Source organism: Rhea americana, unplaced genomic scaffold (genome assembly GCF_003343005.1).
Source record: "Rhea americana isolate MKP2758 unplaced genomic scaffold, rheAme1 scaffold_7, whole genome shotgun sequence".
In the NCBI taxonomy this organism is placed as follows: domain Eukaryota; kingdom Metazoa; phylum Chordata; class Aves; order Rheiformes; family Rheidae; genus Rhea; species Rhea americana.
In genome coordinates this window covers 8067285-8137139 of record NW_028186867.1, presented here as the reverse complement: position 1 = coordinate 8137139, position 69855 = coordinate 8067285, and the positions used below count along the sequence as shown (strand labels likewise).

General features: G+C 40.7%; 3 protein-coding genes across 6 annotated transcripts in view; 2 read left to right on the top strand and 1 right to left on the bottom strand.

Moving 5' to 3' along the window:
• Positions 1-18938: 18938 nt before the first annotated feature.
• Positions 18939-34127, top strand: NIPA1 (NIPA magnesium transporter 1). Its single transcript, XM_085321480.1, has 5 exons — positions 18939-19154; positions 22341-22388; positions 26207-26297; positions 27448-27608; positions 28985-34127. The coding sequence occupies exons 1-5, from the start codon at positions 18995-18997 to the stop codon at positions 29494-29496; spliced, it is 972 nt and encodes a 323-aa protein (XP_085177606.1). The 5' UTR covers positions 18939-18994; the 3' UTR covers positions 29497-34127.
• A 3818-nt stretch (positions 34128-37945) lies between these two features.
• NIPA2 (NIPA magnesium transporter 2) lies at positions 37946-50914 on the top strand. Of its 4 annotated transcripts, none has more exons than XM_085321531.1 (8): positions 37946-38219; positions 40681-40737; positions 45145-45200; positions 45718-45941; positions 47381-47437; positions 48193-48283; positions 48854-49014; positions 49936-50914. In XM_085321531.1, the coding sequence occupies exons 4-8, from the start codon at positions 45803-45805 to the stop codon at positions 50571-50573; spliced, it is 1086 nt and encodes a 361-aa protein (XP_085177657.1). In that variant the 5' UTR covers positions 37946-38219; positions 40681-40737; positions 45145-45200; positions 45718-45802; the 3' UTR covers positions 50574-50914. The 4 variants fall into 4 exon arrangements, with proteins under 4 accessions (XP_085177657.1, XP_085177658.1, XP_085177660.1 ...); XM_085321532.1 differs by having other exon boundaries at positions 45142-45200; XM_085321534.1 differs by lacking the exon at positions 40681-40737.
• A 3066-nt stretch (positions 50915-53980) lies between these two features.
• CYFIP1 (cytoplasmic FMR1 interacting protein 1) overlaps positions 53981-69855 on the bottom strand; it is a 77222-nt gene continuing 61347 nt past the window's right edge. The window contains exons 26-31 of the mRNA XM_085321525.1: positions 61613-61743; positions 58429-58501; positions 57375-57469; positions 55724-55962; positions 54684-54831; positions 53981-54214 (exon numbers count right to left, since the gene is read on the bottom strand). Coding sequence (XP_085177651.1) covers positions 54050-54214; positions 54684-54831; positions 55724-55962; positions 57375-57469; positions 58429-58501; positions 61613-61743 — 851 coding nt within the window. The 3' untranslated portion in view covers positions 53981-54049. The remainder of the gene's footprint in view (positions 54215-54683; positions 54832-55723; positions 55963-57374; positions 57470-58428; positions 58502-61612; positions 61744-69855) is intronic.

Below are 69855 nucleotides of genomic sequence, written 5' to 3'. Positions count from 1 at the left end.
CACTGACATTCTGGGCCTCGCTCCAGTATTGGACGACCTTCATTTAAAAAATAAAAAAACTAAAAAGAAAAGAAAAAAAAAAAAAAAAAAAAAAAAAAAGAAATACATGTATTTTCCATCTGTATATTCCATCTGTATATTCCATCTGTATAACTGGAATTTCCCTATGTTTTAATTTGTGCCTGTTGTCTGTCTTTGTACCACAGCACACCTCCAAGAAGAGTCTGACTCTATCTTCTCTGTGTCATCCAGTCAGGTATAGACATAATGTCTTCCCTTAGCCAGTGAATTCTCTTCTTAAGGCTGAACAGACCCAGTTCTCTCAGCCTTTCTGCATATGTCATATGCTCCAGCCTCAGCAGTCTTGGGGATGTACCACCTCTTACAACTGGAAACCCAGCAATCCAGCCAGTTTTGTAGCCATCTTAGAATCCACTTACACAGCCTGTATCTCACCAACTTAGTGGTACGGAAACTACAGGAGACTGAATCAAAGGCCTTACTGAAGTCAAGAAATACAACACCTGCTGCACTGCTCTTGTCCACAGCACCAGTCACCTCATCATAGAAAGCAATCACATTGGTCAGGTGTGATTCGCCCTTGCTAAATCCATACTGGCTGCTCCCAATCAYCATCCTCTTTCAGAATGTGTTTAGAAAAGGCTTCTAAGAAGACTTACTCCATAACCTTCCCAGAGGCTGAGGTAAGGCAGACCAGCCTGTAATTCCCTGGAACTGCATGCCTTTTTTTCCAGCCATCAGGAACCACCTCCGATTGTCATGACTTGTCTAATATGAGAGCAGCCTCACAGTGATATCTGCCAGTTCCTTCAGCACTCTCAACTGCATCACATCTCATCCCATGGGTTTAGGTATGTCCAAGAGGATTAAGCAATCTCTAACTCTGTCTTCTTCTCCCACAGTTTCTGCTGGGAGGCTCAGGGACTGGGAGGCCTTACTAGCGAAAACTTAGTAGTGAAAACTGAGATTAAAAAAGCATCAAATACCTCAGTCTATTCCATATCCCTTTTCACTAGGTTCTCCAACTGCACAGAGCAATGGACCTGCACTCCCCTTCGCCTCCTTTTAGTTGCCAATATATTTAAAAGAAACCTTTCTTGTTATATTCACTTCCCTTGCTTACTTCAACTCCAGCTGAGCTTTGGCTTTACTAGTTCATTCATACATGTGTGGGCAATGTCTCTCTATTCTTCCCAAATCCCTGCTTCCTCTTTCTGTATCTGAGAATTCCTCTTTCTGTATCTGAGAATATCCCTTACTTCCTTTTTGTATCTGAGCTCAGTCAGGAGCTTCCTGTCTACCCATGCTGGCCTTTTGCCACACTTGCTCATTTTTCTACATACTGGAACAAACCATTCTTGTGCCCTGAGTAGGCTGCCCTTAAAGATCAAACAGCTGTCCTAGGATCCTTTGCACTCCAGGGCAGTTTCCCTTGGCATCCTGCCAAACAGGTCCTTGAGCAGGCCCAAATCTACTTTTCTGAAGTCCAGGGTTGCAATTGTGCTGTATGTCTTGCTCACTCCTGTCAGGGTCTTAAATTGCCCAGTCTCATGATCACTACAGCTAAGGCTGCCCTCGACCCTCACAACTTCAACAAGTCTTTCCCTGCTTGTGGGTATCAGGTCCAACAAAGTATCTGCAGATTCACCTGCATTAAGAAATTGCCTTTATTACTTTCCAGTAATCTCCTTAGTTGCTTGTGCCCAGCTATACTGCCCTTTCAGCAGATACTGGATGGTCAGTCACTCATGAATACCAGTGCCTGTGACTGTTAGGCTCTTTCCGTCTGCCTAACAAAGACTTCATCTACCTCCTCTTTCTATAAGGTCATCAGCAGCAGACTACTGCAACATCAACTACRCTTGTCTGTCCCCTGATCCTTACTCATAAACTCTAGTATTGGTTTGTCATTTGCCCCTAGACAAGCCCGTTMAAGCCACTCCTTTACACAGAGTGCAAGGCTTCTCCTCACCTTCCCACTGTGCCTTTCCTGAAGAGCCTGTATCCATCCATTGCAGCACTCCAGTCATGAGAGCTATCCCACCATGCCACAGTGGCATCTCARCCTTGCCTTGACCAAGAGTTAAGCAATCGAGTACCATGAGCTATGGTTGATAAGATGATGCAAACAAACCATGTATGATAAGCCCTGGTGCAAGCTATGGATCAACAAGGGGCAGGAGAGCAATACGAGAAATTGCTGGAAAGGTTTACTTCTTGGGTCATCATGAACTAATTTCATTGGAAGAGTGTGCCAACATCTGACTATGAAGACCTTCCACTAATAGGAACTGGAGGAAACATTGTTATACAGGCATCTCACATGGCATACAAGCAAAAGTACCAAGGTGAAAACATTTCTCATTGTTACCAAGCCACCCAGAGCCTAACACTGGGAACAGTTGTAGTGAGTGTCACCTCTCCCCTTGGTTGAGTTGTGCTGACTCACTGGAGTGGTAATTTGTTTGGGTTTCACTTAATTGTAACTGTGTGTTTAGGGGAGTGTGTACGAGTGCAAAGTCTTTCCTGGCACAGCCTTGGTCCACTTAATAAATTGAGCATAGCTATGACACATTGCCTGATGGTCCTTTCCCTCTCTCCCCTRGTAACACTCCTGTAATCACAGTGAAGTCATGGCTCTGCGGCTGTGCAAGGACTTGTAACTTCTCCTTTTTGTCCCCCATGTGATGCAGATTTCAGTACAAGCATTCAAGACAGGCCCCAAGTTGTGCAGCTTTTACACAGGAGATGTGAGAGCCCCCCATCATGCTGTCCTCTAGACCTATCTGTTTTTCCCTCTATACTCTTCTGGGAACTGTAACTGTTACAGCATACCTATTATAAAGTTCTCCTTGCTGGGTTAGCAAGCCTGTTTGTCAGGACATTCTTGCCCAGCTTGGCAAGATATGTCCTGGGCAAGATAGCCCATCCCCATTCAGGAGCCCTCATTGCACCYTCAGTGGGTATGCTAAGGCCATACAGGTCAAAGCTGTGCCCATGACACCAGCCACACAGCCAGGCGTTGACCTGTTGGTCAAGTTCGTGTCTGCTTGAGTCTTTCTCTCCCACCAGTAAGATTGAGGAGCACTGCCTAGGCCCCCCCTGCTCTTCGCCCTGATCCCCAGAGCACTGCCATCGTTCTTGAAACCATCTGTGTTACCCTGGCAATATCACCAGTGCTTAGGCAGAAAGGCAGTGCAAGGGCCAGAAAAGCTTTGGCAGCCCCTCTGCAACATCCTAGATCCTGGCACCTGGCAAGCAACAAACCTCCTTCAGGTAGCGTCAGTAGATAGGTGCTTTTTATCCCTTGCCTTTTCCCCTTTGTGTAGACATCAGATTCAGGCTCAGCTGGCTCTGATGAATCYCCAGGGCTCCTAACACAGGGCTTATCCCTCCCTAACCAGGAGTCAGCCTGTTCCAGAGGTGACCAGGATCTGAAGATGCCAGAAGCAGTTCCCAGCAGAAACCTGAAGCAGCGTCCAGAAGACGCTGCATGCAGGTGCCTGACATACATGGCAAGGCTTCCCCCCCCCCCGCACCCTCCTACCTCAGGGAAAACCCCTGGAGCCACCTGCCAGCTGGCTGCACTAAGGCCTTCCTGCTGCCACCCTAATGGCAAGCGCAAGCCGCAACCGCACCTCAGCCGCCCCCCATCCATCCCTGGCCTGGCTCTTCTTACTAAGCTATGAGAGCCAGAGAGCCGGGTTCATGAATGCCACCATCGTCACCACCACCATCGCAACAAATAGAGGCTGCTCTGCGGTGCCCAGTGCGGCAGGGTGCCTTAAGTGTGGTCCCATCTTGCCCAACCAGGAGGCCACCAAAGCTGTGAGGGAAGGCAGGCAGTTATACTGCTGACCTATCCTAAGTTGCTGCATTAATATGAAATATTTGCTTCTTTTATGTTAGGGATAACAACACAGGGAAAGRAATAAGGTGTACATGTCTTCTGAATCTATCAAAGAAGGCTAGCAGGWGCTTAGCCTGCAAAGTTACATAAAGATAGAACTAGAACCTGAATCAGCTTTTCCCTGAAGAGACCAAGACAATGTCTTGCAAGTAAGTACTGCTTTCAATGAGTTATAAAGATACATTTGAACCACTCATTTTGTATTATAGCAAGTCAATATGGAAATGTCCATCTACCAGGAATTAAGAAGAAAAACCCTAGCCCTGGTCAACCCTCCCTCCTCTAAGATCACATTCCAAGGGGCAAGCAGCATGGGACTAGAGAGATCCCAGGGATAATTCATCCCTTGCTCAAAGTCTGCACCTCAGTAAGGATGGTTGTACTGAGCCCAGAGGTCTCCCATGTACAGCAGTGTACTACTTAAATTCAAGGTGTGCTTATTCCTGTCATTCCCCAAATCAACTGCCTAATCTTGGGTGAGAAAGGTAGGACTGCAGTGAAGCACTTCCTGTATAGAAGAAAAAAAAAAGTGAAGAAAATTAGAAGCACAGAAACTAGTTGCTCATGGAAATAAACTTTCTAAATTAAAAATTCAGACACAGGGAAATCTTAGTAGCTTATAGCATGAAGTAAAGTGCCTTCATCTGCTGCAAGAGTCTCARGTGAAGTCTATGGTCTTGTTAACTACATTAGAAAACTATTAAAGAGCAGAATCAGACTCTTGTAAAGAAAAGATCAATATTAATGAAGTTCTTTACAATTACCTGTTCATTAAGATGTCATTATTATTCCCATTTCACAGACAGAAGTATGAATAAGGTCAGGGTTGTTAAGTATCCACAGAGGCTGGAAGCTCAACCAGGCTTTGACAAGTATGGCTTGATTCAGAAAAGGCTTAGCTTTTCAAAGCAAAGAATAGCACACTACCTTCATTTGTCATCGGGRGTATTCTGCATATTAGAAGCTTGACCCCACGTATCTCATAAATGGAGATAAAACAATTGAATGGAAGCCCTCAGAACTGTATAACCACGTTAGGGAGCAGCCAGAGCAGGGCTGTTCCACAAGAAAAGGCAAGCCAGAAGCCAAGGGTGACACAAAATGCACTGACCTTACACATCAGGTAGGGCACAATCCCACAGCGCTAGAGCTGGGCAAGTAGAGAGGGTAGTGACAGTAACAGGTTCCACCAGGTCCAGCAATCATCAGGCAAAGGCAGGGTGACAAGTCATGTCTGAGGTCAATCCTGGAAATCTGAACAATAGTTCAGGGCCTGGCCTGGAAACATATACCCTTATGACATAGCTGAGGCCTGGGCCAGAGCTTAAATGGAGCTCCTGGATCAGTGAGCAGAGGGAGAGTGGCTGGAGGTCCCAGATGAGGCTGGTCAGCCCAAATAAGGCCTATTGGTGTCTTCACAGCCCTGACAGCAACACAATCCAACTCTCCAATATGACATTCAGTTTTTTTAAGAACACAACAGTCTCCTCTGCATCATCTGACAGCTTTCAGCTGCTCCAAGAAGTTTAGGGCTTCTGCCTCACAGTAGCCTCCTTCCCAAAGTAAGTCCACATATTCTTTGACTTCTACGTACGTTGTACATCTACTGTGATTCTCAGCTTTATAATCCAGTGTTGTACTATCAACATACACTTTCACAAGAGGGTCGTATTAAATTGAAGAGGTGAATTTTGAATATTTTTAACTTGTTCACGCTGAAGCAATAATTTAAAATATACTTTATTTTTAACCCAGACAGGCCATCTAAACTGGTCAGACTCTCAAACTAGCCAACTATAAAAATACACGCACTTGAGTTGCTGATTTTGTTTACAAGTATTTGTTGTACTGCAAAAATACAATATTGTTTCACAGCAAGGATATTGTTCATTTAAGTCCACCATATAGGTAGGGGGTCAAAGTTAATGATTACTGTTGCATAAAAGTTCAATAAACTATCTTAATTTTCCATTAAAATTGTGCAAGCAGAGATTGGAGCGTAGGAGGCTTATTGCAGCAATATTTAAATATCTGACTAACAAGGAGGTAGCAAGCACAAAGTTATAAGCCTTCAAAAACATGAGCCATTAGAACATAGATAAGCAACCAGAAAACACTTTTAGCAGAGTAGAATAGGAAGACTATAAAGTTAAAAAAAAATCCAAGAACAAAAAGGTCCTTACCAAAAACAGCAGGGAGGGAAACAGAAAGGAGAGGGATTTAACCATCACACAAGTAGAAAGTGAAAATCAGCAGCAAAAAGGACAGTTTTGGCAACACTTAGTTTTTGTGTGAATGATTCAGCTTGCAGTTCCTATCATAGACAGTTATGTGATGGCAGGAGATAAATCTAAGGTTCCCTCTGATGGAGAGAGAACTTCTAAGCGCCATCCCAAAGGAAGGTGAAGCTTGCTAAAAGTGATGCACTGAAATATTTACACCTAAGTCATCGCTGGGGACAGACTGGACAACTGCCCAAAAGGACCAGAAAAGATGGATGGATGCTACCTGCAAATTCTTCAGGGTGAACGTCTGGCTGTTCCCTAGCTGTTCTGCTGGCAGCCATCCAAGAACTTGCCAGGTACTGGCATGACTCTGCCCCTATGAAGATATTTCATGTGACAAAGGAGAAACCCGAACTGTTTAAGCGCAGAGTGCATTTAGGCATTCTGTTGTTGTCATGCTATCTAGGATGCAAAGAAGTGTAATTTCCTCCTCAGCAGTGTGGGAGAAGATGAACTGAACCATCAGTTCTCAGATTCTTTTTTTACATCTCCCTCACCAGCAGTACATTCTGGATTTTGGATCCTCCTCCCACGTAAGAATTGCTCTTGCTTTGAATGTATGCAGGGGGGGTACTGATTGGAGAGCAGCAGAGGACATGGCAAGGAGAATGGAAGCAAGAGAAGTCTATGACCACTGTGAGACACCAAAAAAAAAAAAAAAAAAAAAAAAAAAAAAAAAAAAAAAAAAAAAAAAAGAAAAAAAAAAAAAAGAAAAGAAGGCTTCTTTCAACAACTCTCAAAATCCACAGACTGCCTCAACCACTCTTCTTGGTGCTGCTGGTCTCCTCACCCAGAGGGAACCTTTTACACACTACTTCATCTCCTAGCTCCATTCCTAGGCCATCTTCTTCTCTCTCCTATTCATCTTTCATCAGCTCCCCAGGGATGGGCCACCTTCTCTCATTACCCTCACTATGAGATGTATTCCCCAGGTCCCCAGGTTCCTCTAGGAACTATTATCAATTTGAGAACTGTAATAAAATGCCTTTTGTCCTCTCCAAACACCATAAACTGTAGCCCACAGCCCAGGACCCAGTTCAGAGAAGCATAGATTTGTGGCTTTACTGAAGAAATTTGTTGGGCAATAAGACAGATAAGAGAAGAGAAGCAAAAACAAGTAAGTGAAATTGTTGACTGATATTAGTTATTAATTCAAGGGCTCAAGAGAAAATCACTAATGTGAAAACTATAAAACTGAGAAAAAAAAGGCAGGCTGTTGGAAGACAGCCACTCAGCAAGATGGACGATTAACGAGCGTGTTCCAAGGGGCAACTGAGACTGACATTTTCCCATGTGACTGACAACTGCCTGGGCAACAGGCACTTGTCCTGCACTACAGTACTCAGTTTAGTAGTGCTTACATGCCAAGCATATTAGCCTTACCTACCAGCTGCATGTTTTCACCAGTAAATAATTGCCATATACTCAAAAAACTGTATATAATCCTATCTGCAGTACTCTGTGCATTGAAAAATACGCCCAAGCATTAGTGAACCAGTGGAAAAGAAGGATTACAGMGCACTTAAGTAGCATCTAGGTGTTCCACTTCCTGCTTGACACGCGTGCTAGTTCCATGTACTTTATCTCAAATACTAAAAAGAACTCATTACTGAAATCTTGGAGGCTAATATAATACATTAATTTCACAATTCAGATGAGCAAGTGCTTGCATGTGTTTGCTTTAGGCACTACTGCAAATAGCAGACTGTTTTCTTACTTGACAGAAAAAAAATCCATCCACTGTTGCAGAATCTTTCACAAGGAGCTCAGTAAGAGCTCCTTGCCGAGCTCATGCAAGCATGAACATGTAGTTACTGTATGGCTGTAGGCTACCATCTAGCAGCAAGACAAGCCATGGTTTGATTCTCCTACTACTGTTTTTATCATTATTTAGGTCATTTGGTAAGAGTTTGTGTTTTTACAATACAAGTGCCCAGGCTCCACAGAAAAGAGCATTTTTACATCTCACTGTATTGTTAGCAACTGCTCAGCTTGGTTGTCACCAAGCCCCATCACTCATTAAGGATGATAGTAGTAGGATTGCATATACAGTGCTCCCCAGCTACATCTGCAGCAAAAAGACTTGACATGAGTGTTGGAACCTGCAGAGGGAACAGCCGTGCTGGCACAGCCTCTACCCAAAATTTTGTGCTCCTCCTAAACCAAGCAGTAGTCCTGGGGGAAATGCAGTATTAGTGGAGTATACTTTTGGTTCATGAGCTAAGAATTCTGTTTTCCTACATGATACTGCACATGGCATATTTCTTTTTAGCTATCCATTTGAGTAATGCTCATCTCAAAAGGGATCTCTATTGGCTTTTTTCTTTTTTGAGGAGGGGAGACTTTGACAACAGTGCCTAAAAGCCTTCCATCTCTAAGTCTGGAAGGTGTTGGCACACTTATCATTGTCTGTGAGTTCAGAGCAGGCAGAATAAGTCAAAAGGAAAGAAAAGCAGACACAATAATTATTTATTTAAAGACCAAAATAGAGAAGTCTCCCAAATACTAATTTTAGGGGTTGGCAAAACTAAAGTCTGGCACAAAAGAGTCCAAAAGAAACATTAAGATAGAGAATTAATCTCTACTTCAGCTACTTGCTAAGTCATGGAGAGGAAGAAGCCTCAAGCATTCTTGGTTCTCTTACTAGACATGCTGAAGCAGCAATTATAATATCTGCCTTTCACAGTGCTATTAGGCGGTCAGCCTCATTTGAAGGAAAAATGTCCTGAGACAAAATATTTTAAAATACTCTTTTGTTCAGAGGTTCCTTTTTAAAGGTGTTGTTTGTTCTTTTTTTATTTTTTTTTTGTCACATTTATTTGACAAAAGAACCTCATCATTTCACTGAGTTTAAGACTAGTTCATTGGACTATGACATTTATTTGTTACAGTCATCCTTAACTTTGCATCACAAGATCTCACTCACCTCAGCAGCAGTTAAAGTCTTTATCATTAAAAATAGAGACAATATGATGTATGTTAAAGGCTAATTTATCTGTCCACAGTCTGTGCACAGGAAGGCTTGCCCTGAAGGCTGAAACTACCTACAGTATTTCCCRGACACCTCATATAGCTGGTAAAAGTTTTTAGGTACTCTAAAGTTAGTRAGAGTTCAACACAGGGATTTCTGTTCTCAGATCTCATTCTAAGAGTTAAGCAAATCTAATACTGCTTGTGTGCAAGTCATTTGTCATCTGAGTGCCAGTCATTATGACTCTCATATATCTACTATAAACATAACACTGCACAAACCAGTTGTAGAATTTTAAAAGGGCTAACTCCTTTTGAGCAAATATTTTACAAACAAACAATATGAAAAAAGTCTTTATGACAGATATATATCAAAGAGACCCCAAATGAAGAAGTAGAATAGCAGAAATAGGGAGAAATTCAGTTCAGTCGGTCCAAAAACTGTCCCACATTAATGATACCCCATGTGCTAAGAACTAGAAACAACAGACTTCCAATTTTAGCCTAAATCAGTTAGCATTCTTACCTGCTGCTTTGCRTGAACTCAGACCAATTTAATCCAAGCATTTCAGTCATTATTAAACCCTGTTTTCTGTTAGGATTTATGACACACAACAGGGTATTAAGACTGACCTATCATATAATAAGCACCATGACTGCTAAGAAAAATACTACTTTGTGTAGACCTTGCCAGACTTGACRGAAGATGAATTAATTTCCCTAGAAGGTGAAATTCTGTCATTGCCAAAGTTCTGAAAGTTATGCTTAATACAAATATAACCTTGGTTTATTAAAAGGTGTAGATCAGCACAAGCAATGATTGTGTGATAACACTGAATGTCTGATGAACACAGTGAGAATAACCTCATGTCAACTGTTTTCCTTACAGCCCAGATGAGTAACTACCATAGCTAACTTTCATTACAACTCTCAGATCAGCTTTATTCCAAATATTAAAAAGAAAAAAGAGAAGTAAAGAATCCAAATTGCAGACATTACTGTCCGCTCTTGGCGGCTTTGCAGCTACTCCAGTCTGAAACAGAGGAACTTCATGGAAAGTCTTCTTGTACAATGCATTTTCTGGTAGACTCTCTCCAGAAACATCTTGCCTCAGCCCATCACCCTTTCTGCTGCTAGGTCCTTGTTTAAACCCTTTGGCTGGGAACCCCAGCTTCTGGGTACTGTTCTCTCAGAGCAGAATGCTCTGAACAGGTTGCTTCTTTGTGCCATCAAGGGAGTCTGTCTGACCTTCTGTGGAAACAATGGCGAGTGCAGTCAGAGAGTTTTYTGCCGAGAAGACACATTTAGTAGATAAAACATATTATTAAACTGGTGGCATACTGTAGAATTGAATATCTGGGTCCAAGATAGGAACCAGGAGCTCAGTGTCCTACAGGGTTTGCAAAGGCATGATCAGTTGACAGTGAAGCTCCAAAAGAGCCATAAGATATGGACCACTGTCTTGATAAAATGGATACTCTATTCTTCAGTTTGATGACAAGAAATCACAATTCAGATACATGATCATGCATTTGCAGTCTTGAAATAACATTGCCTTAAACCCCTTTCAGAAACATTCATATAAAAATAGACTTCACAGTGAAACTCAGGCTTTGGAGTACAGGGTTATAACAAAGGATGCACTCTATCTTACAAAGATTGATCAAAGATGATTACAAAAGCAAGCAGCTTACTACTGCTTCCTCTGAGATAYTGGCCAGAAAATATGATTTTCTGAAGAACAACGTAGTAAAAAGCCCAGATGCTCACTGTTAGAACTAGCCGGCTAATCTTACTTAGTTTACTTGATTACTGATGGGAGTGACACTAAAGCTCTCAACTTCTGAGCATTTTAACTGTTGAATTCTCCAAGGTGTACCCTTAAACTTACTCTTCATTCACTCAGTTCAGCAGATGGCCAGCTTAACATGAAGAAACTGCTGTGATAGGGGATTCAAGGATAACTTCACACTAGCTTGATATGCAGCTCAGGAAGTGGCATASATCACCATATCAAAGTTTATAATAAGATACCTACAACAACAGGTGTAAGTCAGAAACATAGCCCAGAATTCCCTTTAACCAAAGCAGAACATTTATGTAACTAATTAACAGCCAAGATATAGGAAAGACAGGCAAATTCCTTGAACCCAAGATTGTGATAGAGCCCATCTTTTTTATGATTGTGATTATCATACCTTTATAACAAGACTTATCATGAAGGCTCATGCTAAAATACTAATACGCACTAGGTTTTCACCAGCCTTCTAGTATATGAAGACAAAGAGATGCATATGAATATACTATATACATTGCATTAAGATGCTAGATTCAGCTTCTGAAAGTCAGCACAGAAGGCTATGCCCTAGTCAGACTTTGCAACTGACGTAGTTCAACTATACCACCTGCTACAAGATTAACTGGAAAATCTGTGCTTTTTTTCCTGTGTCCCCTAATCACTAGGGATCTAGAAATGATTTCTGCACAGCACATCTGAGTAGACATGATGCTAATTTAAATGGATTCACTCCAGTGTGATCATGAACACATCAAAACTAGCTGTCGAGTCTAGCTTCTGCCTGTGGCACAAAGGACAGATTCTCTCTGCAAAGAGAGAATCTTCTCTGCAGAAGAGATGTAATGGTATGATCTATTTGCAATACATCTGCCTTGCTTTCTATGTCAGTAACATCAGCCTTGCACCATCTCTCCCAGAAAAAAGCTRAAGTTCTCCAAAACTCTCGAGAATTATCTTTTGATAATTGTCCACTGTCATTCAGCTGATAATTTGTTTTCTATTAAATCATAGAATCATAGAATCAATAAGCTTAGAAGGGACCTCTGGAGATCATCTAGTCCAACCTCCCTGCTCAAGCAGGGTCACMTAGAGCATGGTAGACAGGGTTGCATCCAGGCTGGCCTTGAAGATCTCCAGAGAAGGAGACTCCACAACCTCTCTGGGCAACCTGGTYCAGTGCTCCGTCACTCTCACAGGGAAGAAATTCCCCCTCACGGTCAGGCGGAACTTCCTGTGCTTCAGTTTCTGCCCACTGCCTCTTGTCCTGTCACCTGGGACAACTGAAAAGAGTTTGTCCCCGTCCCCTTGACACCCTCCCTTCAGGTACTTGTACACATTRRTAAGATCCCCCCTCAGTCTTCTCTTCCCCAGGCTAAACAGGCCCAGCTCTTGCAGCTGTTCCTCATAGGGCAGATGCTCCAGCCCTCTGATCATCTTCGTAGCCCTATGCTGGACTCTCTCCAGTAGCTCCATGTCTCTTTTGTCCTGGGGAGCCCAGAACTGGACACAGTACTCGAGATGAGGCCTCCCCAGGGCTGAGGAGAGGGGCAGGATCACCTCCCTCCACCTGCTGGCARCACTCTTCCTAATGCACCCCAGGAGACCATTGGCCTTCTTGGCCACAAGGGCACATTRCTGGCTCATGGTCAACCTGTCATCYACCAGCACTCCCAGGTCCTTCTCTGCAGAGCTGCTCTCCAGAAGGTCAGCCTCCACCTTGTACTAGTGCCTGGGGTTATTCCTCCCCAGGTGCAGGACTCTGCACTTGCCCTTGCTAAACCTCATGAGGTTCCTGTCTGCCCAGCTTTCCAGCCTGTCCAGGCCTCTCTGAATGACAGCACGGCCCTCAGGTGTGTCAGCCACTCCTCCCAGCTTGGTAGCATCAGCAAACCTGCTGAGGACGCACTCTGTCCCCTCATCCAGGTCACTGATGAAGAGGTTGAACAGGACGGGACACAGTACTGAGCCCTGGGGGAYGCCACTAGCCACAGGCCTCCAACTAGACTCCACACCACTGATGACACCCCTCTGAGCTCTGCCTTTCAGCCAGTTCTCAATCCACCTCACTGTCTACTCATCTAGCCCCCACTTCCAGAGCTTTTCTAGGAGGATGTTCTGGGAGACAGTGTCAAAAGCCTTACTGAAGTCAAGGTAGACAACGTCCACTGCTCTGCCCTCATCTGCCCCAGCCAGTCATTCCATCATAGAAGGCTATCAGATTGGTTAAGCAGGATTTCCTCTTGGTGATCACCTTGCTTTCCTCCATATGCTTGGAGATGACATGCAGAATGGGCTGTTCCATCACCTTTCCAGGGATGGAGGTGAGGCTGACTGRCCTATAATTGCCTGGGTCCTCCTTCTTGCCCTTTTTGAAGACTGGAGTGACACTGGCTTTCTTCCAGTCCTCAGGCACCTCTCCAGTTCTCCATGACTTTTCAAAGATGATGGAGAGTGGCCTGGCAACAACATCCGCCAGCTCCCTCAGTACCCGTGGGTGCATCCCATCTGGGCCCATGGATTTGTGGATGTCTAGCTGCCCAGAAGGTCTCTAATCCTGTCCTCCTCAACCAAAGGAAAGTCTTCCCTTCTCCAGACTTTCTCCCTCACATCCAGACGACGGGATTCCTGGGGTCTGCCCTTGCAGTGAAGACTGCAGCAAAGAAGGCGTTCAGTAATTCTGCCTTCTCTGTATCCCTCGTCACCAGGGCCCTTGCCCCATTCAGTAGGGGGCCCACATTTTCCCTAGTCCTCCTCTTGCTGCTGATGTATCTGAAGAAGCCCTTCCTGTTGTCCTTAACATCCCTTGCCAGACTCAATTCCAGCTGGGCCTTAGCCTTCCTCGACACATCTCTACATAMTCTGACTGCATTCCTGTAATTCTCCCAAGTAGCCTGTCCCCTCTTCCACATTCTGTGTATTTTCTTCTTCTGTCTGAATTTGGCCAAGAGCTCCTTGCTCACCTGTGCAGGTCTCCTGCCCCCTTTGCTGCACTTCTTACTCATAGGGATGCACTGCTCTTGAGCTTGGAGGAAGTGGTTTGAATACTAGCCAGCTCTCCTGGACCGCCCTTGTCCAGGTGGTCTTCTAGGGCCTTAACCCATGAGACTCCACCAGTTAGGTCTCTGAAGAGCCTGAAGTCCGCTCTCCTGAAGTCCAGGGTTGCAGTCCTGCTTGTTGCCTTACTTCTTTCCTGCAGGATCCTGAACTCCACCATCTCGTGGTCACTGCAGCCAAGGCTGCCCCCAACCTTCACATCTCTAACTAGTCCCTCTCTGTTGGTAAGGACAAGATCCAGCAGGACACCCTTCCTCATAGGCTCTGCCACCATCTGTGACAAGAAGTTATCATCAATGCATTGCAGGAGCCTCCTGGACTGTTTGTGCCTTGCTGTGTAGTCCCTCCAGCAGATGTCAGGGTGGTTGAAGTCCCCCATGAGAACCAGGGCCTGTGATCGTGAGGCTACCTCTAGCTGTCTATAGAAGGCCTCATCAACTTTCTCTTCCTGGTCAGGTGGCCTGTAGTAGACACCCCCAACAGTGTCCCCCCATGTTGGCCTGCCCTTTGATCTTTACCCAWAAGCTCTCGACTGCCTCCTCCTCCTCCTCCTCCCYGCCTAGGCGGAGCTCGATGCATTCCAGCTACTCTCTCACATAAAGAGCAGCTCCACCACCTCTCCTTCCTGGCCTGTCTCTCCTAAAAAGCACATATCCATCCATGGCAGCATTCYAGTCATGWSAGCTATCCCACCATGTCTCYGYGACTGCARTGAGATCATGGCCCTGCGACCGTSCACAGATCTCCAGCTCCTCTCGTTTGTTCCCCATGCTGCATGCATTGGCGTACATGCATTTCAAAGTAGTAGTCATGCCTGCAGGTTTCCCAGGAAGGGTGTAGGGGGTGTCCYCCATTGCCATCCCCAACTGCATGCACCCGTTGGAGGCCCCCCAACCCAACTTGTGTTTTGTTGTCTACCCTGTCTGTATGACACCCCCTCTCCCCCTTCCCAACTGGTTTAAAGCCCTCATTACCAGGCTGAGGTCAGGCTGGCTGACCTGTTGGCAAAGGCAAATGTGCCCCGCTTGGTGAGGTGAATCCCATCTCTCCCCACCAGTTGCTGATCTTCAAACCATGTGCCATGGTCATAGATAGGCAGAAGTGACAGCAAAACTCTGCTACTAATTCAGTCTAGACTTCAAGAACTGCATATTGGTAACAGCTCCACTGCATGAACCTTGGACCCTTTAACAAAGGAAACGTAGCCTGGTCTCACTTTTCCACTCAATTTCAGACTGTGCTGGATTGTGCTGATTTGCAGCCTCCTCTGTCCTGGAAAAGAGCCAGTATATCCAAGGGCTACCTTTCTTGTTGTAATGCATAGGACAGAGAGATCATAGACGCATGTGTGAGGTCCCATAATGCAGACAGGACATAGGGCAGCATTTTGGTGCAGCTCTACATATGCATTTTCGGATATGAATGCTAAGCTCGATTTTCTTCTGTCCCTGTTCCAGAAAATGTTCTCAGGAGTCTTGTGGCCACTGCTTACATTGTAGGTGAACTCAGGGCTAAGACTACACTTCACACAGACCACTAGAAACTTAAAAAGCCCACACCTGGGCACCTGGACAAAGACTGTATACTGTCTTCTCTAATCCAGTTTTAAAAAGTTCTCATTAATGGAGCGGAGAGGAGAACAAAAAGGTTAACAGTAGCCATTAGTGCAATAGTGTGACATTTCAGTAGGTTTCCATGCATTCTCCCATTCATAGATATAAATACTCACAGCAAGACAAGAGCTGGATGAGAACCAAGATTCAAGTCATTTTCTCTGCAAAGCAGGACCCAGTCATAGCAGTGATGGCCCACTTACATCACAGCCAGTTTTACACTCCAGGTTAAGTGTTTGAGACTCCTCAGAAAGGATATTTAGGTTATCTTTAGGCCCAGGTTCAGTGGACCATTACACAGTACTCTTTGTACCACTGCATTTAACTGCAGTCTTTGGTTCTCAGAAACAGAGACAGAAAACACAAAGATTGCCACTGTTTTCTTGCCATTTTCTCTGCACTCACAGTTCCTACTGAATTCTTATTGGTTCAACTGCTGGCAAGGCTGATCTACCTAGTGCTTCTGCCAAGCAGGATTACTACTATCGCCTCAGAGTCTGTTACAGCTGTTGGTAGACTTCCACCACTGCTCTCTCAGCTACTTGATCAGGAATTTCAGATCACCATCTGCACACAGCTTCTGTATTTTCCATCTGTGTCACATACACAATGATCTTGCTTTCTTCTAGTCTAGATAAAAGACTGCAACAACTACTTCAATTAAAAAGACAATTTTTATTTTAAATACAGAAAACARACACAACAGAGGAATCCAAGCCATTATAGAAAAAGCAATATGCTCCTTCAGATCATGCACAAGCATTTTTCTACTCCTTCAGATCAGGGAAAAATCTATTCTTACCTGCAGAAGGTCCATCATTCCCTCCACTCCCTCAACTCCAAAATCTCAAATCTCTACCAACTTTGCTTGCTCACTTCCAAGAGAGCTACCTCAATCACTCATCCTTTCCCCTCTCATCCTTTCTCTATCTATTAAAACAACTCATACCTCTTGACTGATTCTGAACACCTGTATTGCTATTGAGTTGCAGAGTAGAGTTAGTGACTTCTGGAAAGCAGCCTGTGCACTTTTTACACTAATTCTCACATGTTGCATAATTTAAGCACTCAGTGGCCAACAAGTTGGGAACCACATCTGAGCTGACTTTGATGGTTAGAGAAGCATGACGAATACCGTATTATTGCTCCAAAAGAACTCTAGGAAAAAGATCATTTGATTAAAAAAAATAGTATTTTACTGATTACTTTAGATTGGCATTAGATAAGAGCGATGGAGAGRAAGAGAGTCTGGTGGAGGAAAAGCCATGTTCCTACTATGCCTTTTGGGCGTTCATGAGACATCAGACCATTGCAACATCGTAATATTGCAATAGGGCAATGTAGGAGTCAAACTAACCCAAACACATTGTTTTGCAATACTACAAACACGTTAACCTGACTTTGGCAGGAGGAATAACTCTGTCACCACAAAAAAAGTCTCAGAAAACTAGATGGACATCACAAGTGAGTAGTTAATACACAAATGTATGTAATGCTTTAAGGAAGGTCAACTGTTAGGTTTAAGGTAACAAACATTTGGTTCAAAATGTCTAGATATCACAGATTTTTTATGAATTAAGTGATCTGATAAGACATTAGTCAAATCAGCCTCTGTTTTTTCAAGATATTTGCTAAGTCTAATATTAATAAGCACTATGCTTATTATTTTAGTCTATCACTAATCCTTAACAACAATATGAATAATTTTTAGACTGTAGGTGTAATGTCAATTGACTACAGCATATTTAGAATTACCTATCCAAATCAGTACTTTAAAAAGGCACATGTAAGTTTTAAAATTTGGAGATAAAATAGCATAGTTGGAGAGAAAATAAATTGTTYTCTTGAGATCCCTAATATCTGTTTTTGTCTTGTTTCTATCAAGTCAGAGACAGATTTTAAGAATTGCTAGGTCTGAGTTTTATTCAAAATCTCGATAATTTGTTGCAAATCATTCTCCAACCATGCAAGCATAATTTATTTCTTATAATAATTTTTATTGTATACATTAGTAGACTGTATATAAGCCAGAAACTGATATTTATAACTAGCCTGTATTTATCTTCACCTCTGTCTTTGTATAGTGTTTTGCAAAATTTAAAGGGCTAACTGTTCTTCCACCTCATGCGTTCTCATTTTGCAGATCTTGCAAATTTCACAAGGATGAATCCACTCTTCCATTGTATTAAATATTTATGCGAAGACCAGAGAGAACTGATGTTGCAACCTAGGTGAAATTATGAGCAATACTGCAATTAGTGTTACATCTTTTTGCTGTTAAACCTAAACCAAAAACATACTCCAGCTTTCCTGTGAATTCCTAAGACAGCTGCCTCAAGCAGAGTCCAAGAAAACTGAGAAATATGCTGACAAGAGAAGCATTTTCAAGAATTTACCTGTTCTCTAAATTCATATCTCCTGGGAATGCTAAAATTTATGCTGTAAAGCTGGTCAGTATGCCCAATAGTTAAGAATAACAAAAAAAAMCCCACTTTTATTTATAGCAAGCCAGCATACCCTATCCAATTTCCTTGGGCAGACATTGCCACAGTAATCCATTTACAGATTGATATTTTTTAAAAAAAAAATCTAGGAATGGTAAGAACTGCAGTGAAATACGTGCTACCAAGTATTTCTGCCTACCAAGAAAGATTGCTTTCAGCTCAGCACGGCAAAGACCCCTTATGTACTGGGAGACTAAGTTCAAACCTCACCACTGTCGGCGTCCCCTAAGGTCCGGGGATATCGCCTCCAGGGACACCTCCATCCCTCCACCACGACAGCGGCGATGACTTCTGTTGTGCCCTACCTGAACGGGGAAGCTGCTGAACGCCAAGTGAGAGACGCCGAGAGGCTTGTGATTTGGAGAAACGGGCCTTTCCCTGTGAGGAGGGGAGAGTGAAAGGTGTGTGTGTGAGGGGRAGTTTACTGGATTTTTTGTTTTTCCTGGAAATAAACGCAGGTTCTGGGATTTACCACCAGACCAGCCGGAGCAGCGGTGGACCCACAGCTGCAGGTAGCGCGCGCGGCCCTCGGCGGCGGCCGAGCTCTCTGCGTAGCCGGGCGCTGCCTTGCCCCGCTCGCCGCGCCGCGGGCACCCCGCGGGCCGCCGCAGTGCGCCGGGACAGGGACCCACAGCGGGACGCCCCGCGCGGGGCCCGCGCGGAGAAGGGCTTCCCAGCGCTGTGACGTCACAGCGGCGCGGGGAAGGGGGAGCGGTGCAACGACTATGACGTCATAGCGGGGGCGCAGCGCCGGGCGGGTCCCCGCGCAGAGCCGCTGCCGGGTGCGCCGGGCCCGGGGAGCCGCGGCGCCAGCAGCTGCTCTCGGCGACGGCGGGGCGATGCGGATGGCGGTCGGTGCGGCAGCGGGCGACGGGGCAGAGCCGAGCCCCGGCCCCGCCGCCGTCTCGCTGGGCTTGAGCGTGGCCGTGGTGTCCAGCCTAGTGAACGGCTCCACCTTCGTCCTGCAGAAGAAGGGGATCGTGCGGGCCCGAGGGAGAGGTAGGGGCCCCACCGCGCCGGGCCGGCCCGGCTCCCCGCGGCGCTGCAGCGGCCCCGGCGTCGCAGCCGCCCTTTGCTCCCCCACTGCTCTTGGCGCTGCCGCCCGCCTCGGCGGCTCTGCCGGGGCGAGCATCGCCGCCGGCGCCCTCGGCCCCTGCGTGTCCTCCGCGCCCTGGGGCAGCGCTGCCCCCCGCGCARCTCCGCCGCCTCCCGATGGGCAGGCTGCGGCGGCGGCCGCCGGTCCGCGCGGGGGCCGCGGGGGGAGCCAGGCGCGCTGCCGCGGTAAGTGGGCTTCGCAGCAGAGGTCGGTGGCTGGAGCAGGGCGTGAGGCACGGCGAGGCTAACGGTGAGGCGTCGAGCGGAGAGCGACGGGGGGATATTAAGCACAGTCATCAGGCACGGCATCCAAACCTATGGCCTGCTCACTGATCTTCTGTAACACACCGTTAGGGAGTACATATATACACATGCATACATACCTATATATACACACATGCATAGGTAGACATGCGTGTGTGTATGCATGAATATATATATTTCTCTTGAAATATTTTCATTGACTCGTTGCACTTTCCTACTCGCTGTCTTTGGCTCAGATAGTCTCTTTCCCTGAAGAGCACAGGCATACCTTACACCTTGTCCACTCCTCGTGCCAGTGCTTCCCCAGATGTACACCACAAAGTTGGAGCGGATCATGTGGCAGTTGCCTTTTGTAGAGAAAGGCACAGCAAGAACGTGAAGTCACTAATCTCTGTATTTTTTTGTTTGCTTGGAAATGCCTTACCTTATTGTTGTTTTCCAGAATGAACATTCAGCAGCTTCCTGTACTATACAGTTTAACCCCCCCCCCAAAAAAAAAAAGTTGTAATTTCATAGCATATTCAGATCTTTGTATTTTATTCTGATGCTGGAACTCCCACAATCATGCCATCTATAGATATCATTTTACTAATTGCTTCTTTACAGTTTGAGTGTAGAGAAACCACAGTATATCTATTTACTTGTTTTTAATGTCTTGCTTTTGGAGGAAAGCTGTGAACACACAGGTTATATTCGGCCTTTTAATTGTATTTCTGTTGGTTGTGAATAACCATTTGTTTTGCTGGTGGTGGTAGGATGTGTGTATGTGTGAGCATGGGTACATCAGTCTGGGAACTCTTATGAAAAACACTGCACAAGCAGTGACAGAAACATGTTAAGCATTTCCTGGGGTGTTCTTTGTTGTTGTTGCTTTGTTTTGCACTTTTTTTTTTTTTGAGATGGCTGGTGTTGGAGCAGCAATGCATTTCCAGTGCCTGCTCTATCGAGCATGTTCAGGGTGGGTTCAGAGAAATACCAGCTGACAGCATGACCTAACAAGTTTATTTTGCATTTTCCACAATGACCTTACAGTTACAGCTAGGGGCTCCAGACAAACTACCGTTTCATAATCTTAGTCCYCCTTTCCCTTCAAGATGGCTGTAATTGGCTTTTATTCTTAACATAGAGGTCAAGTTTGCATCATAAATGCAAATCTTTTTGTAAGTGAAACTGAGAAAAYAAGAGAGGAAGGAATGATACTGCCACCACAATGTAGTTAAAGCAAGTTCCCATTCTTAGAGTTGGGTCTAATTACTTTTAAAGAGCTTTCAGTAGTGTGCTGAGTGGATGTGCAAGGGCTGCGCGTCTGTGTTTTCAGCATCAGTAGGTGACTGTCATAACTGTAAAACATCTTGCTTCAAAGGTATTGCTGAAGATTATTTGTGTATCTTGTGGAGCATCTTCCTAGTGTTTCCTATTGCTGTGCTCATTAATGGAGCTGTAAATTAGGAGACAGCCAGACAAATAATGCTGGTTTCTGTCTATATAATATTTTGAAGCAGTGCAGTTCTTCCTTAAGTCCARCAGTGAGAACTAAGAGCCTAAGATCATTAGTGTCAGATGATGTCTTTTTTTTCCATTGGCTTCAATAGGTGTTGTATAATTAAAAACAAGCTACTTCAAGTCTTTTCTRTGTTCTTCACTGAATCAATAATACAGTATCAATGCAGTTAGTAATCCTTGCTTAGTTAGAAACAGCAGTGGGTGACAAATATTTTGCAAAATTACCTTACTTGAGTCAATATTTTCTATAATTTTTACCCACAGCAAAGTGTTTTATATGCAATAACAAAAGTCTAAAGGATGATTACACCCACTCGAAAGCTGGCCATTTTCATTAGTCATTTTTCCTCACATTTCAGTTATATAGTGTGATTTCCAAGCACTTAATATTTTATAAGTTTCTGGAGTTATAGATTATTGAATTATAGATTTTTTWAAAAAAAAATTCCTGGGGATTTCAGAGWGCTCCATTTATGTAAAATATTGCCTACCACTCCAGCAGGTCTTGAGAGAGCATCTTCCCGAGTAAATACAGAACAGGAATGCTAGAAGGACAAGCAGGACATAACAACAGGATAATGTGATGCCAAAGTCAAGTTCTTTGAAGACTAGGGTTTAGTTTAACAAGTAGTTACTAGCTTTGCTATTCCACAAAAGTAGAACTTCCAAAATGAGATGCATAGACTCCGTGGTGCACTGCAAGTCAAGAGTTCTTAATAATTGATTTACAACGAAACTAACCATTTTGAACTCAGCAGACATTAAAGGACAATCTAGAATTTTTAACCATCTGTTAGAAACATAGTAATATGTCAGTAATTCAGAGAAKGCTTCAATCACAGCAATTTCCAAATGCTCACGTACAGGAGGATTGATCCACACTAATGTACTCCCCAAGCTCCATGCCAAAAAATGTCTCTCCCATATAATTTCATTGGGGGTATATTAACAAACTAATTTATCCAAATTATGTGTTTCCATAGGTTTCCATTTTTCTTAGTAGTGATTCTAATATACCTGTTAAATGGCCCCATTCAGAAGCATTTGCTGACATTTCAGAGGCTCTCTAAGTAATCTAAGCATTAGAGTTGCATAGTCAGGACTTCTGACTAATAAGGTTCCTTAAGGAGCTCTAACTTGGATATTTAGGCCAAATCTGAGTACCTTATATCCTCTCTCTTGTTTTCTTCCCACTCTTTTGCCTTAAAGAAAAGTGTTAAAAAGAGGTCCTTAATAGTCAAGACTGTTGAAATTATTCCTTTTCATAGTTTCAGTAATGCAAATACATATTTTTCTAATATATATATATACTTCCTCTTCCAGGTACTTCATACTTAACAGATATAGTGTGGTGGTCTGGCACTATTGCAAGTAAGTATTTTTACATGGTTTGATTTCTTTTTCATTTTTTCTTTTTTTTTTCTCCTGAAGGGAAAAGCTGTGGTTTGATGATGAAATGGGTCATCAGAAAATCTGAGTTCTAATCTTGAATATTTCACTGACTTCTAATGAAATACATTTCCCTCAAAATACATTTCTACCTTCAGTAAACTGTCGCTTGGACTATTATGTCTGCTGCTGTTTGAAGAGGCAAAGAGCTGAGATAAACCAGAGACAAACATCTTTCCAGATTTTCAGAACCATTTGATACTTGCAGCTTTTGGCACCCACAGAGTGTTCTGACTGTGGAGTCTTGGGTTTTGTATCTTTGGATTGCACTGGTGTGCTCAGTTTTTAATAAAAATCAAAGCTGAATAAGAAATTGTAATTCTGCACAAAAGGTCTTATTGAGCATATGTTATTTTTTTAGATCAGAAGGCACTTAGCTGGCCTCAATTTAAATTTTCTTTGATTTCTAGCTTTGCAGCTATAGTTTCAGTTTTGTTTTTAATCTACGAGATTTATATGTGCCACTAATTATAAGATTGGTACAGTTTTAGACTAATGCTATGACCTATGTAACCTGTGCTCACACAAAGTTCACTCTCTGATTTGAGTCCAGAACATGCAGGGTGCCTAGCTTTCTCTTTTTGTAGTTCTGCCCTAGTTTTATCCCCATGAGTTTAAAATATTACCCCACTTTTGGATGCCAATCCGGTGGTCTTTGAATTATTTGTAAATGTTTTAATGCCATTCCTCAAAAGTACGAATCCAGTTGTGCTGCTTGCCTTTTTGCAGCAAGGTAGGTCTCTGGTTTTGCCCTCTTCAAGCCTCACACAAGGAGTGGAAGCTGTTAAATCCCTTGAAGGTTAAAGTCCACAGCAAGAGTAGAGCCAACAGAGCTCCAGAGGAAAGTCCTCAGCTAATTTAAACTGAGTTTGAGTAGTTCTTTGACAGCTTCCTACTCTGCCGTGATCGTTACATGCCTAAGTAGCAGTAACTCTATGCTTTAATCACTGTTGCTTATCCCCTGTGAGGCCTCCATTTTGAATTTCTGAACAGAAGGAATAAAAGAATTTTTATTACAGGAGTCAATCTTGGTGAGTCAGAGAAAAAGGTTTCCTGTTTAAAAGGGCTGAATGTATTGAATGAAGCTAAAATTGCTGAAGGGAATGGTATCAGTTGGCGTTTGTCCAGCAGCTAGGTGCAGGTATTCCAAAACAAAGCCTCAGAAAGTTTACAGAGGAACCAAGGTAAGAATTCCCTAAGGATGCTGTARATTCAGAATTGCAATCCTGTGACAAACAGCGGTAGCAACAGCCAGGTAGGCAACTGTGAGAAAGGTGACATTTTGGAGATTTAGCAGTATCCCTAGTAACCTCGGAGAAATGACGGTAGCTGATGGTAATTTTGTAAAGTACAGAATTTGGAGTTAGGATGACTAATGGAATCAGCATAAACTCTATCAGCTTGTTTTCACAAGATTTGCTCAGATAGTGAACAAGTATTTGTGTGTAGGCATGCTGGCTCAGAATAACACTTCCTAACGGTTTTGTGGCCTTGGGATCCACTGGATTACTGAAGACTTCAAAGGAAGGGCTCCAGATTCTGCTAAGGGACTTTTTTGTACTGCAGTCAAACGAGTGGTTGCACCATGTGTACAGGTACTTCAGTCAGCATTAAACTAATTAATTGAGCAATTAATTAGTTTCAGTGCAGATTTTGATAGTAGCATAGCTGTGGCATTTGTGACAGCTTTTATAGTGGATGCATCTATGTTGGCATTTTGTCTGAGGCTGGGAACGGACTTGTGAAGCAAATCTCCTGTTTGTTTCCACTTGCTGGGCTTTGGTTCACATTTTGGGTCAATATTGGAGCATTTGAGCTGGATTTCTTTCAGCTGAAACTAGGCTGGAAGATGCATTCTAGGAATATGCCTGATACAGATCAGCTGTAAATKGACTTCCAGTCTGTGGGACCAGGCTGAAGTTAGTCTGAAATAAACCCYCTGAAACGCATAGGGCAGATTCTTTTGCTCTACAGATCTGCCCCTGCTGGTCCCTTTGCTAACGTAGACATATCAGTGTGTGTCAAGTCTTGTGCTGTAATAATTTCTGAGATACTGCTACTCGTTTAGCAAGCTTAAAGTTTGGTGTGCCTTCAAGAACTAAATCCTGTTTTGACTACAACGTTGACCTATCTGGAGAGGAATTTCTATCCACAGGAGACTGGCTGGCAGCAAAGGTTCTACTGTTATTCCATGGTGATACTGAGAATTTTGGGTAAATTCAACTAGCTTATAATAAGTTGTTTATGTATCTAAGTTGGTGCCATCTGTTAGGGTTCTTTAAACAGAAAGTTAAGGCACSAGAAATACGAAAAAGCAAACTTTTGTCAGAATAACTTAGAAATGTACAGAGTGTGCAGAAACACAGTGCCAGGTGTGCTGTGTCTTCCATGCAAGCTACTTGCTGGTGCCTTTGGATGGCATTATCTTTGAGGCACGGTGCTGTGTGTGTCTGCTGAAAAACAAAACTAAGGCTGATAGTAGAGTTATTCTCAGGGACAGAAACTATTCAGGAGACTATCACTGAATGTTGTGCTTTAGAAATGCTGTTCATGGGTTTATTTCTGTGGCTCACTCCTGCACATAGTGAAAGCCTGGGTGAACTGAATTAGTATAATAAAACTGTAGAGGATGGCATAATATTAATAAGTTTGTCTGTCTCCTTTGGGTTTCTTTCAGGTTACACACATCTTCAACTTTACTGATTATGTGAGTTAATTTGTTAAATTAGGGTTTGCACAGTGCCTTGCAGAGATAAAGAATAGTATGATGATAACAATATTTGACAGTGGAGGGTAATACCAGCCTGAGAATAAAGGCAGCTTGGATTCTTGAAATATTTTAAATGCTAATAATGGCACTTGGTATTTGAGCTGCATGTATTTTATGTTCAGTCTCCAGGTTCTTGCTGGTCACCACAGACTCTGTAACTATGCAAGCATCATGTTGACTTATAAACTTGCCAGCACTTGCAAAACCAGCTTTTTATTATTATTATTGTTATTTTTTAACTGAAAACTTGAACACATGAACTGTTTATCACAGCTGTGATGTGCAATAGTGTGGTAAACTTTGGAAATTGCTTTTATTGGAAAAAATAAGATAGGCCRTTATTGTGATTTGACATAGATTAGTTCTTGTTACACTGGTTAGGGATTACCCTTGATGTTACATAGTGCTGTGAAAATTTGATGTGCTTGACTGTATATTGAAGAGCTTTCCTGCATGTGCTTAGTATTTCATTATTCGATTCCTTTCCTCTAGTAATGTCCCTGTATTCCTCCCAAAAGGTAACACTGCTGTTAGAACTATACCCAGAAGTGTTGTTATGTGTATGTACATTCTAAAGCTGAAATCATGGGTTATATAATTTTAGCACTGCACATATAAAGATATTTGAGTGCGATACATGAGTTTTTCTAATTTGTAGTCTTATTCATAGTTAACTAAGAGAAGCCATGAGTAAGATTATTGATCGTGCCCTCTTGGATCTTCTTGGCAAATATAAATTCTATATTTAAAAATAAATTTAAAATGTATTTTAAATGAATTTAAAATTCATTAAATTCATTAAATTTTTAAAATTCCAGCCATTTTGTGCACGTGCAAAATTAACAGAGCTTAGCAAAGCTGTAACGTCTGTTTTCCAGTTGGGTCCRTCTTTCCCAGACAATATTGGGTAAGTTCTCATTACTTCCCCTTACAAAGGGATTCAAAGGCCTGTTTCTGGTTCTCTTGACAGTGGCTCTTGGTCAAATAGGAAATTTCTTGGCCTACACTGCAGTTCCTACTGTGTTAGTGACTCCCCTAGGAGCTCTTGGCGTTCCATTTGGGTAAGAGTTTACTTTACTTGTTTTTATTTGAATGCTGTTAATGCTTAGAGTGTCAAATAGACTCAGTGATTACTGGACTTCCACTTAGAAGATGTCAGATTTATGAGTGTCATTGAAATGTTATAATGTCATCTATTCCTATTTTTCCCAGCAAAGTATCATGTTGTGTCAGAGGACAGAGGAAAAAGGGGTTCTTGATTTTTCTGTTTTAACTATCACTATGATCTGGAACAGATGAAACAACTTTTTTTTCTTCACTTCGATTATTCTGGACTCTTTAGCTTATTCTCTTATTTACAGTTCCCTTACCATGTAGGTTTAGTCCATGTTTCATTTCATATTCTTTCTGGCCCCTGCTGTCCACAACCCCCATGTGTTGTTTGACTTTGAATTTAATTTAGTTTAATTTAATTTGACTCAGTTTTCCAAAGTGAGAGAGCCCCCTGCCAATGCATGYCCACAGCTTCTGTAATGTGATGTTCGTGTGTTTAAAAAAAGAAAAAAAAAGGCAAATAAAAGGAATGTTCCTAAGAGGAGTTTAATATACCACTGCAGCAAAAAAGTACACTTATTTAAAAGTGCTGTGTATTGCCTTAAGATTTTTCTTTTGCCTRCTTGCTGGGTTATGTATCTGACCATACTGGTCATTTACTTTTGAATACAGACTGCTGTGGGTGGGCTTCATGTCTGTCTGTAGTTTCATACGCTACAGATCACGCTGGTGGTGCTCTACTTACCACCTGTTATTATGCAAGGCCATATAATTTGTGTATTTTGGCCAGTTACRTGTCTGTGCTGAGCCTTTTAATCTTTATAATCAAAGGTCAATTTTATCTCATGACTACATGGTACCTACAAATGGAGTTTGGTGATCTCTCACCAAACTGTAACAGGTAGGTATCTGCACTATGTGGGGTGCCTGATGCCTGTTTCCTCCCCTCCCCCGGATGAAACATCATGGGTTGAATAAGATGGAGATTGGAAGAATCTTCCCTAACCTGAAGCTGAAATGCAGTTTGAAGGCTTTTTGAAGATTCACTAATGTTTGATAATATTTCTTTAACAGAAGGAAATTCATGTGGCAAATAACGGGCAGAGCAGTATTAAGAGATTGTATTCAAACTTCTAATTTTCCTCCTCTTTGTTAAAGGTCCATTTTAGCTTCCTACTTACTGAAAGAAAAACTCAACATTCTCGGCAAGCTGGGATGTCTGCTGAGCTGCGCTGGGTCTGTCGTTCTCATCATCCATTCCCCGAAGTCAGAGAGTGTAACAACTCAGGCTGAACTTGAAGAGAAGCTTACAAATCCAGGTACTTCATTCTTTCATTAACTCATAATGATTTTGTGAGATTGATCAAGAACACACGTGAGGAGGAGATGTACTGCTTCCAAGAGATAGTTAAACCAACTTCTGAAGAAAACATGATGTGACAGGGACAAACCAGTATGGCTTGCTCTGCTTAGAATGCCTCAGTTTATTGATACATGTGCCCAGGAAATAAATCAAGATTTTTTAACAGAGTAGTTCAGGCGTTARACTATTTTAAACTACTAAACTTTAAGAACATTCTCCTTCACAGCAAACTAAGAACAGTGGCCATTTGAACTTGTCATTTTTCTAAAATTATAAAAAAGTGTTTCTTGTTACCTACAGAATGAAAGCTGTAACTCTAGGATCTCAAGTTTTTTTAGAAAAACAACAAAAAAAAGTTGTCTTTTGTTCTTTAATTCCGCATTTGTTTTTTGTTTATAAATTTATACTAGATACCAGTTATGTTCCAAATAGATTTCTTTGCATACTAAAGGTGTGCAGAAATGCACTATCTAGACATGTCCTGAAATGCCTGTCTCATAGAGTGTTGGGCAGACATGGAAGTAAAACCCCATTAGCTGCTGGATGGGATATACTTGTGCTTAATACATTTCAAACCCACTTTTATTTTCTTTCATAAGAGCTGAAGTGACAACTGGTGCTACTTCCATTTATTGCTTTAAGTGGGAGAAACTCAAGCCGCATTAGTTACCCAAAACTAGGGGGAAGGGCAGGGAGGAAGAAGAAGACAAAGCAAAAATTTGCAAGGAAATGAAAACAAACACCCTAGTCTAAATTTACAGTTTCACTCCAGCCAACATGAACAGGAAATACATTTCTTCAAAACTGAAAGTGTGAAATATTTCTCACCGGTCTAATTTGCATGCTGATACAATAATGTAAATGATACAGCCTCCCCGTTCTTCCAACTCTCCCTGCTCTTATCATTGACTCTAATGCGATTTAACTACATTTAAGTACTTTGCTAAATTCACACACAGTGCTTTGCTGAGCTGGTTACAAATGAGGCATTATTACTGCCGTTCGTCACAGGGGATTTTAATGAGTATAACCCTAATGGAAAAGAAGATAAAAAAAAAAGAAGCCATCTTAAATCCAGTTCAAATGTGCAACTGTATCTTACTATGCGATGGGTTTGTTTTGCACAAAGCACGTGAGAATGTCATGAGTCACAGGTGCCCACTAAAACATTAAAAACTCTGATTTGAGTGTGTGTTCGATATCAAAACTTAGTCGTGGTATATACCTGATGTTCCATTGGAAAGACATGATTTGCCTGCTAAAGTCTCCAGTGTAGATCCCAAACTGGAAGTTCTTTTCTTGCTATTACCTTGTTTTCTTTTTGTTTTCCAGTTTTCGTGGGTTATCTCTGCATAGTACTGCTAATGCTTCTCCTGCTTATCTTCTGGATAGCTCCAGCTCATGGACCTACTAATATCATGGTTTACATCAGTATTTGCTCTCTATTGGGCAGTTTCACTGTGCCCAGCACAAAAGGCATTGGGCTGGCTGCTCAAGATATCTTTCACAATAACCCATCAAGTCAAAGGGCTCTGTATCTCTGTCTGGTACTTCTGGCAGTATTAGGATGTAGCATTATCATTCAGTTCAGGTACATCAATAAGGCACTGGAGTGTTTTGACTCCTCTGTGTTTGGTGCCATCTACTATGTTGTGTTTACCACTTTAGTCTTGTTGGCTTCAGCCATCCTTTTCAGGGAATGGAGTAATGTGGGAGTGGTAGATTTCTTGGGAATGGCTTGTGGATTCACCACCGTATCTATCGGAATTGTTCTTATACAAGTCTTCAAGGAATTCAACTTCAGTATTGGGGATTTAAATAAACCTAACATGAAGACAGATTAAAAAAATTTTTAGGGAAACTGGGTGGCTCAGGGAATGACAGAGCCTTTTATTTCTAGGTCACTGCTTCAGTTATGATTCAGATTGGTATTTGTTACCCTCTGACAATTTGGTGGCCTACAGGAAATGATTTGGAGGCTTCCATCCAGTTTCAAAGGGACAGTTGTCCATTCACCCCAAATTAACATAATAAATGGCAGTAATTAGTATTATTGCTGATGGCCTCAGTTGGAAGGCTAAGGATTGAGTCAGCATAGAGACCGATGTATTTTCTCACTGTAAAAAAGCAATTCATCACAAAAAAGGTTCAGGGGTATTCTAATAGGCTTGTGTTGTGTATATTATGGCTGCTTTTGAGGTAAGCTTTCTGTGGAGTGGGAACATCAGTTTCTAATGCACTCAATCTGACACCTTTCATGAGTGATGTATACCCTTAAAATTTGGGGGGGGAGGGGGGAGTGAATGGAACAATTTGTTAATCTTCTTAATATAGCAATGTGTTCACCRTCCAGGCTGTGAATTCTGAGACAAGTGTTGATTCAACTCTGACTGCGGATTTGTCCTTTTATAGTAGCTGTCTCTGCAATTTGGTCTGACATGGAGTGAAGACACTGGGGATTTTTAAATTAAATTCTTTATAGAGAGCAGTGGACCCTTAAAATCTTTCACTAATTATTTATCAGCAGATGGTAGTGTCCAGATTACCGGTATGCATTTTTCTTTGTAACTTATATGCATTAAGACATACTGCATTCATCTTGAGTTTTTAACTGGGAACAGACAGAAAGGCTGTGAAAGATGTGGAAACAATGCACAGAATTTTGTCTATGAGGTGGCTTATTTGTAAGCAGCTCAGAACTATTTCAGTGCCTTTGTAATCCAAAAATACTGCATAAATGTGAATGTATTTGTTTCAGATGGTCTATACTTGTTTAATAATTCACTTTGATTGTATGTAATATTTGACTGTATTCAAATTCTAAACATGTAGAGCAGCCAGAAGGAGCTACATATTTTTGGAAAATTTTACAAATCTGAGTTGAAATCTTCAGATGTCTTGACAGCTTCTGAAATATCCATAGTCATAATGAGAAGAGGTAATCTGCAAGAGGTCTGTTTAAAGCAGTCCAGCATATCCTAGTTAAGTGGCAGTATAGGCAACTGTGTTTAGTTAGGAAGCAGCAACAACAACAAAAAAATAGAATAGCATGAGATTTCTTGGTAGCTCAGAAAAAGGAAAGATGGCCAGATCTCTCTTGTAACCTGGAAAAAGGAGATTAAAAACTGAACTATTTAGGCATTTAGAGAGCTGAGTTTCTGTATAAGCATTCAGATACAGTAACTTACAGACCTGAGTGAGTTCAGCAATAGTACTTTGACACTGGAATGATTCTGAACTGATCAGTTTAGACCATTTGGAGAATACTGGTATATTAACAAAAGAAATCAGTCACAAGACTTGAAAAGTAATGATTATATTTTTCATTTTAAGTGCAAAAATAGCATACAGTGGAACTCAACATCTCTGGTTCAGAATGTCTCTTCAAACAAACAAACAAAAAAAATATTGCAAGACTGTTTTGAGAAGTCTATGACACTTAACAAGAAAGCACAGATTTAGTTTTGTGGATGGTTAACAGTAAAGCAAACTTTAATTAATGGAGAGTAATAACTATTCACTTCAGTGATGTTTTTTGATCATAAGTAACGTTTCCTTACAACTCAGCCTCCATTTTCATTTAAACGAAATGTTATAAGCCCTTCTGATTGTAGCAATAAACATGACTGGTGAACCCTAAAGAATTGGTATTTTGAAGAGAGCAGAAGAACCCTCCTATGTTACTTTTACAACTGAAGTGACTCTTACTCTGAATTGACAGAAACACATTGTTATAGGCCAGCAAAGAAACTGGGTATCTTGGTGAGATTAAAAAAAAAAAAGCATTAGCACATAAAAAGCCATCTTTGTGGATTCCTAAGTACTGTACATGGTTTCTTGAAAGTTTCAGTATTGTAGGTGAGGGAATTGGATTATAAAGTCTGGATAAAAATAAACTTTGTTCATTATTGATTGAAAGATGGTAACTTGGTTATCAATGCACAATTATGCTTTGTCATTCTAGTTCCCTTTTCTGATTGAAACTGAATCCTAAATAAGTTATGAGACCTGTAGTGATTTACTTTTAAAACTAGTATTAGCTGTTTGTTGAAGTAATCAAGTCATCTTTTCAAAATTCAAATTCAGAGTTCATGAGTTGTGTGTTCATTTTGTACTAGCCCTTACTCTCTGAAGACTTCCATGAAAATCTATCTTTGGGCTAAAGTGAAAATGACAGCAGTCTCCTCTTAGTCCTTCTTTGGCCATATCTCTTTGTCTGTTTTGTTCTAAAGTTTCTTCCTATTTATTTAGAAAGTGCCTATCCTGGTATTTTAGGTACATATGCAAATTATTATTAAATATACTGAAAACAACTTGACTGCCCTGCTATAACCCTGCCATTTTCTGTACCACATAAACAASTTCACTTGATAAGCACTCACTGTGCAGAGTAAGAAAAAAGTAGCAGCTGTGTTCTTTGGTCCTCTGACCATTCTTAGAGCTGATAAATGTCTGCAGTTTGTTCTTTTCCCCTCCTCAGCTGCTCCTCATGCCTGATAAGCTTTCTAGAAATACTTAGTAACCCTTGTTTGATACAGATGTCAAAAGCCAGCACATAAGGTGAAAGCAATTATAGTGGCCTTGCACCTTGTTTATATCTGCAGCCTTTTACATTGTGAATGATAAATAATGAAAAAAACTTTATTTTTGCTACTCTTTGTTCAGTATATAACAGCTTTCTTTTAAGTTCTGCTGTACCTGGGTCTGGTCCAGTTCTAACTTTAGAAATGTATTAACATTTCATGTTGTTACTATTGGCATGATTCTTTCTCCCTCTACCCCATACCCTACTTGCTCTGTGTCCCCTACCTTTTTTAGTCTTTTACCATTGCTTTTCTGATTGAAAAGGAGGCACTGTTGAATTTTCAGCTTTTCTCTCTTTCTCTCCTCCTAGACATTTGAGTAAGACATCTGAGTTCCATCATCTCAGGGAGCAAATGTGCATAGTTGTCTCCTGAGCTTTGGTCTCAATTGTGGGTCTGCCCTTTTCACATACTTTCACGTTACTCACATGGATAGCTATGAGCCAGATGACTTAAGTGCGGATTCCAAAGTAGAAGTGACCAGAGGCTACACATGTACAAAAGTGGACTGATTACAGTGAGATGCATTTAAATTTAATTTAAATCCATATGAAAGAGATTTACTCTGGCTTCTATTCTGCTTATCAGCCATATTTACTTACATGATGTTGTTACTCACTTGAAGATAGCTCTTTGATCATTATCCCTTCAGTATATGGAGGATTTACATGTGTCAGTCCTGATCTTTATTAGATGTTAAATATGAAAATCCCTCAAATGTTCACTAGGAGAATAGAAACCTTTGTGATACCAAAAAAACAACAAAAAAAAATTATGCTTTACATGCTTATGTAAAAAAACAAAATACCTGAAGAAGGTATCTGCTGAATTAGCCTTTCAGGATACTGTATGTGTACGTAGAGCCTATTTATTAGTGAGCTGAAACTAACATGAATAAGAACCAGTCAACATAGTCAACCATACAACAGTTTGACAAGTGAGGCTTCCTTCCAATAATTTTGATTTATATTGAACGTATGTATTTTTATGAAGTAACTAGCACTGAAAAATGAAAACACTGGATTTTATTCATTGAAACAGTTAAATCGGGGAGATTTAATTTTCCTTTTTTTTTTTAAGAAAAAGGATTTGATGTAACTAAATATAGGATGCTTAAAATGGGGCTTTGTTTGCACAATATACCCTTCTCACCTTCTTGTTTTATAAATATAAAACACTAAGGATTCTACAGATCTTCCTTAGTTGTTTTGAGATCATGTAACTTCTGGACTTGCTGAAGTTTTACTGTTAAATCAATTTGTTTAGCTATTATCTGTTTTTTTTTTGTTAGAGATCAAGTCTTTGTAGTAACTCATTGGTGCTATAGAATGTGGGCTTAAGTGATGCAGAAATTCAGAGAGTACCATTTTAGCACCAATGATGTCAAGTTATCATTACTAGCACCCAAGTCTTTCAGACAGTAGTGTTGAAATCGAGTGATTACAAGGTTACGTATTAGGAAATCTTTTTAAAGAGCTGCAAATAAGCATTTTGGGGGTTTGGGGGTTTATTTTTCAGACAGTTGTGCGAAATTTTACACACAAGGGATATTTTTGAGTTACTTTTTCAACTGTGGAGCTTTTTTTGCTGGTATGTAAAAAAACAAACAAACAAAAAAACTAGTGAGATGTAGGGGAAGAGTGGATGGCAAAAAATACACAGTGTGATAGGTTTGGTTGCTTCAATGCTATTGCAATATAGTAACTACATATTACATGAAAATGGTTTATTTTACTAGCTTTCAAATAATGTATATATAGATTTATTAATGGCTTACAAGTCTAGCTTATTCTCTTTGCTTTTTAAGAAAATAGTTATAGGCATGTTGTATTTGCCTTGTGTAAATTATAAAAGGCTATTTATTAAGTTTTCTGATAACTAATCTATTTATTAACCTGTAATGTTTTAAAATAAATGATTTATTTCTAGCTCAATGTTTGTTTTGTGATTCCTCCTATTTTACAGAAAAAAATAATTGTTTTCCCACACATCTAGGTGTCATAAGGCCTTATCTCAATTCATGAGCCGGAACTATTTCTTTCACCCTTCAATAAAACAGCAGCTGTGCTTTTACTGATAGTAGAAGTTTCTTTCCCATGCACAGATTATTTGCCACACTGAGGACTCTTGTCACTAAATAGTGGTGTCTGACAACAAGCTATAGCTTAATGTCTTAATTGCCCTGAAGTTTGCTCACAGGTGAAATGAACACTTCAGCTTTGGAAAAAAATGTTGTCAGGCCTGAGTTCACCTTAAACTGTGCATTTTAAGAGTTATCATATTCTCTGTTCATGCATTCCTGTACATTGTCTAGTGGTTAGCAACAGATGGCTTTTGTAGAAAGATCTATTGCTCCATAGTTGGATGTGCATGAAGTGACAGCAAATGTAAGGGGAGTCCATGTCACCAGCCTAATTCACTGTCATGAGAGCTTTCTACAGAAGGAATCAATTAGAAAATTGAAATTCATACTTCCTCAGTATAAATTGCTGTGCTCTCACATCAGGTACAGGCAAACAAACATGACTTGAGGATTTTTTTTTCTTTTCAGTGGCAGAATTCATGATCAAGAAGTATGTTTCAGGCTTTATACTTAAGTGGATACATCAGTGCTACTGCAGGCCAAAGTTAAAAGTTGTTTTTAAACAAGTAAATTAGCTCCTCACTAACAAAATGTTTTATGCAGTGAAAAACACTGGTGTGGATTCTTTAACRTGTGTATCTAGCTGCAATTTTATTTTCAGAGGTGACAGTGATACTACTGCAATGTACAAAGATGGAAAGACTAGAAAACAAGAGAGGTTTTCCTGTCTACATGCAGACTCTCTGAATTATTTGAATAGGAATTAGGACTATGTATTTTAGGAATGCATCTTTTGCAGGAAAATTCAACTTTGTTCTGTTCTTGTGCAGCTCTGGAGTTAGACTTCTAAAGCAGCATTGTGCTAAAAGGAAGTGTATGCCATCTGCACTAGTGTTATCACTGGTAGAGTGTGACATAAGCACAAACCGACCCTAAGGATAAGTATTTCACTCATACAGTTCATAGAGCAACAGTGCTAAAAAGATCAAAATCTGATAGTGCCATTTCCTCTCTCTTTCTTACCAAAGGAAAAGTCCTGTTGATTTTTTTGAGGCTTCTGTGTTCCAAGAGCTGCCCAGTCATAAGCAGTCCCTTGTAGAGGGGATCAGAAGAGTTGTATTATGTGACAATGAAACTGTTCTATGAACGGACTCAAGAGACCAAGATTTGTTGTTAGGCTCAGCCCTCCTCACTAAATGCAGCAGGGATGTGACCTCCAAAGACCTTGTGCAGCTTTTGGCTTCCACAGTCAAGTTTCTGCCACGTACAGACTTCACTGAATTTAACATGCCTTGTGGGTTGCTTTAAAACTCTATCAGATTATAGCATTCTGCCACGGGACTGTGTACTAGAGCAGCTTTGGGTAGGTGGCTTATGGTGGTTTTCATTGCAATCCCTTCACCATGTATATGGAGTTGAAAATTATTGCACAAGAGTCAGCCAGTGTGCAATGCAAACTAGAATATCTGCTAATGTTCCCTGAAGTTGTGTGGGTGCCATTTTTGCTCTTTGTACTTCTTAAACTTTATGAGATGTTTATAAAAATAATAGATGAATGGAACCATGAAAAAAATTCTGCCCAGAGCCTTGCAAAAATATCTACCCTAGCAGACCTTTCTTGTGAAATACAGTGAGCACAAAGGTAGACTGTTTTGCTGACTGAGTTATATTAGAAGAACAGATTAGGCTAGATAAGTTACTATCATTATTATACTTGGAGGTTTGCTAAAATATCCAGATAATTCTGAAAGCATCTCTGCAATACTGCATTCTGTTATGAATTACTCAAGAGAGATTTTGAATGTTGCTGTTACAGAGCACAACCTCTGCTTTGAAATAGAGGTAGAGTGATCTGTGATGAGTTGTAAGCACTTTAATACTTGCATGATTTTGTGTGAACAGATCAGAAAATGTTAAGCAGAACTAGTTGAGAGAACATGAACACAGAGATTGACAACTCGTGACGGAATTCTTTAAGTTTGTAATACTTAAAGGAGTTCAGTTAATAGTTTAAGATATTTATTCTTTGTTTCCTTCAGTGTTCTCTTAAGTTGATTGAGTCTTTTTTAAAGGGAGGAAAGTAAGAAAGGAAGCATAAGTTTACTTTAGGCGTTATTATTGTTTCAACACAGTTATACGTGTGTACGTTTTCAACATTTGTCATGATCATACCCTTAAACTTTGAACTTAGATATGGGTACTCCAGTGCATACGGTACTGTTTTAGCTGGTACAGTTAGTTTTTAAATTCATTTTAAAGCTGCATTAACGAATCCTTTTCACTAGGTGTTAAACTTTTTCAAAGACTTTAAAGGTTTTGTATCTTGCAAAACACATATACACAGTAGGAGGCTGGCATTTTACTTGGGTARTAACTGCATATTACTTAGTTTATATGAATATATTAAACTGTTTCACAAGTGCAAATTTCATGTCATGACTACCAGATTAGTCTTCAACTGGGTAATAGAATCTTGGTTTTGGGAATAAAGTAGGCCTGAAATTTATCTGTTTGCTCTGGCTGACCTATATATAACAGGGAATACGTGATAGAGTGAGGGACTATTCTGGTTCAGTTAATGAGAAGGAATTCAACGCATAGTGTTTTCAGGAGTAGCCGTTTTATGGGGATGCTATGAGGGAAAGCCAAGATCACTTCTCCATTCTTGATGCCAAGTTGAACTAAAATGAAGCAGCCACTTCCGAAGACCATGGCTTGTCCAACAGGAAACATGAGACAGGAAAGAAACACAAGTAGAAACTCTTGTCAGTAAATAGGTAATAAAACAGAATCCAGTTGTATTTGAAAAGGTAAAGTCGCATCTTCTTTGTGGAGCTATCACATGTATTTTGGGAGTGTAGGTTATCTACACCTAACATTGCAAAGCAGCTTTGGAAAGTGTATTTAAATAGTTCCAAAGAAGCGGAAGAGCCCTCTGAGTCTTAAGCTTGCCACTTGTTTACAATTGCGTGCATCAAAGAGCCTTCATCATAAGCTGAGTAGAAATACTTGTATCTAACTACATACATTAATTGTACTTCGTGTGTGATTACTTTGGTTTTGGTTGTGGAGCATGGATTGAGTGTGGAATATGAGTGTTTAGAAGTGGTGCGATTTACTAAAGAATGTAAGAAATGTCTTTTTTCTCCCTTTATTCTGTGTGGTTTCAAAGTTTAGATGTTTTTCAAGCTTCAAGTTACTCGAGCTTCGAGTAGGAACTAGTAGTATTTTTGAACAATTCACAACTGTGGGGAAGGAAATTAGCTGTGTGAGCACTCAGATTAGAAAGTGTGAAACAGTTTAAAAAAATGAAAGGGATCCCCCGAGGAAAAGGCAGAAACCGTCTCAGAAAGGGCTGGTGTTAAATTCCTCCGCCGCCTGGGGGCGAGGCGAGGGCCGGGACGGCCCCGGTGCGGAGGCGCGCGGGGCAGCGAGCAGCCCCGGCCGTTGGCGGAGGGCGGTTGGGGAGCGGCAGGTGCGGCGAGCCTCGCCTCGGAGCCGGCGGCGGTGACGTCACGGGGACCGCGCCGCGCACGACTGCCCGCCGGCGACATGACAGGAAGGGGTTACCCGCCCCGGGGGGGAGTCACGTGGTGGGAGGCGGGTGGAGCGCCGCGCCGCGCCCCTTCCGGCGGGCGCTGCCGGAATCGCCGCGGCGGAGCGGACGGGTCGGGGCCCGCGGCCGGCTCTCGCCTCTCGCTGCCGTTCGCCGCCTCCTCCGCCGCGGCCAGTCCCCCCCTTCTCCCTCCCCTCATGGCGGCGGAGCGCGCGGGCGCCGGCCCCTCCCACCGCCCGCTCCGGCCTCCCCCCCCTCCCTCTCCTCCTCTTTGTCCGCGTGCGGCGGCGGCGGCGGCGGCCGCGGAGCCCTTCCCGGCGGGGATGTGAGGAGCGGCGACCGCAGGTAACCGGGCAGGGGAGAGAGGGGGGAGGGCGGCTCGTGCCGGGCTCGGTGAGGGGAGGGCGGCGGCGTATCCGGCCGGCCGGCCCCTCAGAGGGCGGGGTGAGGCGGAGCGGGCAGCCGTTGGGGAGGGGGTTGAACCGTTGGGTGGAGGGCGGTGCCTGCGGGCGCGCGGCAGGTCCCTGCGCCCACGTGCCCCGCCCCCCCCCCCCCCCCCAAGCGCCCGGCAGCAGCGCCTCACCGGGTGGCTTATTGCCCCCCCCACACACACACACACATCCCCCTGGCATTCCCGGTGCTGTCCTAGGGATCCCCCGGCTGCCGCCCCCGCGCCATGTCCGGGGACGCTTTGCGTGGGTGAGGAGAGAGTAGGCCGGGGCGAGCCGTGTTTCGGTTTCCTCGTGGGGCCAGGTTTCCCTAGAGCGGATGATGGCGATCACGGGTGGCTGTCACGGCTACGTGAGCTGAACCTGGCTACTGCGGCCCAAGGAGCCTTCTGCAGTGTTGGTTTCTACTTAGTGGGGAGTTGGTCTGTTTTTGGCTCTGGAGACCGTGATAATGATAATAATTTAAAAAACTATGGATGTTTGTTAGACTCTCTAGCCAGCACAGAATTAGAAAGTTACAGTGTGCTAGTGGTACCGAAACTGTTGAGTCTTCCTACTTCTTAGTGGAGCATTCGTGTTGTTACCAGGTGCTTAACCAGCATGTCATGGGTTTGCTCCAGGACTGGGTTTAGCTGCAAATTGAAGTTTGTGCAGTTTGGTTCTAGATCAACAGAACTTCAGAATCTTGGTTGTGTTTTAACTTGAAGCAGGGGGGAAAAAATGATTCTACCTCTGGGTTTTAGTTCAGAGTAATGTTTTGTTTCATTTTCCTACTGTGAAGATACAGATTGGGTCTGACACTTTAGTCCCTGATTTCCTCACTTTCTTTCCTTTGATGTTCTTCATTTTCCTGCAGTCATTTTAACACTATTTGAAATTAAAACATAATGGAAGTTATCCCACGTCTTTCTCAATGCCTCATTGTATGTAGCTTTTTCCTAAAAGGGAACAGTTCACTGGTAGGACATTATTATGTAAATTTTGATTTGTATTTTCATGCTTAGAATTAAGCATTGTACTGGTTCTGTTTTCATTAAAAGTTACAAATTCTTCTCAAGATAAAGTTCTAGCAAAGAAAAAGCAGATTTTAACATTATAGGCCATGTCAAAGGAAAAACTGCAGCTAAAGTCCAGATTTGGCTTTTAATTTACTAAGTTATCTTACATTTGAAATTGCCCATCTTAAATTCTAAAGGTAAAATTTTAGTGAACCTGTGCTGGTGACTCATCCAAGTAAGAAATGAAAAGAATAAGCAGTACAAAAATTTTCTAGTATAAAATTGTTCTTATTTTCTCCCAGTATCTCTAAATAGAATGCTTGTTGTTTTTGCTTTATTAATGGAAATCTGCTATGTAGAAGTAAGTTTCTCCACTGTTAAAGTAAAATTCTGCAAGTAGGCAACTTTTAAAATGTTTATGTATTTTTTACTTTCTGAGTACTTGTGCTAGTGCCTCTTAAAATACAACAAATTCTGAAGATGCCTATCTATATAAATATAATTTAACAGTTTAACTTGCCTATGTAGTATGTAAATAATTTGTTCAACTTTGCACGCTCATTCAACCTTGTTGACAAAGCTGGAAAAATATATCTGCATTTGAGCAGACTTAAGGTGCAAAGTAGGTACTCTTTCCTGAATAATTTATACGGAATCTTGGGATGCTGTATGTGTGCATCTCAGTCTCTTAAAGATGCATGTGTTTGTTTTGAATAAGCATTTCTTTTGACTTAATACTATGTTGTACCTGTTCTTTTAGTTTTCTATCTTTGTGTTTAAAAAAATGTAAAAAGTTCATGAGTGAGTAGAACACAGTTGAGGAAAAAGACTTGGATTGAAAAATTGGCTGTTTGGGGGGATTTTAGTAGTCTTAATGAATATCTGTTCATTCTTCTTTTTTTTTTTTATAGGAGTTCTGTATATAAGTATTTAAAAACTCACAATACTAAACCCAATAATTAGAACCTTATAGCTTTTGTAATAAAAATGCCTCAACACTTAAGTTACAGAACAAAATTGAAAGGATTGGAATAGTATTTCACTTCCACTTCAGTGTACTACCTTTTGAAGAACAACTTGGATCTCAAGTTCCTTTCTTTGATAAGTGAAAAGCAAAATGCATGAAATAACTGTAAGATTTATGGTGAGACATCTCTAAGGAAGATCAAATTTAAAAATAATGCTAATTTGTCATTCAGATGTTTTAAAAACAGAAATCCTTTTCCCTTTTAAGGTGTAGATGAGACAGTACAGTCTTGTGTTTGTCTTGCATGAAAATGAGATTAACTTGAAATTACGGACTTTTTTTTCACTGAATTATTAAAATGCCAATTAATATTATTTTAACTTAAATTTTAGAAACTTCACATTGAATTTTTTAAGAAGCAAATGCCTCTGGATTTCAGAACAGAATTGGTATGTATAAAGATTCTTCCAAAGGTTCATAATTGAACAATGAATTGCATTTTGTTGTCAGGGAGTGTTTTTGTTTCCTGTAGTTGTATTCTTGTAGAGGGAAACAAGGGAGCAAGTAATAGTCAATGTAAGTTTGTTAAAAATCAATTTGGTGGTTCAACCTACTTTTCTTCTATGGAAAGCTTATGGATAGGAAGACATTAAATAAATGCTCTAATTCAAGGTTAGAAACCTAAAACTTAATAAGCAGAATTGAAAATAAAATACTGTAGAACTGTGCAAAAGATGCTGGATGGTTGTATCTGGAATAGCTTATTACTAATTTCTTGTCAAAACAGACATTTATTTGAAAATTCTTGCATTGAGTAATGTCTAAATCTTGTGCTGTTTTATATTAGTGATCTGAATGAAAAGGCAAAGAAATACTTAATTTATGGATGAGCAGGAAAGGATTGCCAGTGTGTAAAAGGCAACATATTCAGATGAACTGGAGACTGTTCTGAAAAAATAGATGCTGTCATAAAGAATAAATAAAAATTATTGTATCTAGGCAGGAATGATTGCCTATATGAATGCAGCTTGGCAAAAAGTAGTTTTGTAGGAAAGAATTTAGATGTTATACTAATCTACAAGTTAAAGATTATCAAYAGTAGATTACTGCCAGGAAGGGCAAAATACCACCCATCTGGATTTATATAAAAAGAGGTATAGTCTCTTGCTGTATTGCAGAAGCAACAAGAACTCAGCTAACATATGGTATACAGTTTGGGGTATTGTACTCCATAAAAAGTGAGGGCTGTTGGGAAGGGACCCAGAGGAGCGCTCAGCAGGAGGCCCAAAATCCCTATCTTGCAAAATAAAATAAGATGTTGGTGCAAAGATGGAGGGAGTTGTATCTTCTTCAAATCCAGTGTGGACAACAGCAGGCTTCAGCAGTCAAAGTGAAGATCTAGATTAAATAATGAGTTTATAACAGTATCAAAACAGTGAGGCATGTCTGGGATGATGTTTGTGACATTTCTACATGTCTGAATTGTCTGTAACAAAGAGGAGCAGTGAATGATGCTGCACTTGAGCAATGGGTTGAAGTAAATGGCCTCTGAAGATTCCTTCTAGCTCAGTGACTTCATCCCATTCACACTTAAGATCAATGTTTAGATGACAAAATGCGTAATTCTAACATTTAAATAGTTTAGCATATATTTAGATTATTTCTGGAAGGAAAAATTGTTTATTTATTCAGAGAGCTGGTGACCAGGTAGCCTAAGTTAGAATACTTCCTCATATTACTTTTACTACCTGTAATTGTTGCTGTTGAACAATGGGATTCGCTTGGAACACGTTTTCTTTGACTGATAACTCCCTCACATTATAACACATTATTTCATATTGGCATTTTAGTGTTTCTGAATATTTAAAGTGCTTATTTTATAGAATAAATATTTAACATCTTTTGAGCTCTGTGTGTGTATGTTTTCTGCTTTTTGGGAGAGGAGGAGTTTGAGCAGAGAAAGTGTTTCATTGGTATTTTAGATTAGACAGGTTGTTTCTKGTCTGCAGCTTTATTTGCCATTTGTGATGCTCCTCATTATATCTTAAAAGTAAACTTTGTGGTTGGTCTGAACGATTTGATGTCCCAGAAGTCCCCTCAAAAGATTTTTCTCCTTCATTTCTCCCTGCCAGCTAACCCTCAGATTCGGTACCTTTCCCATGTTGTTCTTACCTTCTGAGAGTTATGACTCATAGCAGTAGATGATCCACAGGCAGTTTGTAAATAGATGATTCTTCAAGGCATTATAATTGCTATTCCTTGTGCAGGTAGGAAATCTTATCCCTTCATGTCTTTGAAGTCAGAGTGGTAAGCTAGTATTCCTTCATGAAACTGCTGCTAGTCTTGTATGGATGAAATATTCTGTGTGTTAAATCAGCTGTGAACTTGATTAAAGAACCTTTGCAAAACTATACCAAATACAACTGGAGCCACTGCCAACTTTGTTTTCCTCTTAAATCTTCTAGCTTCTCTCTTGTGTACAACTTAGTGGTGGCCCTGGTTGTTGGAATATGACAGCTTTGATGTCCTGAAGCTGAAACTAGAGAGGAATATATATTCCAGAAACTGCTCATTTAATCTCTTTTCCAAAGAAAGGAAAACGACATTTTCTCTAGATGATACTTGTGAAGACACACTAGTTGCTCCTCTTTTGCTAAATCTTAGGATTTTAATTAAAATACATATCTTCCCCTGAAGTGTAGAACTTCATGTGCCTGCTATTGCTTTATTGCTTTGACTTTGCAGCTGTACATGTCCATTCCACACATGCAGAATTTATCTGCTCTGTATGCAAAGTGAACCAGATCTCATCAGAGAGGAACTGGGTTCACTGTGACTGTGCTACACAAATGGTCACCAGATGTAGACCTCTGTATAAACAGAAATAYGGCAATCCAGCCCAAGCAGAAATTGGACTGACCATATCCAGGATGAGGAGAAAAATATTGAACCTGGAAAGTACAGCTAGCAGTATTTTTTTTTTTGTCAAAAAAGTGTGCCAAATTTGAGAATTGTTTACAAGATTTAACAAAGCGGTTGACAGAGAATCAAAAAATCTATGGGATTTGCAGGAAAGTAAAACTATCAGTTTTGAAGTGGACCATCTTTAGGGTGTTTTAAGTCTAACTTCACAAGATTGCCTTCTGTCTGTTAGTTTGCAAGTTTTTCTCATTCTTTTGCAATCAAATTCTTCTTCTCTAAAGGAAAGCAGCTTGTGCTTCCTGCCTCGTCTCTTAAATGCAGTGGATGATGTCAGGACAGGAATAACTTACGCTCTTTACTTCTGACAGAAATCTTTTTGAGTAGGCAAAGCTAGGCAAGCCAAGGGGAAAGAAAAAGAAAAAGTGATTTTGTCAGTATGGCAAGTTTTCGCTTTAGTAAAAAGCTACACCAGTAATAATACTCTTATTTAGTGTTAWAACTAGAGTTTTTGTATCATACAAGAATCTGTGTGTAGTTTTTAAAAAGCAGTCACTAGAAAATGAAAGCAGACCCTTACAGGTAATTGGTATTTCACTTTTGTCTTATTTCTTACAAAATAAGATATTAAAACTTACTATTCAAAGATAAAGGAAAGAGGATTTCAGATGTTCATGAACTGTTGACCTTACAGTATTTTAAATAATGCTGTGTTGAGTGCTTATCAGATGGGACTATTCTGTTCTCTTTCACAACTTAACTGGATGCAAGTCAGACTTTGTTCAGTTTTAGTGTGTTTACTGACCTGTAGTTCTCCACCAGGTTTTCCTGGGGGTATACTAGATTAATCAAAGTTGGAAGCAAGAACAGATAGGAAAGGGTAGTACAGAGAGAAGACAGCTTTTGAAGAAACAGATGCAGGAACTGGTAAAATCGTGTTGCAGTCTGCCAAGCAAGTTYGCTGTTCCAAGTCTTAGACTCCCTGTGGTATGTCCCTCTCATTGGCAGGGAAGGGCATGCTTAATATTACAATGTCTTGATGCTGCCAACATACTCCTGCTTGGGGAAGCTACTGCTGTATCTCAACCTAAGAACTTCGGAAATCAGATTCTAATAAGCACTGAAATGGAATGTTTATTTCCCCCCCTTTTTTTTGCCCGTTGCTTCTTTCAAATCAAAAGCTTGTTAATGTCAGTTGCATCACACGCCACACTTCTGTGTATCTGAAAAATAATTGCTTAAGGAAATAAATGCCAGTTTCAGTATCTCTGTGATTTGAGTTCCTGGAAAATAAAATTTGTTTTGTTAATAGGTGTTTTCTCTCTTTAGAACAGTTCTCTATACTGCTATATTTATCAATTGTCTTAAAGTCAAAGCCTAAAAATAGTTTTAATTTCCTGTCACATTGTGGAGAGATTAATCACTTTGAAAATAAATGTTTTGAGTTGATCTTTCAGTTTAAAGACAATTCATAGAGATATATAGAGAGATAAATTCAAAATCATAAACGTTAGATGAAATATGAGACTATCTGCTTGTAGCATGTTTCAGGAGAAAAGATACACTGGTGTAAATTTTCTTGTCAAGTTAGGGGTCAAGAATCAAAAACTTTGTTCTAAAAATAGATGACTTTCTGCTCGGTTGTTGTTGAAGGTCCCACAAAACTAAATTTGGAATCTTAGCAATCCTAGTGAAAGCTTTTCAACAGTAAACTCATAACTGCTACTGGAGCTGTAATTGAAAAGATGTTTCATACAGAGTTTTGAAATTTGTTGTAAAATACATCAACAGATGGGGTTTTTTTTCCTTGATTCCAGGTTTTGCTTTGATTAATGAGAGGATAACTGCCTGTGCATATATCTCAAGCTTGTTTATGTGAGGCAAGCTACCCTATGATTAAGCACCTATTCTAACCTCTTTCATTTTTTTTCTAGCAGGTTTATATGGAAGATGCTGTGGTTTTCCTCAAACTCGGTTATAAACTAATTTCAGTGTAAGTAATTGATCAGTGTCAATATGCAGGATATAGAACTGAGTATATAGAAAATAGAGAAATAGACCACATGCTTAAAAGTTGTAATCTTTTTCAAACRTGTTCATGTTTGGGATTTCAGTTTTAGTATAATAATGAGTCATACGCCGTTTTATGAGTTCAGACTTGTTAGCCACTCATCCTTACTTCAAAGATTGCTGAGAATTTTTGGTTTGGGTTTTTTTGGTTTTTTTTTTTTTTTTTTTTTTTTTTTNTTTCTTAGGAAGCAATATAAATGTTTTCATATCCATTTTAAGACAACTTTATAGGAATAACTGATAAGCAGATACATAGAGCTTTCTGGGTTTTGTTTGTTTGTTTGTTTTGGGTTTTTTTGTTTTTTTTTTTTTGTTTTGTTTTTTTTAACCTCTCTAAAAGCATGGGCTGTCTGCATTAGAGTCATACATGATAAGCTGTTTTTTCCTATAGAGAATACATATTTCTACCAGCTTAATTATGATCTCTGTATTTTGCTCAGGTTTTGGTGTTGCATCATTTTGTATTGAGTAACAGAAGTTCTGCTGTTCACTGATCCATGTGATGGTCTTTAGTAGTTTTACGAGATGAGCCAAACTCGTGGAAGATATGACTTCTATATTGGTCTGGTGTTGGCTATGAGTTCCAGCATTTTCATTGGAGGAAGTTTCATCCTGAAGAAGAAGGGCCTCCTCCGGTTAGCTAGGAAAGGCTCCATGAGAGCAGGTAAATACATGTTCAAGAAACTTGCTACTGTTTAAGCTTTACTGTTTAGCAGATTACTAAATTTCTCATCTTGCTTTGGCCTTTTTTGTTGGTTACAGGCATCTGAAACCTAGAACATACAGCTGATGTGTTTTTCTTCTGGAGTCAGATACATCTAACTCTGTGTGATGCATATTATTTACTTTGCATTTTATGCCTTCTGAGAATATTTGTTGAACTACTTGTTTTTATGTCAATTAACTGTGAATTGTATTTGCAAATTGAACTTGGAACTAGGAATCTCTTACCTACCTCTCTGTACTCCTGAAAGAATAATTTTAAATGATGTAACTACGTTTGAGCATCAGAGCATTGCTTCAGGCAACTAAAAATCATGTATAGAACTAATTGCTTCTGAAAAGTCTGTAAAGTGGAGTTGCTGAAGAGTTTTAGAATAAGCCAGGAATGGCGTTTGGTTTCAGTGATGGGTTAATACTTTAGTAAAGCAGAAAAATCCATTTTAGTGGACTGCTGTGTACAACTCTAGCTTTATTTTGTTGAACTGCATTTAATAATATTTAATATCTTTTAGTCAATGCCATTTGAGGAACTGATTTTCATCCCTTTGCCAATGTAGTTGATTCAACCAGTAAAACACCGACTAGCACTATTTATTTTATTTTATATTTTTTCCCCTATAGCTGACTGTATTTGGTAGATGAGATGCATGCTTTAAGTATGTAGTAAAAAGGTATTTGGAGTTCTGTGTACCACAGAGATAAAACTAGTATAAGGTCTGCAAGATTTTATAAGCCACTAACTCCTCTACTCTCTCCGAATATATGCAAGAGAAAGGAATGAATATACACTAGGTCAGAACTGCAGAAGAATATTGAGTTGGGAACAGGATGCTCCTGGTAGCATATGAGAATGGTTACAGTATCCTTAGATCATTCAGAAGGCTGAATCTGAATATTCTGAATTCAGTACCTCTCATCTCTGCTTCTGAAAGATAGTTTTGAATGGGATACAGAATTCTTCCTCCCTGTTTCAGAGGAGGAAAGTGTCACTACACTGCACATGTTTGTACACATAATAAGCCCTGTAAGTCAAGCATCATTTCCAGAAAATGGTTCTCTTAAGAAACATGTAATTTAGACTTTGCTATTGCTAAAGTGAAAGAATTCTCTTTTAGGGTAAAGCTGATATGATTACCAGTGCCACTTCCAATAAAAACGAAATAAGTAGTTTTCAGAATAGGTTGTTGGAGACCTCTGCACATCTGATTGATTGAAGATTGATGTCAACTCCTCCCACTATAGATGCTAAGTATCAAACCACTGCCCATCTTTTTCAGGACATAACATCATCAAAACAGTTTTTGTAGTCTATCAGTAACGGTGCTCAGTGTTTACTTATCTGTGTTTTAAGAAGAGCAATAAACATTCTTTCAATTTTAGGTCAAGGTGGCCATGCATACCTTAAAGAGTGGTTGTGGTGGGCTGGACTTCTATCAAGTAAGAATCAAAAATATAATTTGCATTATATATTTAAAAAAAAAAAAGAATGTGCCATAGCTGGCAGCAGTGGCTACAAGAAAGGAGCAAGATAACGTTGCTGTGTGCTATAGAATTCCTGTCTGGTTATTTGATGGATGCAACCCTAATGATTTTAAAAACTTTCTCTCACATCAGAAGCTCTTTCATTAACTTTTTTTTTTTTCTCATGTTGGGCAGTGGAACTAGACAGGTTTCTTGTTTCACTTGCACTAGCATATGCATTCTACTGTCTTAACACAGAAGTGTTTAGATAAACAAGTTTCTTTATAAGGAAGTATATTGTGGGATGATGTTTTATTTTATGAAGGTCTTTTCTCTTCCCCCATTCCCCCTCCCCCCCTACTGAAGCTCTGGACTGACTGGTCATATTCATGTAACTATGTGTACTGTAGGCTGCTAGTGCAGATTTTCTCCATTCAAAAGTTAAAATACCCTGTGTTAGCAGACTGGGGAGCTGCGACATACACACCAAATTAAAGCATCTCTTCTAATTTGGCTGAATGCGTTTTAGTATTTGTTGTCCCCTAACCTCTTTTTGTTTTATAAAATACATTAATGGAGGTTTTGTGTTCTCCTTATACTGTTAGCTGAACACCATAGTTAGAATTTTCCTTTGTTCCCTACCACACATTTGTGTCTGCAGGAACACTTGCTGTGATTCACAGGTTTGTTACGTAAGACAGCCTAACTTTATTATTATTGTTACTCTGCAGTGGGAGCTGGCGAAGTAGCTAACTTTGCTGCCTATGCTTTTGCACCAGCTACATTAGTGACTCCTTTAGGAGCTCTCAGTGTTCTTGTAAGGTAAGAAACTTAGATACAGTTTGTTCTTCTCTATGAATAAAGAATGCTTATGAATATCGGGAGTAACTTTGAATCTCTCCAAATATGAAGTGAGGTAATGCTTCAGAATGGTTCTAGCAATGCATCTCCACCTCAACCTGTGAAAATTTCTGCATTTTGAAAACATGTTATATTACAGAAGGATAATATTTTCATTCCTAATTAAAGGTTTTAAAGATCATTTTAATTAGTTTCTAAATACATAAAGTGTGTAATATTTTCCATGCAATGTGTGAGGAGGTAGCGTAAGAAAAAAATTGCTTGGGGAGATGCCAGATATTAATAAGTAGTTCTCTCCATAGTGAGTATCTTGAGGCAGAAAATCAACTGTGTAGTTATTTTAAGTATATGCTTAATCAATCAGTGGATTTACCATAACTGATTTATGGACATTACTAATTTTCCAGCTCCCTGAAAGCTGCACATGGGAGTATACAAGAGATCTGTGCAGTCAAAATAACCTGCAAGATGATAAGCAAAGTAATGAAATAGTACTAATTCCATGCTTGTTTTTTTTCCCCACTTTCTTAGTGCCATTCTGTCATCCTACTTTTTAAATGAAAAACTTAATTTACATGGAAAAATAGGGTGTTTGCTGAGTATTCTGGGATCAACTGTGATGGTGATTCATGCTCCACAAGAGGAGGAAGTAGAAACTTTGAATGAAATGTCCCACAAATTAGGTGATCCAGGTAAGAAAAATGTTGGTTTTATCTCTTAAGTAGTTAATACAGGAAAACTTGTATGCTTAATTTTCTCTAAACAGTCCATAATTTCTCTATTATAGTTTCGTTACCAGTGCTTTCAAGTTCAGGAAGATACGTCAATGTCTGCTTTATGTTACCAAAATGGAGTAGAGATTTGAGTTCTGTGACAAATTCCATAGGGAACTTTGCATGATGACAGTGAACTTTTCTGGCTTTGAACAAGGTGTCTTGATATGACCCCAAGATGATGGTATCCAGCTATGCTGCTGCATTTGTTTAAAAATAAAATTTTTATAAATTTTAATTGAAATGTCAGTCTCTGTAAGCCCTCTTAAAATGAGTAAGTTTCTGTGATAGATATCTCTGCCAAGAAGCATTCTGTGAGACTATTTGCTATGCTTAGGTGGAAGATGAGGCACTCACAAATACACACCTACAAACTGCTTTATATGCAAAGACTATTGCAATTTTAAACGCACAGAACGGTCTAGCCCAGAGATTAGAAAACCTGATCTTTCTTAAGGGATGACGTGATTATTGGAAATCAGTGATGAATGCAGCAGCCTGCCAAAATTCCGCCAAAATACTTTTAAAGAGCATTCAGGCACAAGCCCTGTATAGCAGCCTCTATGCTTCACTGAGCCTGTGTGTAAGGGAACATAACAATCTAACTTTCTAGTTGTAATCTAACTTTCTAGTTGTCGTGGAATGGTAATGTAACATACATGAGTTTCATTCATACTTTAACTAAAAATTACTTCAACTTCGATATTGGAGTAATAAAAAGCATCACTGAGCTTTTCTGCTTGTTGAGTCAATCAGTCATGTGCTTAATATGTGCTTTCTTGGTACCTCTCAAAAGCTTCTGATCATATATGTAAATAACAATCTTTTTCCCAACTGCAGGTTTTGTGGTCTTCGCAACCCTTGTTGTCATTGTGTCTTTAATTCTAATATTTGTGGTGGGACCTCGTCATGGACAGACCAACATTCTTGTGTACATAACAATTTGCTCTGTAATTGGAGCATTATCAGTCTCCTGTGTAAAAGGTTTGGGCATTGCTATAAAGGAACTTTTTGCAGGAAAACCAGTACTGAAACATCCCTTGTCATGGATTCTGCTGCTAAGCCTTATTGTCTGTGTGAGCACGCAGATCAACTATTTAAATAGGGCTCTGGATATATTCAACACTTCAATAGTGACTCCGATATATTACGTGTTCTTTACAACATCTGTTTTAACTTGTTCTGCTATCCTTTTCAAGGAGTGGCAACACATGGCGGCTGATGATATTATTGGCACCTTCAGTGGCTTTCTCACTATTATTGTGGGGATCTTTTTATTGCATGCCTTTAAAGATGTTAGTTTCACCCTAGCAAATTTGCCCGTCTCTTTACGGAAAGATGATAGAGCAGCAAATGGTACTTTGCTGAGCACATATGACTGCTTTAATCATGATGAAGAAAGTTCTACCTGTGTAGGTGAAATACAATCCACTGAAAGTCTCTCTGCCAGGAGAAATGGAAGTCTGTCAGCCTTCTGAAAATATCTACATGTTAATTAAGAAAAGAACAATTCTGTAACTCTGGAATTTTTTTCTGCTGTGAAATGTCTGAGCTTGTCTAGAAACTGATGTACTTTTTAACAGTATGTGTAGACAATCGTTAATTTTTAAGTTTGATTAGTTTGGACCAAGAACACTGGTGGGATTTTAATTTGCCTTATTTTTACTTTAAAAATACTAAAATGACCTCAGACCACAGTTGGTTTTGTTGCTTAAGTTATGTGTAAATACTGTCATTTCATTCTTCTGTTTTAAAGATGTATTGCACTAATAACTATTTTATCAAAAATAAATTGCTTTATTTCTGCATTGGTGGTAAACATTGCAGTGAACCTGAATCCTTTTGACTTTATACCTGAATGAATAGTGATTGCAAACATACTAAACCAGGAGCTATATTAAGTATTCTTGTCCCAATTTGTGAAAGAGGAAAGCAAAAAACTGCAGTCAAGCGAGAATAATGTTCCTTTGAATGTACTGCTGGACTGAAGCTGTATGTTTAAAAATGCAGGATTTACAGTACATTCCCCCCCCCCAAAAAAAAAAAAAAAAAAAGTAGTTGGGTGGGAACAACAGCAAGACAGGAGCTTCTGCTCTCCTTGAATGGGTGAGATAGTAGCCCCAAGTTTCATGCCAACTGATGCAGGAAGAGAGATTAGAGCAGTTAATAGTGACAAAAATATTAACTGACAAGGGCAGGGAAGAATGCAGACTTCAGAAAAGTCAGTGACTACCTGGGTGCCACTTCTGGCACCAAAATACCAGCCTAGCAGAATGGCAGATTAAAATGTCACAGAACACAGGCTGTTATTTTATGTTGTAGTAAATGCTTTGAACTCTAGACCCAGAGATAGCTGAATTAAAAAAAAAAAAAAAAAAGCAGGAAGTGTGCTCTCAAGCCTTATTTGATTTTTTTTTTAATTTATTTTTATTTCTTGGTCTGGCTAGAAGCAGTTATAACCAGGTGAGGCATTTCATAAAGGTGGGTTAATCTACTCATGTATCTAGATGCTTACTCCCTTAATTGAAATGGAGGAAAAAATAAGCCACTTTTGAAAAGGTGAAGTAAACACATTGTAGGACTATGGTCTATTTAAAAGAAGTCTGTGGGACTCACTCATACACATGAAGGGGGGGGGGAAGTGATCTTAAAATTCCTTTGCAGACCAGTAGTTTTACTGTATTAGAAACTGATTCTTTTATTGCTGACATTTAACCTGTAAGAATTACAGTTTAATCACATGAGGATTCATTATTTTTAAGTAGCTCTTAAAGCAGAAATCAGGCTTTATTAACCACTTACTGCAGTACCAAGCTTATGCCTCAGGTATGAGATGTGTCTCTAACCCAATTATAGTCGCTTAATTTGTTCATTTCCTTAATTGAAGCCCCAAAAAAGGGAAATGTTTGAGTGATTAAAAGTCAGGGTGGCAGACTGTTGTACAGAACAAAAAAGAAATGTTGCTAAAAACTCCGCAAAGCAGCATCTTCTAAAAGATAAATCTTGAAACAAAGCATGTGTGTTTCCCACTTCCACCTGGGTCCTACCCTCAGTGGCAGCCTTGCACATGCTCTCACCACAATGGAGACCCTTCCAGAAAGGCACCTCCCAAGCACAAAATCCTGGAAAAACTTGTGGTGGTGAAAGTTTGCTTACAGGCCTGCCTGGCAAATCTCCACCCTCTTGTTTTGCTGAGGAATTTCATCTCATTTCTTCTCTTTCCTCAAGAGCTTTTCCTGCCCCACTCATACCTCTACATTCCTCATCTCCTGCTTACATCGCACCAGACACTCATTTCCACCCATTACAGGACTGACTGACTTAATTCTCTTGGTTTGAAACCTTAAAAGAGTTGAACAAGAGAAAAGGAGATGCTAAAACCAAGCCATAAATTAGCATGAGGGAAGAAAGAAAAATCTGGTCCTCAAAGGGATGTGTCCATAGAATCACAGAATGGGTAAGGTTGGAAGGGACCTCTGGAGATCATCTAGTCCAACCTCCCCGCTCAGCAGGGTCACCTAGAGCAAATTAGACAGGGTTGCATCTAGGCAGGCCTTGAAGATCTCCAGAGAAGAAGACTCCACAACCTCTCTGGGCAACCTGGTCCAGKGCTCTGTCACTCTCACAGKGAAGAAATTCCYSCTCACSKTCAGGCRGAACTTCCTGTGCTTCAATTTCTGCCCGTCACCTCTTGTCCTGTCAGTGTGTTCCTTGACAGTTTTGCACTGTACTGGTTAGAACATACCCAGAAATTCCACATCTTGGCTAAAACGTGTAATTAACTATCTGCATCTATTTAGCCCTTTTATCTTGGTTTTTGATAAGATAGTGACTAAGCTGTTTTTGTTAGGATCAACACAAACTATACAACACCTTTGAAAAAAATTCTATAACAACCTGCAGTAAGAAAAGCAAGAGGCCTTAAAGCTATTAGACTCTTACTATTTATGGCTCGACATGTGGCTTTAAAATGCAAGTTTCACGGTTGCAAAGTTTTCCAAACAATTTTACTGATGCAGTGTTCGCATAATACAGTAAGCGTAATTAAACAAAGTCTCCATAAGTAAATCATGATTAATCTCAGTAAAGTTTATGTTCTAGGATAGATTACACCTCATCACTGTATTCAAGAATCTTCTAAGCAGGAACTTCTTATCACTTGTAAACACGTAATTTGGTACACAAGTATGTATTTCCAACCAAAAGATAAGTTATGGTATAAACGTTCTCATTAGGAAAAAGCAAAGAGACCCCATTCTAATCTATTAAATAATTACTGCCTTTTAAAAAGCTCAGAATACTATCAGTTAAGTAATTTTAAAATGATCACTTTAATTAGCCTTCATTTCCATAATTACTGATAACATTACAATAGTTTTGCAAAGAGGAAAACAATTGACTACAAAAATTATTCACAAAGCACCAGCGGTGTTTTTTTTTTTTTCCTTTTTAATAAAGGCTAATTAAGCAATTAATGCTCTAATACAAACAATTAGGAATTGATTTCTAAAAAATTTTCTACAGAACCCAGTTTCTCATCCTCCATAGCTATTTTGATAGCCAAGGTGGAAAAAAATGCCAGTCCAGTCTGAAATGGCCACCTCAGTACAGGAATGCAAAGAGATTTCAAAAACAAACCTTTTACATCTGCAGGTTTTTAATCAAAGTATATAAAATCTTAGTCTAGAAAAATAAGTACGGATTGTATACAGTTACTGTGCTTAGAGACTGAAAAGGGCAAAGCACCACTCGAATGGCACAGGTATACTGAAAAAGGCAGATGAGATTATTAAAACTTGGTTGTTTTTTTTTTGATTTTTGTTTCCCCCCCCCCCTTTCTCAAACTTTTAGCCTAAATANTTTTTTTTTTGATTTTTGTTTCCCCCCCCCTTTCTCAAACTTTTAGCCTAAATAGGTGCAAAACCCATTGTAATTAAAATAAAAAGTGAGAAGTCTAGTTGCTGGCCAGGGACTGATGAATAGGTGGCTGGAAGCAGCGCACGTGTTCCACAGGTGTACTCTCTCCATCACCAGACTTCAAATACTTGTCCAAAATAGCAATTATTTCATCGTTCAGAATCTGGAACTTGCGAATTCTCTCCACCATTTTCTTCAAAGGCTGCAAAACATCAAAAAAACCCACACAACTAGGAATTAACTTTAGAGATAAAAAGCTTTAGACAAAAGAAGCACCAAATTCATTACCTCACCTCTCAAAATGTTGTTTCCCTTCTGCTGCTAATCTACTGAAAATCCAATGTAAAAAAACCCTCAATGAGCATTTTGGTTTTTGATAGTGCTGCTTTTTGTACAAAAAAGGGCAATTTATTTAAAACAACCTCGTCCTATCTGAGTGTATGCATATGAGATGGGAGGTGTTAAGAAAAATATCAAGGAAATTAAAATCTTAACTGCTCAGTCTTCAAACTCCAGCACTAATGCTTTACTTTTTTTCTTACAAACTCCAGTATTTTTAATTTCAACTTTTCATTCTATAAAGTGATTGTTAAAGCTGCAATGCAGCTGAATACAAACAGGTCTTTTTTGTTGTTATTACAGTGAATATAAAACAGATGTTTTCAACATACCACATTCTTTATGACCTCATCTTTGCCATCATGCTTTTGGACTTTCAACAAGTGGTAGCAGAAATCCAGCACATCAAAGCGACGCTGCTGCCCTAAAAGCACAATGATCATACAGCCAGCCCAGTGCAAGCCATCTCCAAAGCACTGTCTGTAAGAGAAAACAGACCACAAGAAGTGCATATTTTACCTWATTTATTCAAAAGCCTATCTATAGGAAAAGTTGAATACATCAGCCATTATGCTAATACACATGTATTTTTATATATATATATGTGTGTGTGTCTGTATATATTTATCACTCTAAAATGTCAGACATTAATCTGTAAAATCTCCCATAAATGAAGTTCTCTTTCTGCAGATACAAGTGCTACAAATGGATGCTTAACAAAAAACAGCTTCCCCCACCCAATTCTGTATGACTTACTGTTACTCCAAAAATACTTACCTTCCATTGGTCTCCAGCAGTGTTACCATTACAAAAGAAAACAAAGTAGGAATTTATCACTACTACGCTCTTTTGGGCTGCAGAGATGAAAGGCAGTAGTAGTCCTACATTGTTGCCACCATAACTGGGCAATAAAAAGCACATTACAGCTCAATGTTTTTTCAAAAATAAGGATACTACTAAAAACTAACAAAACTTAGGACTGTATCATACTAACATCCAAGTGCTCATTTTTGCTCCTAATTCCCAGAAGAAAATATTTGTCATAAGTATGTGTCCACATGTTCAGCATCTGAAATGGTATCAATACCATTGAGACACACGTGCCAGGAGATTTTTGTCAAGGGATTATTCATTTTACCCTGGAAATATTTAAAGCAGATGCTTATTTCCTTTAAGGATACAGCAGCATTTGTGTTCAGGCATTAAGGGCCCCTCCCACTGTTGGCAGCGCTTCTCCTTGTTTTTGCACTAAGCTATTGCAGATACAGGAACAAACGCCTCGACCGTGTTTTGCAACCCCCTTGCAGTTACAGGAAAAAACACCRAAGGGCTGCTGCACCCAGGTGCCTCACTGACAACCAGCAATACGTACTCCACAGTAAACTCGTGCGTCCCCACAGGGATGCAGTAGACGAACTGCATCGCGCTCCAGAGGCGGTGGAACTCCACGCACTCGTCCACGTGCATCACCCCGTTGCTGGGCAGGGGCCCGCGCCAGATGGGGTCGTCCAGGAAGGATCGGATCCTCGTCAGGATGACCTCAAACATGGACAGCCCACAGCAGAGGCGCTCTTTGGTCAGCAAGTCCCCTTCCCTTGCGATTGCGATTTGCTAAGGTTGAGAGGAAGAAGACAAAGCATAAAATGTTGAAACACTGGTCACGCAAAGCATGCTCTCTGTTTATAGGCCTTCTTCCAGGTCCACTTCTTTAAAAGGGACCCCTGTGAGCTAAGAAATCAGACAGAAGGAAAACACAGCACAGTTTACCTAGGCGCTCCTACTCTCATACTGCTCTCTGCTTTGGAGCACACTGACTGGGAAACCGTGCAGCGCAAGCTGCTCAAACGTGGCCTGATAATAGCCACTTGACCACGAGATTTAATTTTTCAAAAGACAAAAYGCATCCCCTGCATTTGGCAATTTCACTCATTTTATTCTATGAAAAGTTTCTCCTGGATTTAAATGAAGTCAGAGGCCTGTAGCCCTGAGTCCTCTGGGTTCAGTTCAGTGGGAGAAAAATTCAGAGAAAATTATAAAACACTTTTCAAAAAGGTAGTTTGGCCATTGCTCTAGTAGCGTACAACTGCAGTAACGCTAATCCTGGACTAGTCCCAAAGAAGTTTAAAGAATTCTTTGCCTGAATGGAGCCAGAAAACAAATCCCAAGTGTTCAGCTCTCTGCTGCTCGTGCAGGCAGTAGAGCGGCTCTTTCCTGCACTCTTCTTGCTGTCTCCCTGGGCTGCTCTTGTTGGAGACAGGTGCTGACTCTGAAGCTTTCCTAAGACCAGCAAATGGCAATGCCCAGATAGCACTTGCCCCAGCTTGTCACACTGCAAGCTCTCTCCTGCAGTGCAGCAGCACCTGCCTAGCTGCACTGCATACTACCATAAAAGCCGCATACTACCATAAAAGCCGTCTGAAGCCTTTGCTTCAGGGCACCTGGCGCTTAGTGTCTGATACTCAATTCAATCACTTGTCAACCGCTACCATTCACCGGGAGTTAATATACTCCTCCCACGGCAAGAAAGGAAAACAGCGCTGAAGCTGCAAAGACAGTTCGCTAACAAATGCAGAGGAGAGGGAACGTTTTCTTTGGGCTTTATGTTTCCAGGGAACTCTATTCAAATGACAGCTCATTTTCAAAGAGTTTCTGATTTAYTGTCCAAGAAAAAAAATCTTAAAAAAAAAAAGGTTGCACTACACACAGAGAAAACCGATTCCCTTTGGTGGATTTTGTGCTAGGAACTCACAGACTGCCTCTTATTTTTTAGACTAAGAGGAAATCACATAACAAACAAAAATTAACATTTCCCCCAAAACATACCACCTCAATCCCAGTCTCCAATATTCTAGAGTTCTGAGCTTTAGCAGCTTTACTGAATTCATGTATCTAATCCTGTTGCATAAACAACTTTGCTGTGCAGGTTGAAGTTCTGACACAGGTAACAGCACTATGTGGAAGAACAGGGCTTTCAGGGCTCAGAAATTTCTTGAACTGCCTCAGACACAAATGAGTAGTATTACCTGTGGTGTTCCTAATCTTTCAATCAGAGGTACTAGATGTAGCGGAGCATATTTTGATTCTAGTCTCTTCATTTTAGCATCAAGTCTTTCACCCTCTGAAAGGAAAAAAGAAAAAAGAAAAAAGGAGAAGAGCTCTGTTTCATTTAATTGGTAGCTGACTTCATGATTTTATAAATTGGAATTAACAAAAAAAATCCTTATTTTAATACAATTTGTATTCCTTACAAGATAAAACTGGGCAGGCTGTTATTTTAAGAGGTAATTTCAGTTCTAAGTAGTTGGTTAATCCTCAATATACTTTTAGAAAAAACAAGAGTTTGAAAAGTTATATTGTATGTTCAAACAAAAAGCAAGATTTGTCGTGGGATACATTAAATTAATTAACTGGATTCAAGACAGAAAATAATGCTCTGTTATGTTGTTCCTAACATATTTGACTCCCACTTGTACTAAGCCAACTAAATTATCCTAATCATACATGAAATGCTTGGCTCTAGAAGGTGGGCTATGAGGGTGGAATTTTGTATATAGCAAAAAGCTGCTTAAAAAAGCAGCTGGCACCCACTCATCACTGGCAAGCAGGAAATGTTCTCCAGTGAGGGGGAGAATACTATTTACAATGGTCTGGCTGCTTTTATGCACAGAGCAAGTAGCTACAGCGAGTCTGAAAAGCTCGAAGTCGTCTAGCTGCCGGGAATGCTGCGAGCTGAACAAACCAGCCGCTGCGGCAGYGAGAAAGGAGGGGAGAGGGAGAGCGGGAGGGGATCTCACTTTCTGATAACAAAGGATGAGAAAAGCAGATACAGCAAGGAAGCAAGCCTGCAAACGTCCACCCCTGTATTTCCAATTGAGGGCGAAAGCATGTGAAAAGTAAGTCAACAAGGGATTGCTTGTGCTTACTTAACCCACTAACTCAGGAAGACAGTCATCAGACACCTTGTACAATCAAGTCTACCCAGTTTAACCGAAAATTACGAGCGCTGAACAGCATCTTCTGAAAAGCCTCTCCCCATAGATACCTACTGCCCCAGGCACCCCCTCCCTTGGCCCGTACCTTTGACGTGAACTCTCGGCAGAATGTTTTGGAAGGGCGCCGCGTGCAACAGGTCACACACTTCCTCTAGCGACTAGGACAGAACGGAAACGAGAGGTACTTAGGAACAAGAAATCTTCAAACCACAAGAAAAGCAGAAAGCAGGTTTCCAAAAGCCCGCTGACGCTACCGCGGAAACACCAGAGGGCAGCRAGCTCCGGCGCCAGCGCTGGCGCGGGACTGCTTCGAGCGCGCCCTTCACAAAATTCCTTCCAAAGACRGTTGGATCTCAGCAGGTTACCTTGGATTCACAAATAAACTCCCGCCCGGAACTGGCAGTTCTTAAAGGACGGGGTATTTATTAAAAAGACTAATTCAGAGGGAGTAATTTCAGTGTGAAAGGGGCAGACGGATCCCGTGCAGATAAACAGAACTGCGAAGATGACTCACCGCTTGGTTATTTTATTTTATTTTTTTAACCAACACTATTGCCCCAAGCTGTTTTCGCATGTCAGGAACGATACCCAGCAAAAAAGGCCGGGACACGTGACGGCAAAAGCGAACCACCTGTTAGGAACAATTTTACGTTTTTAAGTTCCCTCTCCCCTTCCTGGGGAAAGAAGGGAGAGATCTTTTGGCTCTTTGCTCAGGTATAMGCCGAGAAAACACAAAAATGACTTTGTTGTGGTTCCCTGTTTATTTCTGCACCACAAGTCGTCCTCCTCTGTAATCACCTAGTGGGCTGGAGACATTTGACGGCCATGCCCCTGGCCAGGCCGGGCACCACGGTGGGGGGGCCACCCTCAGTCCAAGTCCTGATGTCACTGCAAGGCCCACCACCAGCAGAGACGCACAGCACGCGTAGCTTTGCGCAGGGGCAAAGTCTACTTTAGTTACGATACATGACCACCATGGAAAAATACTGAAATGTGTGACAGGACCTCACGGCACCTTCTAGGACAAGAACAGGAGGAGCGTCAGCAAGCAGGGGCCTATTACTAGAAAGCGTCACCAAGACAGTGTGCAAAAGAAGGCAACTCCAACACCGGTGTCACTTCAGGACACCCTCAGGAGGTGTTGAGGGCTTTCACCTCCCTGACCTTTCACCATGTACCCTGTGAACTTCAAGCCCACACCAGTAATTGAGTTTCTTTTCAGTTTCAGTTATCCTGTTACTGAATATGGTGTCACATTGCCTGGCCCTCCTATTACTCACTAAWCCTCAGGCAAGAGCTTCTGAAGCCGAGAAAAGGACTGAGGAACAGTATGTCTTCATTATCTTACCCAACGTTAACAGTTTTAATACTCCCTAGAGAAGRAGGAGTCTTACGTTCGGATTTATTTTGGTGCCAGAGCAGGGCCCCAGTCAGCCTGCTGAGGAAATGATGCAGCTGGCTCGCAGTCAGCACAGACGGACTCGGCTTGCCAGGCCGCCCAGGCAGCCCCAGCAGCAACGCGTGCCTGCACGGCACRGGCACAGGCACGGGCACGGGCGAGACCCCTACCCGAATCTTGAAAGGCACGACCCAGGCTGAGAAAGGGAAGACAGCATGCTTTTCTGGCCCACAGGCGATGCCCACCTTTCCCTTTACAAGCACAAGAAAAGCATATGAACAGGAAATTACGGACCTGGCAGATTTGTTTGAACAGATTATAAAAAGGAGAAAGAAGCTTGAGAAAAGACAACGACGGGAAAGGCTAAATAGCAGTTGTAGCACAGTGCCCCCAGCAGCAGGCTGCTTTGCATGCTGAAGGATAGAGGCTAGGTGTACAGGAAGTTTTAACAGCTTCATTCAAGCTCAGAGAGATGCTGGATGTTTGGCAGAGCAATCACCCCCGGGACTGTTTTAAAGAAACACATCATCTGAAGGAAGGCCTAAAAGGATAGAAAAAATACTCCACTCAAGAAAATGTAGGAGGGCCATCACTACAGAGCAAGGACAAAAGTACTGAAAAGCCAAATAGGGCTAGTCACTGGGGCTCCAGCTGCCACTGCAGCAGGCTATAAGCAAAGTCAGCGGTAGCTGACACCCACACCCTCTCCACAACAACAACAACAACAAAAAAAACATTTCAACATAAAAACTTGTTGTTCCATCCTGACTGTGTGATTACTGCAATCTCAAGACACTTTCAGGSGAAGGTACTCAGATTCCTTGACAAGAGAAAATAAGAAAAACAGAAGAAGAATCATTACTGCATAGAAATTGTACCAATTTCTAACAAAACATGTATGAAAYATGTTACGTACTTGTGTTTTCACATTTAGCTACAATGGCTCATTCGCCTGATGTTAAGAGATAAGATGCACTACCATCACAGTAAATGAAACTGTGTAGATCAAGAAAGGATGCTGCAGGTCCAGTGAGGTTCTTCCCTGCATYTTGTCCAGTAGCTGACATTTCTATTTAGCTCTCTGCCCCCTCTGCATTGCCCTCCTGACACTACAATGTAAAGACACTGCAAAAAAAGAAAACCATACAAAAACCTGTCCACTCACTTTGAGCCTATTTTGTGCACGTAACAGACAAAAGGAGRAGTGCAGAGGTGCTATTATTTAATTCTTCAAAGCCCAGATATATTTATTTTTCCATATTACAGGTGCCCAGCCTGCACTCTGTGGGCCATGTCTGGCCCTCCAGGACAATTAACCTGCCATTAGCTCCTGGCCACCCTTCCTTCCCAGGGCTTTTTCGACAAGGCACAGCCAACTGCATGGCAGCAAGAAGGCCAAGGAACCGGGGAAAGAGGTGGCTGGCAGGAGGCTGCAGCCTCTAGAAGAATTTATTTGGCCCCCAGCCCGCTCCCTGTTTCAGGAAAAGATGACTGCCAAGAAGCTCAAGGCTGCCCTCTTTCCTCTCCTGCAGACCCCTCAGACACAGGTAATCACACACTCATGCGCTTCCCTCACACTCAGATCAGATCAGCTGCAATAGTCCAGTTACCGAAAGAGTCACAACATTCGATCCGCGGGCACCCTACAAGAGGCAACGGATCTCACCCAGCAAAGTCGGGCATCACTCACAGACATCAAAGCCCATGCAAGGCTGTAAGAGAATAAAGCAGGAACTATTTCTATACACCTGTACATCAGCWTTGGCAAACCTGAATATTTCAACCCTGTTATTCATGACATTAGTAACCAAAACTTGAGAGTACCTTATGAGACATAGATGGATTTTAAACCAGCACTGTAGGCACCTACCAGACTCTGTTCAATRAGTAGGCAAAAGAGCACAGCATTTCCTACTTCCCGCAAGTTCTGGAAACACACTGTCTTCAGTTCTGCATATTCAACAATGTCCTTCAACTGATGGTGAAAGAATTCCAAGATACCTGAAATCAAAACAGAAGTGAAAAAAAAAAGAAAATCTTAGGAGCCAAAAAGTAAMAGTAATCCTTCTAGTGATTATTACACAGATGCATTTGCTAACTTGTAAATGCAGGAAAAAAATTCTGGTCATGTGCATAACACTTATATGGATTTGGACTACTTTTTCTTTCTGTCACAAAAACACATTTTTTTTAATTAATTTAATTATACAGAGTTTGCACTGAATATGCATAAGTATACTGTATCTCAGCACAACAAACCAAGGGTGTAAGTTTATAGTCCTCTCTTCATGTCCCAACACAAGATTTTTTTATTTACACACATGCATCCTACAGGAAATTGGATAGAGCAGTACTTAAATACATTAAAAATTAGAAGGTTATTAAATGTTAAGCCAGTGGTGTGCTGACCTTAGCAGCTTGATAAATCATGCAAAAYGAAGTGCCTACGTTCTCATTCCTGTGAAAGGGAGCTAGTGTAAGAGGTTAGAAAATAATTTCCAGAAGCAGGAAGACAAAATAGGGCCCTCGTTTGCTATTAAACCTGTTCCAGCCTCATATTCTTGATTCTATTTCTGTCTCACAACCTGCTGCACCACCCGACACACTCAATTCACAGCTGTTATTTTTCAAGCATGACAGAACCAGCAAGAGAGCTAAAGATAAAGAGAACAGGGGTGGCGTCAGGACGGGACTCTGTTAATACCACAGACGCCCAGAGACGATCCACAAAATATCCAAACAATTAAATACAAAAATCCCAAGGCAAATGCTGCCAGCAAAGAGATGTCAGATCCTGCTGTCAAGCACAGCAAGAACCTTATTTCAAAGTTCTCCCATTGTTAAAAACTAGCTACAATTATGTTTGCCAAAAACATGTAATTTTATGTACCATTGACTTTCTCCCAAACAACAGTGAAGCTTAAATCCACCGTGGTGGATTTTCAGCTCTACCTCCTCACCCCGCAAAGCAAGGTTACATAGACCATTGGTTACAAAAATCAAGCCCAGTAATGCCAAGGTGCAGGCAGCCTCTAGAGGGACATGAATTGGTCAGACATTGAGATTGAAGCGACGTGCGAGATGGACAAGAAGGACTAGAGAACTGCAGCAGGTCAGACAGCTCTCATGCTTTTTACAGCTTATTTCTATCAGTATTTACATGCATCTTCCATCTGTTTGCACAAGCCTGTCCCTTTTAAAAAGCAATCCAAAACCTCAGAACTGTTGACAAAAGAAAAAACACAGTGCAAATTTATGAATGATACACTATACACAGCAGCTTCCATTGCATTGAATTAAGAAGTCCAATGGTTAAATCTCAACARAATCACATTCAAAGCAGGGTCGTATTTAAACCAATTTAGAGGAGAAAAGGAATGAAAAAGCACATCTATCCCCCTTCCTTGGACTCAACTGATGGGCACTTTCTACACAGAAGATTAGACTTCTGTATTTACCCAACAAGGCAGTGGCTCAGAGGGAAACATAAACGTAAAATACAGGCTGGAGTGCACCTACGTCAAGGAAATCCTTCAAATTCAACAGTGGAACTTGGAAATTCACAACAAAGAAGGATCCATACAGCTAACCCACACACTTCTATAGAAAGCCACAAAACATTACGTTTAGTAACGCAGAACATCAATAAAGCTCATGGTAAGGGGATTCAGGGCTAACTTTGTAACCTCTAGAAGAACTATTTGTCAATAAAAAACTGTCAGCAAATGAGTGTTTCTATATGTATTCAGTGGAGATAAGTTTCAAACCCAACACTATTCAATAATTTACCTTACGTGACTCGATAGAAAAGATAAAAACAGAACGGAAAAAATGATGGAGACAGGTCAGTTGTAATGTGTGCTTACTGACCCGACATACTGAAAGGAAACTGCAYTGAAATGCAGCTAAAAGCAAGCAGGTCATACCAACACACCAGCATCTCCTCCCCCTAAGACTTAGGCAACAGAGTGAAAACCAACAGCTCTGGAAAACACTGTCAGCATGACAAGACCAACTCCAGTTCAGTGCTGCAATCAAAAGGCCAACTGCAAGCCTTGGATGTTTAAGCAGGGGAGTGGTGGGYGCTTGTGCTTGTTGTTCAAGCTCTCCGGCTCACAGTGATGGCGACTCCAGAGATGCTGGAGTACTGAGTTCTGGCATTAAATACCCATGTTTTAAAGATGAGGTTAAAAAGGCAGACTGATAAAGCAGAAAAAWTTTCACATGAATTACCTGCCACTAGCAAGAAAGGAGGAGGCACGCTGAGAGAATTAGAGTWCAATTTGTTGAGTTTTCTCATGTACCCACGGTGTGTTTTAGTTACACTGCATAGGTATTTCCTCCTGTATTTTTCCCTCTATCAATGAAAGGTCTTCCAAACCTAGCAGGAAATGTCTTRTAAGGGTCAGCTGCTAGAAGTGAAGTCAAATGCTCTCTCATACCAAGATTGGACGTCCGTCTGAACGCAAAAGTCCTGTACTTGAAAAGCTTTGCTTTTCAAAACTGCTATTTAAAAAACCTAGTAGACAAAGAAGTTAAGGTACTTTGTGTGCAGGGGGCGAGGAGGTGAGTTGGAAATGGGAAATCAGAAGCGAAGATGGAAAAGAAGGTAAGAAACAGACTCCAAACACTGAAAATTAAGTTCCTAATCCTGCAGACATTTAAGCAGTGGCCCAATTTGACTTGGAGTAACAGTTCTCTTGTCGTTCCCTTGAGAATGGTACAAAATCAGCATGTTCTTTTAMGATGTACACAAGCAGCACCCGGGTTTACCTATTAGAAATTTAAAATGCAGTTTTAAGCATTCTCCTAACCAAAAGAGACAGAGAGAGAGAATCCATTAGTGTATTTAAAATCCAAGTCATTGTGGATTATTTTATATGTATATGAAAAATTTCCAAAACAACCTGCTCACGCACTCAAAAGAACATTTTCAGGAGTATCTGGGAATGGTTTATGAACAAAAATCTAATGGGCAGGTACAGCATGGCCCAGTGACAGTGGTCTGGTGAATATACCACACACTATGCGTTTTGATCACACTAAGAGGAGGTAGCAGTTTTCTGCTAGGAAAAATAATTTAAGTTCCTTCACTTCTTAACACAGTCAGTGTCTAAACTCTAAAATTCTTCTGAAAATTTCCTGATAGTACTATTAAACCATGCTTAAACTAGGGAACTATCCCTCCCTACTCACATTGGTCTTTCCCACACTACGGACCACCTTTGTGCAGAACACTGGTCTAGAGCCAAGACCTTTGATTATACTGGTTCAGACTATGTTTGCTGAAGACAAGATATTAATTTCAGTAATTTGAAGATGATAAAATGGGAAGCAAAGAACAAGCAGCATATAGGTTAAGAYAGATAACAAAGAGTTAAATTACAACAAATACAGGCTTGAGAAGGAAGGATACTGCTTSTAAACTGTGATTTCCTTTTTCCTCTGTGAAAAAAATGGGCAATGCTGAAAACCTTAAGAGCAGAGTAGTAGGTCTATCTGTAGCAGGAAGCAGGAGATGTCCYGAAAATCCTTTGTCTCACCATATGCTCTGTAGACATGGAAACCAAAGTAAAGAGTAGGAAAGTCGATAGGACAAAAGGCATTTTATGTGGATGAGGAAAACGTCAGATTAAAGGAGCAAAGGTGGTCCATTTTGCTCTTACTCCTAAAACCACTGCCATCATTGCTGTGTTATTGTTTAGAAAATCTGACACCCKGTTTACTGTGCAGTTGTTCCAAATGCCAATACCAATACTGCACTAACTCCCCTTAGATAAAATCCTTGATTTACTGGCAGAACAGACAAAAGTTTACAGAACTACCTAGGCAAGCTTTGAGGGAACAAAAATGACACTGGAAGCATGAACAGCTCTCCAGTGGAGCCCTGTGGCAGAAACACRTTATCAAATTTTCATTAATGCTTGAGCAATGTCATCTCAGACTACACCTAGCTGTACTGTACTGAGTACAGATCTGTACTTTTGTGAAAAACTAAATATGCATAATAAAGCCTTGAAAAAAGAACAAGCATCTTAGAAAAGTTAGTTAATTGTGTGTAGCCTTCCTCTTCCCCGTAATTGAATTTGTGGGTGAAATTTGTAAATGGCTGAATTACCTATATATGTATGGCATTCTGCAAGGTAAATTAATTAAGGCTTTTTCCTCCTCCTCCTGTCTCAGGAAGCAATTTTAATTAAATCCTTCTATTCCTGCAGATTGGATAAAGTTAGGTGTAAGAATAATCCAATATATAATCCTCGTTTCTGATTTGCACATCTCTCAATAAAAACAAATGYTCTTTATATAAATAGATCTAGTAAAGTATGGAAGATTAGTAAAGGATTACRACCCATCTCTGCTTCCACATCCTATCTTAATGGCACTCAAACAGCAGATGCCAAGTTTCAGCTGCRCAGTCTGTTTACTAATTAATTTAAGAAGTCAGATCAAATCAACACATGTGACATGAAACTATTTGGATCTCTTCACTTTGGTCACCTTTCATTTTCTATAAAACAATCTCAATTCAGACTTACATATTCAAATTAAACATGTTCCAGAGCTCAAAATGATTCYGATACCTAAAAGATTAGGACAAAAATTGGCTATTAATTGTAGACCTAAAYTGCAGACTAATGACAAGCTTTATCTTGAAAAAAAAATGTGTTATGATTTGTTTTCTGCAGTGTACTGATTTGACTAKTATAAAGTGAAATCTGCACATTTGCCTCAGTAAAACTGCTCCCAAGAAACTGGGTACTGTAACGACCTTTAATGTATGTTCACTTTCATGCAAATCTTCAAATGCTAGCTATGATCATTTCTTTGGCTCACAAGACATCATTAAGTCTGTGTGCCAGCAGTCATGCCCTTCTTTTCAACAGAAACATTTGTAATATTTAAGCATATACCTGTACCTGGGTATGATGACCACAGGCCTTGTGCCTRCTTTGCTAGAAAGAAATACACTACTGTTTTTCACAGCTAGTATGTTGTTTACTGCCCTTTTGAGATCATCTAGGTTTTTATGAAAACACCATTTAAACTTCAGCAGTGCTTCATCGACAGCAAATTAGGATTATTTCCATTTCCATTAAGTACAGACATCTGAGGGCTATCTCCAAAGCCACTGGCATTCCTCAGCTATATTTTTTGCAGCTGAGAGGCAAATTCCAAATACTAAAGCAGCTGGAAGTAAATATGGTATAGGAATCTTTAGAAAGTTTGGCTCTGGTGAGTAAGCCAATGTTAGATCTTAAAAGGGGGCTCCTTGTTTTTCTGCAACTCCCTCAATGGTCAACTGTGTTTTCCTGCTTTGTATCTCCCTTTACCCCCAAACTCTTTCAAATAGTCTGTGATTCCCTCCCAAATCTTTCCCCGAAGGACAGGTTCCAGAGCATCCTATGAACAAATCCCTTTCATATCCTTCCCCAAAAGGATTCAAGTCATAACCTCCCTTCCGACAAATTAGCTTATTTTTTTCTACAGATTCAAGTTCCTTCAAAAACCTGCACCAGAAGCATTAACAGCTCTTCTGCTATGCCCCAACTGCCCTTCCCCAGCAACCTCCAGCCACTGCCGCCCTCCTCCTCCCTTCCCAGCCACGGCTGCCTCTGGTTCTCCTTAGGCCCTGAACAGGGACATTACAGAGAAAGAAGGGGAAGGTAGATTTTGGGGGGTCACTGCACTGGAAAAGCTCAGACGCTGTGGCCAGCAGCAGAATCGGCTCAAGGAGCAATGGGACCTAACGGGAACCACAGCTCCGGGAGAGCAAATGGCCGTGTAAACACACACAATTTCAAGAGATCAGGGCCTGGTTTAGCATATGTTTTACCCTGCACCAGCCATTTGCTCGCTTTCCTTCAAAAAGGAGAAACTTTGACGATGCTGTACTTAAATTAGAAGAGAAAGGAGYCTGATTGCCTTTTGTTTGTTTGTTTATCTTGGTGAGCTCATGGATTTTCTTCTAAAACCTTCCTCTGTGGGGTGATGCAGCAATAACATCACCCCAAATCTCAGCCTGACAAACTAATTTCCTCCCCACGCCCACAGACATTTCAGAATGACAGGACGTGAAATACTTCTGTGCATCAAAAGCAGCAAAGCTGTACTCAAACACTAGAACTATGCCAGAAGAGAACATTACCTCTGAGATGAAATTTCACGTTTAAATGTTTATAAACTAAGATTCTTTTAAGCGCTTTAGAGCCTTTACAAGGTCCCTTTAAAAATCCTTACGTCTGAAGTATTTTTAGACAAATATTTTTATGATTACAAGATGAGCGAGTTCCCCATTACTTTAAGAATGTTTCTATGGAAACAAACCCACGGGTGCGCAGGAGTCCTGAACAACTCCAATACCACTATTTGCTCTCTGCATCTTTTAGCAAGACTAAATCACTGTTAAAAATCCACAAGTCCAGCAGGGTGATTACACAGGGCTGAAGGAATTACGATCAACGGGGTCCAAACAAAGCTCTCCAGACAAAGTCTGAAGCGCATGAAATAGCTAGAGGCTCACTGAGCATACTTAAATCACTCTGCACATGGAAAATGGACTCGGGAAGTCAATTCTGAATTGATAAATGCTATTACATCAAGTCAGTCAAGAACCTATGTATTTAATCTGTAGATCAGAATCAGCTTTGGTCTTTATGCTTACACAGTGGCAATTATAAAGCAGCGATTAAGTGATTTGGTATGTATGAAAGAAAAGTGGCATGCAAACACGCCCCGTAACACTAAGGCTTACTACTAAGATATCACTTCTGCTGAAAGCTTTTGGAGGCGGAGGAGGGAAGAGACAACCATGAGTGTGTATTTGCTTCAGTTTTTCAATGCGAAGCAAGTAAACAAGGACAAAGACTGCCATAGAGGAGAGCTTAGCACAGGAAARAAAAATTAAGGAGGACAGCGAGGTAAGCAAGGCATGAGTTAAAGCCCTCCTGCACAATGGCAGTTCCTTTAATATGCCAGATCAGGGCCACAATCTCCAGCTTGTCCCCATCAAAGAGAACATCTTCCTTCATCAGCCAGAGCTATGCCAAGTGCAGGCACCTCTGTGACAGGAAGGCTCCAGACACAGCAACACAACTCTTCAGTGATGTTAGAGGGATTAAAATGCCCTGGACTTCCACAGCTGTTTTCTTTTTAGTATCTTTAAAGGCTGGTTCTGCCATTTCTTGGAAGAGAATCTCTGGGGAGATGTTTAAGAATCGAAAAATATACATGCCAGGACAAAACCTCTGTCAGGAACAGAGGCAGTGGAGGAGGACAGAATGAGCTGGGGTTTTTTTTTGAGATCCATTCCAACTATAATAAATAYGATCTATCATAAAACCAAGAACTACTCTGACCTCTCAGTATAGTAGGCACCTAGCCATATGGGATTTCTTTTGTAATAGTAAATATAAGGCCCAAGTAGTTTGCAATCGTCACAAAACAGGAAAGTGATGAAGGATTTAAAAAGGTTTAGATCCTGCAGGAAGCTTTTCTCGGGTTTTTGGATCAGTTCTGTGAAGACTGCCATTGCACAAGTAAATTTTGCCTTTCCTGTAGGAGGGATTGCCTTACAACCTCAGGAGAAAGTATCTGCTTGGATCCCTGGGAATCTTCTGCCAAATGCTTACTCCTTACAGGTGAGAAGTCCTGGCAAGGGAATATGAGTTTCTAATTCTACCTGCAGCATCACTGTCCCTGATGATGCATAATGTATATTTTAGAGTACCTACTGCTTTTGCGGTCAAACCTTAAAGGGCACCTGAAAACTTCAGACTGATTACTTTTATATGGCTAACCACCATGATTCATCCATTTCTATGCTTCAGGGAGAAAAACAGGAAGGAAACACTTAGTAAGACCTTGATTTCGCTTAACATTGGTAATGAGCGTCAAGCAAGCTGTAGGAAGCAAAAAAACCAACCTCATTCCTGTTGGAGTAGCATTTAATAAACCTAAGAGACTCTAGGAAAAAAAAAAAGATACACTCAAGAGGTAGGTGGCACATGGAAGGATTAATTTGCGTTAATTAGAAGTTGTGGAGGAGGAATATCTGAAGGAGGGGGAGTAGTTTCGAAATTTCAGTGAATAATATGATAAATACTAATTAGC

Bases quoted from the DNA above. Each gene is read 5' to 3' on its own strand.
- NIPA1 (XM_085321480.1), top strand. From the start codon at position 18,995: ATGCGGATGGCGGTCGGTGCGGCAGCGGGCGACGGGGCAGAGCCGAGC. The intron at 19,155-22,340 runs GTAGGGGCCCCA...TTCCTCTTCCAG, and splicing joins CGTGCGGGCCCGAGGGAGAG to GTACTTCATACTTAACAGAT. The intron at 26,298-27,447 runs GTAAGAGTTTAC...TCTTTGTTAAAG, and splicing joins GCTCTTGGCGTTCCATTTGG to GTCCATTTTAGCTTCCTACT.
- NIPA2 (XM_085321534.1), top strand. From the start codon at position 45,803: ATGAGCCAAACTCGTGGAAGATATGACTTCTATATTGGTCTGGTGTTG. The intron at 47,438-48,192 runs GTAAGAATCAAA...GTTACTCTGCAG, and splicing joins GTGGGCTGGACTTCTATCAA to TGGGAGCTGGCGAAGTAGCT. The intron at 49,015-49,935 runs GTAAGAAAAATG...TCCCAACTGCAG, and splicing joins CCACAAATTAGGTGATCCAG to GTTTTGTGGTCTTCGCAACC.